Source organism: Phyllobates terribilis, unplaced genomic scaffold (genome assembly GCF_046119375.1).
Source record: "Phyllobates terribilis strain yellow unplaced genomic scaffold, ASM4611937v1 Scaffold_3__8_contigs__length_932513732, whole genome shotgun sequence".
Classification (NCBI taxonomy): Eukaryota; Metazoa; Chordata; class Amphibia; order Anura; family Dendrobatidae; genus Phyllobates; species Phyllobates terribilis.
Window position 1 is genome coordinate 118,619,143 of NW_027362763.1, and position 72,089 is coordinate 118,691,231.

Below are 72,089 nucleotides of genomic sequence, written 5' to 3' on the forward strand. Positions count from 1 at the left end.
AAAAAAAGTAAATTTCTCTGGATTAAGACATTCATCAAATAGTGGCTATCAAGGCATCACTCTATTCAACTTTCTCTGACCTGCATCTTTATGTAGACGGCTTATGAGGGTTGATCTTACTGACAGTTTCCCTTTAATAGTGTGGCTCGGACCTCCTTATAATAATAGTGCCCCTTATGGGCCTCCTTATAATAATGATAATAATGGTGACTACCTGTTCTTTTTTATTAAATTAAAAATAATAATGCTCCGTCAGGCCTCTTTATAATAGTAATATTAATGATAAAAATATTAGATGACCCCACACGGTTTAGGGAAAGTGTCACTGAATGCAGAAGCCGGGTCTAAGCTCCTAATAAACACTACCCACCTCCTGCCCTGCTGTGTTATTACAGGCTTTATTCCCCTTCAAGCCTAAGCAGCAGAATGCCGGTATCTCCTCTTACTGCTCCATTTCACCTGCTGTCAGTAATGCAAAGTGCCTGGGCCCTGTTTTAAAGCCTCTTGCTAACCCCCTCCCACCATGTATCTAGTGGTAGACCCCATATTAATATAAGCCCCCTACATACCTTGAGCTGCCCCTCTCCAGCTGTCTTTTCTGGAGCTGATCCCAGCAGGTATGGCTGACAAGAGGCTTCAGCTGGAGGCCTTGTGCTTCAAGCAGCATTGTGGGGAGGAAGGATAGCTGTCCTGACTTCTGGCAAGGCTTGCAAGTCTCCTTCACGGCTGGACTGGGCATCTGGCAATTCTGTCAAATTCTGGCTTGGCCGGTCTGGCAGTGGGCTGCATCGATCCGCAACACTATTAACTGTTAACAATTATAGTGAAGCAGAGAGCCATCAGCTCCCTGCTCTGCCACTTAACTAAGGCAAGCCACAGATTGCTTCCGGCCACAGGCAGGGACTGCAAGGGATCGGTACCACGTAATGGACGTCAGGCAATGAGATGACATCAGAGACTGTAGTGAGGAGGAGCACATCACCACTCGGCATGGGAGTGTCGTGAGGAAAATATGAGTTTATTTCTATTTTTTTGCAGTCACTGCAGGGTACTAATATTATTACAAGATAAGATACCTAGGGGGGCACTAATGTCTCATAAAGAGGCCAAGGAGGGTGACATTGTTATTACAGGTTGTCCCATGGGGCTCTTTTATTATCACTATGGAGGAGGCCTAGACGGGCTCTGTTATTATTATAAGGAAGCCCGGGGATATTAATATTATTGTAAGAAATCCCGGGGCGCTATAAATATTATAAGGAAGCCCAGGGTCCATTATTATTATTATTATTATTATTATTTTAAGCAGGCCCAGGGGGTCTCTATTATTATTGGGGCAATATTATTGTAAGAAGCCCTGAGTGCACCATTATTATTAGGTACAGATGGGGGCATTATTACTCTGTAGTGGCACAGAGGGGACACTGTTACTGTGTGGGATACAAAAGCAGGAAGCTCTTTCTATGCAGGGTACAGAGGGGGCATTATTACTACGACAGGGGTGGGCAATTAATTTTCCAGAGAGGAAACAAGAGAGACTGTGACTGTTGTGGAGGGTCAAACCAATAGGCTGAATTTAATTCTGCTCATCATTAATATTACCAAAAATAATTACAATTATTATTTTATAATAATAGTATCACTTAATATTAAGTAGAATTGAGTATGCTGACATCCCCCTATATACCGTACGAGCCCGCAAACAGCCTCCAATATACAGTATGAGCCCCTACACAGCCCCTTACATACAGTATGAGCCCCCAAATAGCCCCTCTATATACAGTGAGCCCCCACATAGCCTCTCTGTATATAATATGAGCCCTCACATAGCCTCCTATATATAGTATGAGCCTTCACATATTTCCTATATACAGTATTTGCCCCATAAACAGTATTAGCCCCCCATAGCCCCTCTATATGCAGTGTGAACCTCACATGGCCTCCTGTATACAGTATATATACTCCTATGTGAGCCCTCACAAAGTTTCATAGTTTTAAAGTTGAAGATAGACTTAAGACCATCAAGTTCAACCTATAGTCTAAAATGTTGATCCAGAGGAAGGCAAAAAACCCATGGGGCAGAGATTAATAGCTCCATATTAGGGGAAAAATTCCTTTCCGATTCCATAAGACAATCAGACTAGCTCCCTGGATCAACGCCCCATCACAGAATCTAGTGCCCATATCATGTAATGTTATATTTCTGGAAATTGCAGTTGGAACCAGCTCAACACACCGGAGTAATTAAAAATTTGCAAACTCTTTATTGGAAATCCTTTAAAAATGAAATTGATAAAAAATTGGGCATCTTAGACAACAAAGAGGGGTGTAACAGGAATCAATCCATACGCGTTTCTAGCTACATGGCTCTTAAACACAGTGTTCAAGAGCCATGTAGCTCGAAATGTGTATGGATTGATTCCTGTTACACACACCACCCCTCTTTATTGCTTTGTTGTCTGAGATGCCCAATTTATTATCAATTTCATTTTTAAAGGATTTCCAATAAAGATTTTGTGAATTTTTAATTACTCCGGTGTGTTGATCTGGTTCCAACTCCAATTTCCTCAACTACCTCCAGCGCTGTGCAGCAGCGGGGACGCCGTGCTCCTCCCGGACTGGAACAGCATCTCAGGGGTGAGCTGAATTTTTTCTTATTTAATGTTATATTTCTCAAGAAAAGCATCCAGACTCTTCTTCAATTTTTGTAGTGAATCACTCATTACAAACATCATCTGGCAGAGAGTTCCACAGTCTCACTGCTCTTACAGTAAAGAATCCGCGTCTGTGGTAATGATTAAACCTTCTTTCCTCTAGACGTAGAGGATCCCCTTTTGTCCCCATCGCAGGCCTAAGTAAAAAAAGCTCATTATACACATCTCTGTATTGTCCCCTCATATATTTGTACATTGCAGCAGGATCGCCCCTAAGCCTTCGTTTTTCCAAACCGAAAAACCCCAAGTTTGATAATCTGTCTTGGTATTGCAGTCCACCCATTCCCTTAATAACCTTGGTTGTTCTTCTCTGTACTCACTCTAGTTCAGTTATGTCCTTCTTATACACTGGAGACCAAAATTGTACAGAGTATTCTAAGTGGGGTAGCAATGGTGACTTGTATGGTGGCAAAACCAATGTTCTTGCCATGAGTGTCTATGCCTCTTTTAATGCATCCCATCATTTTCTTTGCCTTGACAGCAGCTGCCTGACACTGGTCACTAAAGTGAAGTTTGCCGTCCACCCATACACCCAAGTCTTACTCAGTGACTGTTTTACCCAGTGTTTTACGATTTAGTTCATAATTATTTATTTTATTTCCTCTGCTCAAGTGGAAAGTGGTGACTACCTGTTCTTTTTTATTAAATTAAAAATAATAATGCTCCCTCAGGCCTCTTTATAATAGTAATATTAATGATAAAAATATTAGATGACCCCACACGGTTTAGGGAAAGTGTCACTGAATGCAGAAGCCGGGTCTAAGCTCCTAATAAACACTACCCACCTCCTGCCCTGCTGTGTTATTACAGGCTTTATTCCCCTTCAAGCAGGGCCGGCTCCAGGTTTTTCTGGGCCCCGGGCGAAAGAGTCTCATTGGGCCCTTTTAACACATACACGATTCATGATGCACAGATACGGCGGAGAAATATATATATATTTATTACACATGGCCCAGCCTGCCCCCTCATCCTTCACATACGCAGACATACGCGCACGCACACACGGTACGCAGACATATGCGTGCGCACACAGGGTACGCAGACATACGCGCACGCACACACGGTACGCAGACATATGCGTGCGCACACACGGTACGCAGACACGCGCACGCACACACGGTACGCAGACATATGCGTGCGCACACACGGTACGCAGACACGCGCACGCACACACGGTACGCAGACATATGCGCGCGCACACACGGTACGCAGACATATGTACACATACAGACATACACTTGGATAAAACAGACAAATATATATACAGTTATACACACTGACATTCACATACATGCACTCACACAGACCCATTACTAATATTTTTAATATGGGGATTGGGGAAGCCTCACTCACCTGTCCCCGGTCCAGTGTCCTGTCCAGCAGCTCCTCAGGTATGGGGCAGTGCAGGGCCCCCGGCGTGTCACAGACTTCATGGTCCTAGAACATCAGAGGGGCCCACTTGCGGTCGGGTCCGGGCCCCTCCCGCCCATCTGTGCAGGACCTCCGCTCCGACGGTGTTTGATTGCCGGCACTCCCCCAGACATGGCCGCGCGCTGTGCGGTTGTGTCTCCTAGTAATGACGCGGCAGTGGCGACACACAAGCACAATTAAAGGTGCAGTGCCGTCGACCCTGCCGTGTCATTACTAGCAGACACAGCCGGACAGCGCGCGGCCATGTCTGGGGGAGTGCCGGCAATCAAGCAGCGCCTGCGTCCCTGAACAGGTGCCGAGGAAGCGGCCAGGGCCCCGACAGTGAGTGAGTGGGTGTGTGGGCCCGGCCCCGACAGTGAGTGGGCGGGTGGGTGTGTGGGCCCGGCCCCGACAGTGAGTGGGCGGGTGTGTGGGCTGGGCCCCTCTGATTTTCCAGGGCCCCGGCACTTGCCCGGGTACGCCGGGTGCTGACGCCGGCCCTGCCTTCAAGCCTAAGCAGCAGAATGCCGGTATCTCCTCTTCCTGCTCCATTTCACCTGCTGTCAGTAATGCAAAGTACCTGGGCCCTGTTTTAAAGCCTCTTGTTAACCCCCTCCCACCATGTATCTATAGCATCGGCGTCTCTGCCCCCTGCTGGCGTAGCGTACATGTACATACCGTATCATACGTGTACGTTACGGTAAGCTCGGACCAATGAGAGGAAGTATCCGGCGCTCATCAGAGGAAGTATCCGGCACCCAATCAGAGGGACAGCTGTAACATCACGTGCCAACGTTAGCTGCTGGTCTGAGATTGGCTGGCGGCTGCTTCCTGTGATTGGGCGGAGCTTACAGTAATGTACGGGACGCTACATGTAGGGTACAGCAGCGGAGAGAGACCGGCGGTCGGGCGGAATCCAGCGTGGAGCCACAGAGCACCGATGAGTGTGTGTGTTCTGGCGGGTCTGGCAGTGGCATGGGGTTATTTGGTGGTGGCAGCGTGTTTGGTGGATCCAGCGGCGACCCCAGGAGCGGCTCTGACAACGGCGGCGTCTCTAGCGGTGTGTCCGGCTGTGCTTGGAGCAGCGTTTGCAGTGGCGGGTGCAGCCAGGGTGTCCTGTGCCATCTTGGGACACTCATGTGCTTCCTGCCGGGCACGGCCGCGGTGCCTTATGGGATTCGTTCACTTCGCAAACTGCCAATTATGTAAGTACATAGCCTCCCATTGCTTAGTGTTCTTGATTGTCTTTGTGGGCACACTCTCCTCCGTAGTGTAAAAACAAGGCAGCAGCGCAAGTGCGAATGCTCGCTGGGTTATGTCATCATCTTTGCCAGTGATGGTGCATCGGAGACCAGAGCTGTGGAGTCAAAGTCGGAGTCGTGGAGCCTGAGTCGGTGCCAATTTTGGTGGAGTCGGTATAAAAAGGACCGACTCAGACTCCAAAAATATATAATAAATTGGGTACGGTAGTGCAATGCAATATTTGCAAATTATTATGTTCTACATATCTTGATTATTATAGCAATGATTAAAAGGCTTATGTTCACATGATGCTACAATAAATGTATCACCTAAACATCAGCAATGTACGAAGGAGTCAGAGTCATGGAGTCGGAGTCAGGGAAATTGAGGAGTCAGTGGTTTGGCTTACCGACTCCACAGCCCTGGAGACAGCCAGGCAAGTGTCGCTGCTGCAGTTGTGTGTGCCTTTCCCAGAATTTCGCGCAGTATCCTAGATGCCAAATTGCAGCATCTGTATCCAGGATCGTGCATCTACCTAATAATGCATGTTGCAGCAGCCTCCAAGATGCATTATCAGTAGGAATAGATATATTCAGATGCTGAATATGGACAAATATTTTCAATTAACACTACCCCACCACTATACTAGAGAAGCAAACAAAACCATCTCAAACTTTTATTTAAAACATTTTATTTACTGGAAAAAGTAATGAGGCAGAGGGCAAAAACATTTAATACAAAAAAAAATAAATTCATATATGTACTCTTTTAAAAACAAAGGAAAGAAATTCTGCATTAATGAGCCTTGTCATTTATTCATAACTCTGTCAATCTTGCACCAATGCCATCCAGACATGACATCCACATTTGGAAATCTCAATCCCCTTTTTTTGCCAAGAAACATCTAAAGGAGTTATTCAAGTCTCCAACGCTTGGTTACCTAAATAGAAAAAAATAAATAATATAATATATATATATATATATTAGATGGTGGCTCGCTTCTAACGCATTGGGTATTCTAGAATATATATGTAGGCTGCTGGGGTGTATATAGAGGCTGCTGGAGTATATATAGAGGCTGCTGCTGCTGGGCTGTATATAGAGGCTGCTGGGGTGTATATAGCGGCTGCTGCTGCTGGGGTGTACTGACCAGAAAATGTGACTGCCTCAGCCAATCACAGGCCATAGTTAACTGGATTTACCCAAAGTCCATTTTCCCTAATATGGGTAAATCCAGTTAATTTGTAGCATATAGCACAGTGGGTAACCGAAGTCCATTTTTCCCTAATCTGGTGAACAACTGCAGTATATGATACTACTTAACCGTTTTTACTCAAAATGAAGGGACTTTGTCGTTTTTTAGACCCTGGGTCACTGCCCCCCCGTGCTGGATCTGCCCCCGCAGTGTTCGCTTTCTACCCTCCATCCCACGTGCTGGCTCTTATGCAGCGGGTGAGAGCGGGCAGAGTAGGCGTGAGTGGGTAGAGCAGAGTGAGGGTAGTAGCAGAGAGCGGGACAGCGGGGGGACAGTGGGAGACAGGAGAACACAAAGGGAGACAGTAGAGCACAATGGGGTCAGTGGAACACAGCGGCGGAGAGCAGAGAAGGGGTCAGTGGAGCATAGCAAGCAAAGCAGGGTACAGCGGAGTACAGCAGGGGACATTAGAGCAGAGAAGGGGTCAGCGGAGCAGAGTGGGGGACAGCAAAACAGAGAAGGGTTCAGCAGAGCTCAGCGGGGTTAGCAGAGAAGGGTCAATGGAGCACAGCGGGGGACTGCAGAGCAGAGAAGGGGTAAGCAGAGCATAATGGGAGACAGCAGAGCACAGTGGGGGACAGCAGAGTAGAGAAGGGGTCAGTGGAGCACAGCGGGGAAAAAGCGGAGCAGAGAAGGGTCAGTGGAGCACAGCGGGGGACACCAGAGGAGGGGTTAGCAGACCACAGAGGGGGACAGCGGAGCAGAAAAGGGGTCAGCGGAGCATAGCTGGGGACAGCGCAGCACAGTGGGGGATAGCGAAGCAGAGAAGAGTCAGTGGAGCACAGTAGGAACAGAGAAGGTCAGTAGAGCAGAGAAGGGGTGTGTGTGTGTGTATATACACATGCGGTGTGTGTATATGTGTTCCCTCGCCCGACATCGCCGCAGCGCTGCCTGCACCCACCTCCGTGTAGCCACAGCCTCTAGGAAAGACCGCGGCTTGCGGCCTGTGCACGGAGGTGGCTGCAGGCAGCGTAGTGGCGATGTCGGGCGAAGGGGAATGGGGGAAGGGTCCCAGCGACGGCGGGTCCAGGCGGCGGGTGGGTTCCACTTCCGGTGAGCGTGGTTCAATTCTCGCGGCAACTCGCGGCTGGACTGCGCCTGTCCCTGATTGGTTCTGGCCGGCCGGGATTGGTTCAGCGACGCGGGATTTCGGTTACGGAAGTGGAACCACAAGGCAATTATATAGTGAACACACATTTCACATACAGTGACAGAACTACCCAACTCTGAGACCTTATTGTTCCCACACAGCCTGTCCTTGGGTGGCTCTGTCTGAGATAAGGTGTTATATTCAGCTAGGATGCATTTTAGGCTGCGTGCCCACGTAGCGTTTTTCAAGCGTATATGCTGCGGAATTTCCGCAGCGTAAACGCTTGAAAAACGCATGTATATCCGCACCCCATGGTCCCCAATGGCATTCCGCAATGTCAATGCCCATGCTGCGGATTTTTCCGCAGCGTATACGCTGCGGTCAAAAATCCGCAGCATGTTCATTAATTTTGCGGAAGCGCAGCGGAATCAATGTGCGGATGGTACCCAGGTCTGGAGGAGAGGAGACTCTCCTCCAGACCTGGGTACCAAAGAAAAAGGAAAAAAAAGAATAAAATAAAGTTTATACTTATCTTCTGATGTTTTCCCTCCGTCGCGCTGTTGTCTGAAGGACCTGCCACGTCATTGAGTCATGTGACCCACCACATGACTCAATGACGTCACCGCAGGTCCTGCACACAACAGCGTGAGCCGCTCAAGACTCCGGACGGGGCAGAGAATGCATCGGAAGGTGAGTATAAAGTTTATTTTTTTAATTTTTACCATTCTGAACAAGTTGTCAAGCACTTTTCCAAGTGATGCTTGGAGAAGTGCTTGATAACCCGCATGCGGAAATGCATGCAAAGACGCCTCACAAACGCTTCTACCTGGCGGGAAAACCGCATGTAATATCCGCATGCGATTTTCCCGCCAGGGAGAAGCGTAAAAAATATGCTTCAGGTCCGCAACGTGGGCACATAGCCTTAAAAAGATTTCTCTCTCCAGTCAGGGTGATGAAGGACTGTATCCCTTATCTGCATTATACACCACAGGGAACCCTGGTTTTACAGATTTCTGCTGCCTTCACCATAGCCCATAGGAGACATAATATATTACCTTATTGTATGATTAGACACTAACATGTCCCTGTGGACATTACAGCTGTGTTAAAAAAACAAACAAAAAAATGAGATAAGGTGACACTCTCACCCTTCCTGGGGATGGATGGCACAGTGAGCACCATTTATGGCCTCCCTCCAGGCAGGAGCAGAACCTGCAGGGGGGGCGAGTATAGGAGCAGTGAAAAGAGAAAAAAAACATCACATGGACTGTGAATGCCAGTTTGAAAAAAGAAATATGAAGCATTTCCCACCTTTGGTCCCTAGAGGGAGGGCTTACAATGTTTCTAGTTTGAAAGAAAAAAAAATGTGATGCTTCTCCCCTTTTGGTCTTTAGAGGGGGGCTTGCAATGTTAAAAATTTATAGCACACCCCCTGTAACTGATGAACTATAAATTCAGTGGCCTGAACACAGAGCATTGTCAGAAGGTTCCGGTAAATCCAGGTAACTGCTAGCATAGTGCACAGCAAGGCAATCTGATAAACCACTATCCACTAGAGAATGAAATCCACCCAATGTACAGAGTCACTGCTGCCCCAAGAAAGATTGAAGAAAACAACCAGCGTGTATTTGTTGTTTTAGAAAATAGGCTGTGAGACTTTTTTTTTTTTTTTTTTTTTTTTACAGGCTAGGTTTTATTTTTACATGGTGTTTTTTAATACAGATCCCATGGTGTTGTGGATCCGCCGGCTGCTGGGCGTAAGTATGTACCTTACCTACCAGTGTCTTACATCTGCCAATATGTATAACATTTTTTATTCACTTCTGGGTGTCTATGGGTAAATTACCTTACTTGATGCAATACGCAGTCACACTGTGACAGTGATACCACATGGAACGGTGTGAAGTCTACCATTTTGTCATGTCTGCAGCTTTTTGAGCGCTTTATGAATGTGTAAGGCCGTATTCCCTTTGACAGTAGTTGCACAGTGCATCACCAGTCTTATACTGCTTTTTTTAGAACATATACCACGAGGACATACCTGACCTGCCCAGTTTGCTCTAAAGTATCAGAGCGACTGGACAAACATCTACACGGAGTGTGCATGACCCAGAATTCTGCCGAGGAGAGGAAAGCCGCTACTGCTGATGCAAGGGCCAGAGTTAGAAAATCACATCCAAAGGGACAAGCATAGACGAGGAGGACATTATGTCTCTTCAAACATTGGCCAACGTAATCCCTTTCCTTGAGGATAGAGGGTTCCTCATAGTCCGGAAGCCAACTGCGGCCAGGTAGGCTCCACTTTTTCCTATCAATATTTTGGCTATATCACATGACTTTGTATGTTTAATATATTAGTGTTGAATGATCTGATCGGCCCAACTTCAGGATGGATCAGGCGCTTTTTTGGCTGACTGGGTTTAAGGTTAGGGCCGATCACCGATTGTCGGTCAGATTGGGTCGATGCTTTTGACCCCATCTAACCCAGGATGGCTCATCACCATTTGATATGCATGTCCGTTAATCAGGTGGCTTTTTATAAATTTACAGTACTGTCCAATGTGAGGAGCAGACTGCAGGTGCCAGCAGCACTGCCCCTGCGCTGGAATATGAAGTGGTCCAGGAGAGCGAGATGTCCGAGAGTGTGTAAGTGTCTGCCAGTCAGCCAGTCTGTGTCAGTCAGTCTGCGTCAGTCAGTCTGTCTGTATAACTCACACATAATGCTTTCTTTCCTCGCAGTGCCAGTGCCGTGCATCCCTCTGCTCAGTCAACTCAAGAATCTCCTTCAAGAGAAGAAGACTACCAGAGATCACCTGTACAGTGAGTTTATTGCTTAGTCTTTTCATTAGGATACACCCAGCATTCAGTTATCCGGTGAACCACTGCACCATATGCTACTACTTAACCGGAATTACTCAAAATGAAGGGACTTTGTCGTTTTTTAGACCCAGGGTCACTCCCACTGTCAGAGGTGCGGGCATTCAGGTGTCTGATGCCCGTCCCAGCTGGCCAGGGGAGATACCACCACCAGCAGCCGCGTCCCAGCTGGCCAGGGGGGGGACACCACCACCAGCAGCCGCGTCCCAGCTGGCCAGGGGAGATACCACCACCAGCAGCCGCGTCCCAACTGGCCAGGGGAGATACCACCACCAGCAGCCGCGTCCCAACTGGCCAGGGGGGACACCACCACCAGCAGCCGCGTCCCAGCTGGCCTGGGGGGAAACCACCACCAGCAGCCGCGTCCCAGCTGGCCATGGGGGGACACCACCACCAGCAGCCGCGTCCCAGCTGGCCAAGGGGGGGGGACACCACCACCAGCAGCCGAGTCCCAGCTGGCCAGTGGGGGACACCACCACCAGCAGCCACGTCCCAGCTGGCCAGGGGGGGGAAACCACCACCAGCAGCCGCATCCCAGCTGGCCAGGGGGGGAAACCACCACCAGCAGCCGCGTCCCAGCTGGCCAGGGGGGGAAACCACCACCAGCAGCCGCATCCCAGCTGGCCAGGGGGGGACACCACCACCAGCAGCCGCGTCCCAGCTGGCCAGGGGGGGACACCACCACCAGCAGCCGCGTCCCAGCTGGCAAGGGAGGGACACCACCACCAGCAGCTGCGTCCCAGCTGGCCAGGGGGGAGACGACTTTTGCTGGCTCACGCCATACACACATATACATATATACTCAAACCAAGGAAGAAGAGGATAGCCGGGTTGCGTTATCATGGAGGCTGGAGAGCCGCGTCTCCACAATGCTTCATTATCTAACTGAAGAAAAAAAAAAAAGGGAAATTAATTTGCAATAATATAAATAAATATATAATATATTATGATACAATATATAATATATATATATAAGACCACCAGCAGCCGCGTCCCAGCTGGCCAGGGGGGACACCACCACCAGCAGCCGCGTCCCAGCTGGCCAGGGGGGGGGGGGGGGGACACCGCCACCAGCAGCCGCGTCCCAGCTGCCCAGTTGGGACATACACATAAAGAAACACACATACACAGGGAGTAAGGCACACAGGAGGAAGACAGCACACAAGGGGGAAGAGCTCCTATCGGAACGTCACCCCCCTCCCGATGCGATAGCATCGGGCTTCCAACTAGTATAATATATATATATAAATATATACACACACACTAGATGGTTGACCGATTCTAACGCATCGGGTATTCTAGAATATGTATGCGGTACACCGGGCGCAATCAGCACAGCAGTTTTTACATTTGGCGCCAATATCGCTGATTGGTCGCTGCCGACGGCAGCGGCGCTGCTTGTGCGGGTACTTCCGCTGCGAGCAGCTGGGAGATGACCGGCTGCTCGCAGCAGAACCATCCCGAATGGTGGCGCCGCTGCCCGGTCCTCCCTTCACTCTTACAGTCGGGAGATCAGCGGTCCTAGCCGCTGATCTCCCAACGGTAGCCGCATGGAGGTCAGCGGCGCCGCCGGTCGGGGTAGTTCTGCTGCGATCAGCCGGTCATCTCCCGGCTGCATAGCCGCTGACCTCCGTGCGGCAGATGAGCCGCTAACGGCCGCCATCTTTTTTCTGAAATCCCGCGTCGCTTATTGGCTGCGGCCGGACCAATCAGCGACGCGGGATTTCCTGGACAGACAATTATATATATTAGATTTTATTCATGAAGATTTAGGAATAATGCAATACATGCGGACGGGCGGCCGGCGGTGTAGGTGTGCAGTGGTGTGTATGAGCGGCGGCTGTGTGCCCCGATGGCTGTGTCACCCTGTGGCTGTGTCACCTTGTGGCTTTGTACTCCTGTAGCTATGTCCGCCTGTCTCTGGCTGTCCCCCTGTCTCTGGCTGTCCCCCATGTCCCCCTGTCTCTGGCTGTCCCCCATGTCCCCCTGTCTCTGGCTGTCTCCCATGTCCCCCTGTGTCTCTGGCTGTCCCCCATGTCCCCCTGTGTCTCTGGCTGTCCCCCATGTCCCCCTGTGTCTCTGGCTGTCCCCCATGTCCCCCTGTCTCTGGCTGTCCCCCTGTGGCTCTGGCTGTCCCCCATGTCCCCCTGTGTGTCCCCCTGTGGCTCTGCTGCAGGCATCACCCCCTGTCCTCTGCTCCTGTCCTGTGTGGCCCTGTGTCCCCCTGTTCTGGTCCTTTGCCCCAGTCCTGTTGGGACATAGGATCGTTGAGTGTACCTCAGTTAAGGATGACAGCAGCCAGCGGGCATCCTCTGCTCTTTGAAGAAAATGGCAGACACGGCACTAGAGACAGCCTCCGCCTCTCCGGGAAGGGAGAGTTCTGTTCTCCCGCGGAGGCTCTTGGGAGTTGTAGTTCTCCAGGCGCTGTCACTGCCTCTTCTGGCCTGGGCGTGGACTACATCTCCCAGCATGCTGTGCGGCTTCGGCCTCAGACAGACAGCTGGCTTCCCAGTAGCGTCACGTCCCCCCGCCCCCCAGCCATTCACACAGGGACGGGGAAAGGAGGAAACAGAGCAGGCTGGAACATTGAGCCCGCGCCTCCCTCTCCCCCTCCCCCCACGGCCATTCTACATTGTGCTCCGGACGGGGCCACAAGCAGATCACCCTGTCCCTGCCTCTGATGCCACACTGTACACTGCCCCCCACATTGAGCCCGCAGCCCGTGCGCGTCCCCTACCGGCCGTTAACATTGTACATTGCACAATGAGTGACAAGCCAGCCGGCTCCGAGTCAAACACCCTGACTCCGCCCCCGCCGTGCAACATCCCCGTTTTACGCGATTTGAGGGTCTTTTGAAGTATTTTTTTTGCGGCGGCCATCATCCGGGGGAGGGGCTGATGATACCACACGCACTTAAAATTCAATCTGCAGCAAAAAAGTCACTGACCCCGTTTTTCACATGAAATTGGCAAAATAAAAATAAGCGTACGTGCGGAGGCGCCTCCGTTCAGCGCAGCGTACGTTATCACGCTCATCGCATGAATTACGGAAAAAAAACGTAAACTTTCTCTTTTTTTGGGCGCACTTTTTTTTCCACCCTATTGGGCTAGCTAAAGGCGAAACTGTCCATGGACAGCCCGCCACCTGCTGCTCGTTCACCGCATTGCATCTCCTAACCCAGATAATGGTGTTTGAGGGTTCCGTGGTCTGCTGCACCACCTGCCTGGGGTCGGCAGATCGCATGGCCCTAATCCGGTTAATTTGTGCACTTTGTGATTTTGGGGTGATCTTTTTCGTGCAAATAGGGCGTAGTCGCAGAGGCGCGGGAGAGGCGGCATATCGTTCGGCCGGTCTCGGCGGTGGGGCACGCACCGGTCTCGCGACCGACGGGGCGACGGAACGGCCGCAGCGGCCCAAGAAGCGCCACGGCGAGGGGAAAAAAAAATCCGCAAAAGCGGAGATGCTGCCCTCCCGGGCGTCGCCCCAGGGCCCGGCGTACCGATTTTCGAGGCGATCCGCCAAAATTTCCGTTTTTCCTGAGTCAGGCTGTTACCCTTCAGGTGGGAATGCTGCACTCGGAGAGGATCTCCTTTCATGTGCTATCCGGACTCTCTCACTCCCTTTTGCTAGGTCTAGCCTGGCTACAGAGACATGAACCCATCCTGAATTGGGGATCTGGTGACGTGCTCCGTTGGGGACAGGATTGTCATGAGACTTGCCTGGTTCCGGTTCGTCTGGCTCGACCTCCGTCTACTCCGGCTAATCTACCTGGTCTGCTGGCACACTACTGGTCCTATGCGGACGTCTTCAACAAGAAGGAAGCTGAGACACTACCACCTCATAGGCTGTATGATTGCCCTATCGACCTGGTACCCGTTGCTTCTCCTCCCCGCGGGCGTATCTACCCCTTGTCGCTGGCTGAGACCCGGGCCATGACTGAGTACATCGAGGAGAATCTTACTAGGGGATTCATCCAGAAATCTACTTCCCCGGCTGGAGCAGGATTCTTCTTCATTAAAAAGAAAGACGGCTCGCTTCGGCCGTGTATTGAATACAGGGGTCTTAACCAGATTAACATCAAGAATATGTACCCCCTGCCTCTAATCTCGGAGCTGTTCGAGTGCCTTAAAGGCGCAAGGGTCATCACCAGGCTCGATCTTCGTGGGGCATACAATTTGGTCCGGATCCGCCAGGAAGACGAGTGGAAGACGGCATTCAACACCCGGGACGGTCACTATGAATACCGCGTGATGCCCTTTGGTCTCTGTAATGCCCCAGCCGTCTTCCAGGAGCTGGTTAACGACATCTTCCGTGATCTCTTGTATTCTTGCGTAGTGGTGTACCTGGATGATATCTTGGTCTTCTCTCCGGATCTGCCCACACACCGGAGGAATGTTCGTCAGCTTCTGCTAAGGCTCCGGCAGAATCGTCTCTACGCAAGACTTGAGAAATGTCTCTTCGAACAGACTTCCCTTCCGTTCCTGGGATATATTATCTCCGAGACTGGTCTTCGGATGGACCCCGAGAAGTTTTCTGCCGTCTTAAAATGGCCCCGACCGGAGGCGTTGAAGGCGATTCAGCGATTCCTGGGCTTCGCAAATTATTACCGCCTCTTCATCCCTCATTTCTCCTTTCGGACTGCTCCCATCTCCACGCTCACCCGTAAGGGAGCAAATCCCAAGGAATGGACTTCCGAAGCGGAGGAGGCCTTCGTCTCCCTAAAACAAGCTTTCTCCTCCGCCCCTGTGCTGCACCGTCCGGATTGCAACAAGCAGTTCTTCCTGGAGGTTGATGGTTCCTCCTCCGGAGCCGGAGCGGTGCTCACCCAGAAATCCCCATCCGGGAGAATGGTAACCTGTGGCTTCTTCTCCAAGCTCTTCTCCTCATCGAGCGCAACTACTCCATAGGAGATCGTGAGCTGCTTGCCATCAAATTGGCGCTGGAGGAGTGGCGCTACCTGCTGGAAGGGGCTCTGCACCCGGTGATCATCTACACAGATCACAAAAACCTGGCCTCTTTACAAAACGCCCAGAGACTCAATCCGCGTCAGGCCCGGTGGTCTCTGTTCTTTGCCAGTAAGTGTAGGGATAGTCCAGGCGGAAAGGAAAATAAAGTGGCAAATCTACTGTATTACTGAAGCTAGAAACGGAGGGTGCTGTGCCTGATACTGCGTGTGCCAATCGGATGTCCTTGAACTGTCCAGTAAACTTTTGTTGGTTAAAATGAATTGGATGTGCACTGAGTTGTGTACGGCTGTTCCTAAATATGTATTTAGTGCCCCAAAGTCGTAGTCTATATGCCTTTAAGATGTAGCAGAGCCAGCAGCTGCCTGATTATGTTTGCACAATGTTAATATTTTAGTTTGCAGATAATGTACACGAGAATTCAGTACATACACACGTGGTCAAAATTGTTGATACTCCTCATTTAATGAAAGAAAAACCCACAATGGTCACAGAAATAACTTGAATCTGACAAAAATAATAATAAATTAAAAATCTATGAAAATGAACAAAATGAAAGTCAGTCATTGCTTTTTAACCCTGCTTCCACAGAATTTTAAAAAAAATGAAACTCATGAAATAGACCTGGACAGAAATGATGGTACCCCTGAAAATAATGTGACAAAAGGGACATGATAAATCAAGTTGTGTCCACTAATTAGCATCACATGTGTCTACAATCTTGTAATCAGTTAGTGGGCCTGTATATAGGGCTACAGATACTCACTGTGCTGTTTGGTGACATGGTGTGTACCACACTCAACATGGACCAGAGGAAGCAAAGGAAAGAGTTGTCTCAGGAGATTAGAAACAAAATTAGAGACAAGCATGTTAAGGGTAAAGGTTATAAGACCATCTCCAAGCAGCTTGATGTTCCTGTGACTACAGTTGCACATATTATTCAGAAATGTAAGATCCATGGGAGTGTAGCCAACCTCCCTGGACATAGCCGCAGGAGGAAAATTGATGACAAATCAAAGAGACGGATAATACGAATGGTAACAAAAGAGCCCAGGATAACTTCTAAAGAGATTAAAGGTGAACTTCAAGCTCAAGGAACATCAGTGTCAGATGGCACCATCCGTCGTTGTTTGATCCAAAGTGGACTTCATGGGAGACGACCAAGGAGAACACCATTGTTGAAAAAAAGTCATAAAAAAGCCAGACTGGAATTTCCCAAACTACATGTTGTCAAGCCACAAAGCCTCTGGGAGAATGTCCTATGGAATGATGAGACAAAAATGGAAGTTTTTGGCAAGGCACATCAGCCATGTTCACAGACGGAAAAATGAAGCATATCAAGAAAAGAACACTGTCCCTACTGTGAAACATGGAGGAGGCTCTGTTATGTTCTGGGGATGGTTTGCTGCATTTGGCACAGGGTGTCTTGAATCTGTGCAGGGTACAACGAAATCTCAAGACTATCAAGGGATTCTAGAGAGAAATTTGCTGCTCAGTGTCAGAAAGCTTGGTCTCAGTCGCAGGTCATGGGTCTTACAACAGGATAATGACCCAAAACACACAGCTAAAAACACCCAAGAATGGCTAAGAGGAAAACATTGGACTATTCTGAAGTGGCCTTCTATGAGCCCTGACCTAAATCCTATTGAGCATCTTTGGAAAGAGCTGAAACACGCCGTCTGGAAAAGGCAACCTTCAAACACGAGACAACTGGAGCAGTTTGCTCATGAGGAGTGGGCCAAAATACCTGTCGAGAGGTACAGAAGTCTCATTGACAGTTACAGGAATCGATTGATTGCAGTGATTGCCTCAAAAGGTTGTTCAACAAAATATTAAGTTAAGAAGAACCATCATTTCTGTCCAGGCCGATTTCATGAGTTTATTTTTTTTTAAATTCTGTTGAAGCAGAGTTGGAAAGCAATGTCTGACTTTCATTTGTTCATTTCAAAGATTTTAGTTTATTATTACTAATAACTGACTAATTTCAATCTGTCTTGGAGTTTCCTATAGCTTGTAACATGTCATAGATATAATTATGTAGCACCCTGAGGATTCGGCTGCTACAGGGGTATTGCACCTCAACCCAGAGGTGTGATATTCCACTCCCGGGTAAGGAAGGAGTGTGGAACTGAGCTCAGATAGACTGCATGCACTACATACATCCCATTCCAGAGGAGCAGGCCGACGGTACTCCCACTTAGAAATGTGCAGGTACAACCGAGCCTGTTCCTGGCTGGAGTGGGAGGGGGGTGGTACATCCCATGTAGTGTAGGGGCAGATAGGGGGAGCAGTCTGGGTAGTGATAGGAGCTCATTGGGTGCTGGTCACCTGAGCTCACACATAGAGGGTGTATATAAGGAGGGCACCAACTTAGATCAGGGTCAGACGCTGAGAACAAGTCAGTTGGAGAGGAGAGAGAAGGAAACAGCAGCCCTGGAGAGAGAGTGGAGCAGAGAAAGACCCAGAGGGGGAAGACTGAAGGGACCCAAGAACCCAAATTAGAGCACCGGGTGAGGAGTCAGCAAGAGGGTACCGGAACCCAAGCTGGTGGGGGCAAAGACATTCCCCAGCCAGAGACCGGAGACCGTGGGCAGTGTCTGTCACGGTCACCCACCACATTCACCCTGAAGGCACACCACATGAAGGGTCAGGGAACCCAGGGCCAAGGGTGTCCCAAAAGAAGGCCCGAGGGAGCTGGACCTAGGTGAATCACTGGTGGGGACGGCTGAAGAAAGGACAGAGGGAGAGCTCAGGGCCACGCTCCGGACTTGTTTGGGGGTTGGCCGGATCCAGGACCTGGTGGACGCAGCACGGCTCGGGTGGTCACTAGCAGCTGGAGTGACCGAAACATCAGCAGTAAGTAAACTCCCTTAACTGCACAACCCGAGTCTGTCTTCATTGCCGGCTGCACCGCACCACCACAACCCCCATCCTCTGCGCCTGTCCCCTCTGAGGCTATACCCCTCCCGTTGGGGGTTATCCCACCAAGCTGCACATCCACCATCAGCCTCAGCGGACCCTGCTGCAGCGGCGGCCACAGTGACCGCATCACAACGGGTGGCGTAGTCGACACAAAAGAACTCTTATAACATCAGTAAGGACTGCCACATAACACATAGCTTGACGCCCTGGGCACGGGACCGGGTCTCAGCCGCTCGGAGACTACAACCCCCCCATCTGATCCGGTGCCGGGTATTCCCCTCAAAAAGGAATATGTCCCAGGGGGCGCGTCAACTTTGGCGTAGTCGGCAGGATTACGTGCCCGCAACACCCGGGTACTGCGTGCCTGAAGAAAAGTGCAAGTTTACCTCAGAAAGAAGTCTCCCGCCGGTTCCGGAGGGTCCACGCCATCGGACTCCATCACCAGTCGTTTCCCGCCGATTGTCCGCCATTTCCAGCTTGTTCCCGCCATCTGCCGAGTTTCCCGCCACTGGGAAGCGATTCCCGCCAAAACCGCAGATTTCCCGCCTTGGAAGAGCAGCGGACGCCATTATGGGCGTGCCAAAGGAGGGCAAGAGGCCACATCCCATCGTGGGCCGGGACAGAAAATGGCGCCAAAAGTGGAAACCGCCCCCACCAACGGAGACTGTGATGCTGGAGGTGTCTGTCAGCGTGAAAGAACTCCCCCTGGAGCTGACAGTCACCGAGTTGCCCCGGGACCGCCCTCGAAGTGGGAGGAGACGAAAGAAAAGAGAAAAGATGGGTGTCGCTTGGAGGAGTCTGGAACGAGCGCACCCGGAGGCAAGAGGTCTAACAAGGAGTAGCGGAGAAGCTCACCCGGAGATGGAAAGAAAGCAGAACAGCACCGGCCCGCTGGCCAGGAGTCTGCTAGAGACCGAGGAAGGAGAGCAGAGCAGCACCGGCCCGCTGGCCAGGAGCCTGCTGGAAGAAGAGCAGAGCAGCACCGACCCGTTGGTCAGGAGCCTGCTAGACACCACGACCCCACTAGGCCTAGTGGAGGTCCTTGCACAGCTCCCCCGAGACCGGGAGTGTGCACAAACTGCCCTGGAGGGCCTCGGACGGAGGATGGCCCGGGTACAGCGCGAGATACTGGCGGAGTGGAGCCGGGAGATGACCCAGCAAGCTGAGACCAGTCAGCGGAGCACGCTACCCTGGAAGAGGAAGCAGACCGCCTCTGAGGATGGCGCAGGAGGACCCAAGGCCGGAGACGGCGCCGAGGAGGGAGCCGAACGCATGGAGGCAGGTAAAGGGGACGCCTATACCCCAAGCCGTGACACCGCTTACCTGCCCCAGCTCCCCGTCGCAGAGCCCGAAAGTCCCCCTGCTGTGCCCGTAGCCGCCAGGTCACCGCCATGGACTAGGCCCCGACCGGAAGCCGCCGCAGCGACCCCTGTGACGTCACGCGCCCCGACCCGGAGCGTGACAAAGCAGGAAGTACCACCAGCCTGGTCGCAAGGCCTAGTACCCCCGGGCGCCGCATCGCCAACAGCGCCCCCTACCTCCGCGGAGCCTCCGGCCTGGCCGCAAGGCCAGGTAGCCCAGGGCGCCGCCGTCCTAACGGTGCCCTTCACCTTCCAGGTGCCCCAGGCCTGGCCGCAAGGCCTGGGCAACCCGGGCGCCACCACCACCGCGCCCGCACCCGTAAAACCAAGGGTGCCACGTCTGGGAGGAGGAGCAAGAGGACCCGGACGGGTCTGAAGCAACACCGTATCATATCAAGAAAGAGCAGGAGGAAGACGCCGTTGAGTGCGGCAGAGCAGGAGCTGTAAATAGTTACCCAATCGGGGTATATAGAAACTGAAACTGTTGCTGCTAAAATAGTCCCCGTTGGGACCAGTGAACTGTTTACCCGTTAACCCCTTCATCCCACAGGCTGAGGACTGTGAGCAGCCATTCCCTTCCCTCTACCTGGCCGAGGACTGAGAGCGGCCAACTTCCCTGTATATAGTTGCGCTTTCTAAGGCGCCCCCTACTGGTTTTATGAGAAACTGCTTTTCTGTCGCACTTTTCCCGGACACACGTTGCCCAGTGTCCGGAGGAGGAACCAGAGACAAGAGAAGTCTACGAGAATGTTTTATATAAAAAAGTTTTATATATATAATGTTTATATGTTTTATATGTTCATATGAAAATTTTGTATGTTTTGGTGTTTTATGTCTTTACAGCCCGAGGACGTGCTGTGATTTACCAGGGGGGAATGTAGCACCCTGAGGATTCGGCTGCTACAGGGGTATTGCACCTCAACCCAGAGGTGTGATATTCCACTCCCGGGTAAGGAAGGAGTGTGGAACTGAGCTCAGATAGACTGCATGCACTACATACATCCCATTCCAGAGGAGCAGGCCGACGGTACTCCCACTTAGAAATGTGCAGGTACAACCGAGCCTGTTCCTGGCTGGAGTGGGAGGGGGGTGGTACATCCCATGTAGTGTAGGGGCAGATAGGGGGAGCAGTCTGGGTAGTGATAGGAGCTCATTGGGTGCTGGTCACCTGAGCTCACACATAGAGGGTGTATATAAGGAGGGCACCAACTTAGATCAGGGTCAGACGCTGAGAACAAGTCAGTTGGAGAGGAGAGAGAAGGAAACAGCAGCCCTGGAGAGAGAGTGGAGCAGAGAAAGACCCAGAGGGGGAAGACTGAAGGGACCCAAGAACCCAAATTAGAGCACCGGGTGAGGAGTCAGCAAGAGGGTACCGGAACCCAAGCTGGTGGGGGCAAAGACATTCCCCAGCCAGAGACCGGAGACCGTGGGCAGTGTCTGTCACGGTCACCCACCACATTCACCCTGAAGGCACACCACATGAAGGGTCAGGGAACCCAGGGCCAAGGGTGTCCCAAAAGAAGGCCCGAGGGAGCTGGACCTAGGTGAATCACTGGTGGGGACGGCTGAAGAAAGGACAGAGGGAGAGCTCAGGGCCACGCTCCGGACTTGTTTGGGGGTTGGCCGGATCCAGGACCTGGTGGACGCAGCACGGCTCGGGTGGTCACTAGCAGCTGGAGTGACCGAAACATCAGCAGTAAGTAAACTCCCTTAACTGCACAACCCGAGTCTGTCTTCATTGCCGGCTGCACCGCACCACCACAACCCCCATCCTCTGCGCCTGTCCCCTCTGAGGCTATACCCCTCCCGTTGGGGGTTATCCCACCAAGCTGCACATCCACCATCAGCCTCAGCGGACCCTGCTGCAGCGGCGGCCACAGTGACCGCATCACAACGGGTGGCGTAGTCGACACAAAAGAACTCTTATAACATCAGTAAGGACTGCCACATAACACATAGCTTGACGCCCTGGGCACGGGACCGGGTCTCAGCCGCTCGGAGACTACAACCCCCCCATCTGATCCGGTGCCGGGTATTCCCCTCAAAAAGGAATATGTCCCAGGGGGCGCGTCAATTACATATATCTTTTCCCCCATGCACTTGCACTTTAGTCTATTTACATGTACGCACGTTCCATATACTTGTTGTGTATTACAGTATTTGGCATTATATGGATATACTATGTATACTGTATATCCATTTGATGTATCGTCACTCATTTTATTATTCCTGCACTTTCTTTACTTTTCTATCATTAATAAATAGGTTTTCCTATAATTCAGTCTCACTCCTGTGCACTTATTTTTTATTATACTTTATTTTTTATTAATTATTTTTTCACTTTCAATATGGGACTTCTAGCACTTATATATCAATATGGTGATCTAATATTTTTATTTGTGTATTCTTCTGAGTGTACATCCTCCTTTTTCCCCTCATTAATAGTATAATTGCCAGACCTGAAATACCAAGCACTTTCCACCTATTGTGTCCCCCATTTCCTTGTAGATTGTAAGCTTGCGAGCAGGGACCTCACTCCTGATGTAACTGTTTAAACTGTCTTACCTTGTATTGAATTTATTGTTTGTATATGTCCCCGCTTAATTGTAAAGTGCTGCGGAATATGTTGGCGCTATATAAATAAAAATTATTATTATTATTATTATTATTATGTCCACTTTATCACTGGGGTTCTGTTTATATAATATAACTTCTATTTTTTTATCCCCAGTTGGTTATTAATTATCTAATGATTTGCACTGTTTTCATTCTCATACACCTTTCTATGATTATATCAAGGGACGACCATCATGACACTTCCTTGCTTCCTTTATGACTGAAGTATTGATTAATGGCTCTATGCTGGGGAGATCTTATGATGTGCTTATCCTTACTTGGATTTGGTGCATCTCTTTCCATACTGCGATAAGCTTTCCCGTGGTGTGCGCTTTCGGTTGCAGGCCGAATTAAGTTGCCGTGATGACGTGTCCTCCAACGTCACTTCTCCCCTCCTCCCGGGCTGACGCGTCGGCCGGTGGGCGGGGCCTGGTGACATGGTACGCTGCTGCTGCGGCTTCTGGAAGCGCCGATGCAGCCACACGTGAGTACACTGAGCACGGCCCAATATAAGGGAGCTTCCCTGCCCCCTATGTATCCTTCCCCCCGAAGAAGCGGCACGTAAAACGCGCGTTGGGGTTGTCCTTTTTCTCACAGTCACCAGGTTGTATTGCTTCTTCCCTCCACTCCCTATATACCTGCCGTGTTATGATGTCTTATGTTTGCTTTATGCTGAATGGATCTCTCTTGACACTACAGTCTATATTGCATTTTAATCAGAACTCAGCTATATGTCTTCTCGTCATAACTCCTGGTCTTCCTAGGGTTTTTGTAGAAGTGTTACCATATTGAGTTTTCATTTTTTTTGCTTCAAGGTTATATACAGCACTATCTGTGGACTCTGTTTCCTCATATATATTGCATGCAACACTTTATAGCCTCTACTGATAGTTTATTCTCTTGACAGGTTTTCATACCGTTGAGTTTATTTGTGTGACTCTATACCTTGGGTCCTCACTATCACTAATTGCTATATTATTATTATTTTTTCTATTTCATGTGACACTTTACAGATTTTTTCTGATTGATTGGATAGGCCTTCTATGCCTTTATATTATCCTTGTATGTGCTGATACCTATTACCTCGCTCATACTCTCGGTCATACTCCCAACCTACAGACTGTGGGATCCTTCTATTTACTTCTCCTTTTTTAGTACTGTGTTTTTTACTGACTGTTTTAATGAATTGAAATAAATATTGATTTTATTGGCATCTATTCTTCATTTATTTTGATTGGATTGCTTTAAGACTGAAGTATTGCATTTAATAGGCCCCTTTACGCCTTTGGATTAAAATGTGATATGTTGCAGTTGTGCAAAGTACTTATGCAAAAGACATGTAAATTATACTTGTGACGAATGCAAACAGTAAATTTAGCACCGTGAACCTTATTTACCATTTTATATAGAAAAACTGAACTTTTTATTTATTTATTTATTTATTTTTTTAAATATATTTACATACAGTTTGATGTGACTAGTAATAGTTTACAGTTATATAAAGATTATTTTTTATGTGCAAAGGTGCAATATGCATGAATATTGCAATAAGGTCATGTAACATTTTTTGATACAATAAAAATTAAGTTTTGATTTCATTTTTCATTTGTTTATGAACAACCATGTTCACATACAGTATAATAATGCAACAGGTATTCAAATAAAACACTTAAATTAGCTAAAAATCAAGACTTTAATATGTCCGGTCAAAAATGACCGGAACATTATAAGTGTATAGTAGACCCGAACAGAACAGCAGGGTTAAGTCAAAACAATTTGAGCAACTCGGAATTTGTTTTACATTTTTTAGACTTTTTAAGTTTGTGGAAGCAGTGGCACAGAGAACGCGGACTCAGTGGTACAATAAAACAAGTGGTTTATTAACTATTTACAAAATTATTAAATTATATATCAATGACAATACAGACAGTGTAGAGCGATCTCTGCGCTCTCTCTCTGTCTCTTGCTTGTGGTCACCGTCTGGCCCTGTTTCTGGGCCTGTTTATCTGAACGATGCCCTATAAAATATCAAACGTAGCGCTACAGCACTAACAAGTATGACACCAATAGCTTAGCTGTCGACTAGATATCCTTGATTTTCCCTGACACAGGTAACCACTGTCTGTTACGCTCACTAAACCTTGCGTGGCTCAGTTATACTCCTACTGAGCTTCACACCAAGAACATGTGCTGAGTACAATTACCACTGTAACATCAATATTCACATAAAGTATATGCAACATACATCGTTGTACAGGGTCGGACTGGGGTGTCTGGGGCCCACAGGGAGAACTGACTCTAGGGGCCCACCTACAGCCATATGCAAATATCTGTTATCCGCTATCCCTGTTATAGTGGAGCATTGACTGGCGGCTCCTGCACATCTACTGTGCGACACTAACTGGGATGTAGAATTACGGTAGTTTGCATTGAAGGGGTTCTTTGGTTAAAACAAGTTATCACCGATCCATGGGATCCACAGGATCGGTGATCACTTATTGATCGTTTGGGTCCGAACATTGGAAAACGCGCCTATCAGAAGAATGGGAAAGTTTCATCCCTGACAGGACACTTATCCCCATTTTAAAATGCAGCTTCCAAAAAAGAGCAGCGCTCACAGTCACTGAGGGAATGAATGGATCAGTGGTCACATCTCACCAGTGACATTATACACAGGAGCTCTGTATATAGTGTACAGATAATACAGTGGTCACCAGTGACATTATACACAGGAGCTCTGTATATAGTGTACAGGTAATACAGTGGTCACCAGTGACATTATACACAGGAGCTCTGTATATAGTGTATAGTGTACAGGTAATACAGGGATCACCAGTGACATTATACACAGGAGCTCTGTATATAGTGTACAGTGTACAGGTAATACAGTGACCACCAGTGACATTATACACTGGAGCTCAGTATATAGTGTCAGTGTACAGGTAATACAGGGTTCACCAGTGACATTATACACAGGAGTTCCGTATATAGTGTCAGTGTACAGGTAATACAGTGATCACCAGTGACATTATACACTGGAGCTCTGTATTTAGTGTACAGGTATTACAGTGGTCACCAGTGACATTATACACAGGAGCTCTGTATATAGTGTACAAGTAATACAGTGGTCACCGGTGACATTATACACAGGAGCTCTGTATATAGTGTACAGGTAATACAGTGATCACCAGTGATATTATACACAGGAGCTCAGTATATAGTGTACAAGTAATACAGTGGTCACCAGTGACATTATACACAGGAGCTCTGTATATAGTGTACAGGTAATACAGTGGTCACCAGTGACATTATACACAGGAGCTCTGTATATAGTGTACAGATAATACAGTGGTCACCAGTGACATTATACACAGGAGCTCTGTATATAGTGTACAGGTAATACAGTGGTCACCAGTGACATTATGCACAGGAGCTCTGTACATAGTGTATAGTGTACAGGTAATACAGTTGTCACCAGTGACATTATACACAGGAGCTCTGTATATAGTGTACAGGTAATACAGTGGTCACCAGTGACATTATACACAGGAACTCTGTACATAGTGTATAGTGTAAGGTAATACAGTGATCACCAGTGACATTATACACAGGAGCTCTGTATATAGTGCACAGGTAATACAGTGGTCACCAGTGACATTATACACAGGAGCTCTGTATATAGTGTACAGATAATACAGTGGTCACCAGTGACATTATACACAGGAGCTCTGTATATAGTGTACAGGTAATACAGTGGTCACCAGTGACATTATACACAGGAGCTCTGTATATAGTGTATAGTGTACAGGTAATACAGGGATCACCAGTGACATTATACACAGGAGCTCTGTATATAGTGTCAGTGTACAGGTAATACAGTGGTCACCAGTGACATACACAGAAGCTCTGTATATTGTGTATACATAATACAGTGATCACCAGTGACATACACAGGAGTTCTGTATATACTATACACACACGTGGTCAGAATTGTTGGTACCCCTCATTTAATGAAAGAAAAACCCACAATGGTCACAGAAATAACTTGAATCTGACAAAAGTAATAATAAATTAAAAATCTATGAAAATGAACAAATGAAAGTCAGACATTGCTTTTCTGCTTCCACTGAATTTAAAAAAAAATTAAACTCATGAAATAGGCCTGGACAGAAATGATGGTACCCCTGAAAATAATGTGACAAAAGGGACATGTTAAATCAAGTTGTGTCCACTAATTAGCATCACAGGTGTCTACAATCTTGTAATCAGTCAGTGGGCTTGTATATAGGGCTACATATACTCACTGTGTTGTTTGGTGACATGGTGTGTACCACACTCAACATGGACCAGAGGAAGCAAAGGAAAGAGTTGTTTCAGGAGATTAGAAAGAAAATTATAGAAAAGCATGTTAAAAGGTAAAGGTTATAAGACCATCTCCAAGCAGCTTGATGTTCCTGTGACTACAGGTGCACATATTATTCAGAAATTTAAGATCCATGGGACTGTAGCCAACCTCCCTGGACGTGGCCGCAGGAGGAAAATTGATGACAAATCAAAGAGACGGATAATATGAATGGTAACAAAAGAGTCCAGGAAAACTTCTAAAGAGATTAAAGGTGAACTTCAAGCTCAAGGAACATCAGTGTCAGATCGTACTATCCACCGTTGTTTGATCCAAAGTGAACTTCATGTAAGACGACCAAGGAGAACACCATTGTTGAAAAAAAAAATAATAAAAAAGCCAGACTGGAATTTGCCAAACTACATGTTGACAAGCCACAAAGCTTCTGGGAGAATGTACTATGGACAGATGAGACAAAAATGGAAGTTTTTGGCAAGGCACATCAGCTCTATGTTCACAGATGGAAAAATGAAGCATATCAAGAAAAGAACACTGTCCCTACTGTGAAACATGGGGGAGGCTGTTATGTTCTGGGGCTGCTTTGCTGCATCTGGCACTACCAAAGGGATTCTATAGAGAAATGTGCTGCCCAGTGTCAGAAAGCTTGGTCTCAGTCGCAGGTCATGGGTCTTGCAACAGGATAATGACCCAAAACACACAGCTAAAAACACCCAAGAATGGCTAAGAGGAAAACATTGGACTATTCTGAAGTGGCAACCTTCACACACAAGACAACTGGAGCAGTTTGCTCATGAGGAGTGGGCCAAAATAGCTGTCGAGAGGTACAGAAGTCTCATTGACAGTTACAGGAATGGTTTGATTGCAGTGATTGCCTCAAAAGGTTGTTCAACAAAATATTAAGTTAAGAAGAACCATCATTTCTGTCCAGGCCTATTTCATGAGGTTAATTTTTTTTTAAATTCTGTGGAAGCAGAAAAGCAATGTCTGACTTTGATTTGTTCATTTTCAAAAATTAGTAATTTATCAGATTCAAGTTATTTCTGTGACCATTGTGGGTTTTTCTTTCATTAAACGAGGGGTACCAACAATTTTGACCACGTGTGTAGTGTAAGTGTACATGTAATACACTGACTCACCAGTGATGTCTCTAGGTGAAGTCCTTCATCTTCGCTTTTCTTCTTCATCTGGCACAGACAGCCATCACTTCTTCCAGCCAGGAATCATCTCTGCAGAAAATAACACACAGTTATCAATAACTGATCTCTTCTAGAGAATATTCCCACTTTTCCCCCCGACTTCTACACTACACCAGTTGAAGAAAAAAAGCAACATAGTGCCGTCCTGCACAGTAACAGGACCCCTCTTTTGTCCCATCCCATGGAAAACAATTTCCTAAAAAGTAAATTATATTACAGAAGTAATAATGTAATAATAATAATTGGAATCTAAAGTAATAATGTTCCCCACTGGTCACCATAAACTAATAAAGTATGTTCCTCAATCTGGCTCCCAAACAGTAATTAAGTCCCTTGTCTAGCCAGGCACCCCCATATGTCCCTTCTGGCCACCATTTGTCTAGTGTGACCCCTCCATATATTTATCCTAGCACACGTGTATCGAGCCTGCCCCCTCCTATATACCCATCCTAGCCCCCCCATGTGGCCAGTCTGCCCTCCCCACATATCCATCCTTGCCTCCATGTTTCCAGCCTGCGCCCCCATATATCCCACCCATATATCCTCCATGTGTCCAGCCTGCCCTCTACATACACATCCTGGCCTCCATGTGTCCAGCCTCCCCCCCTCATAAATCCATACTGCCCTTACCCCCTGCATATATCGATCCTGACACCCCCCATATATCCAGCGTGCCCCTCCATATATTTATGCTAGCCCATGTGTATCGAGCCCGCCCCCCCCCACGTATTCATCCTAGCCCCCCATGTGTCCAGTCCATCCCCCCCCCATATATCCATCCTGGCCTCCATGTTTTCAGCCTGCCCCCCCATATATCCATCCTGGCCTCCATGAGTCCAGCCTGCCCCCCCATATATCCTTCCTGGCCTCCATGAGTCCAGCCTGCCCCCCCATATATCCATCCTGCCCCCCATATATCCATCCTGGCCTCCATGTGTCCAGCCTGCCCACCCCCCTTTGCCTGGGTCCAGCCAGGGTTCCCCCTTGTGTGTCCAGCCAGGGCCCCCCCTTGTGTGTCCAGCCAGGGCTCCCCCTTGTGTGTCCAGCCAGGGCTCCCCCTTGTGTGTCCAGCCAGGGCTCCCCCCCTTGTGAGTCCAGCCAGGGCTCCCCCCTTGTGTGTCCAGCCGGGCCCCCCCTTGCATGTCCAGCCAGGGTTCCCCCTTGTGTGTCCAGCCAGGGACCCCGTTGCGTATCCAGCCGGGCCCCCCCTTGCGTGTCCAGCCAGGGTTCCCCCTTGTGTGTCCAGCCAGGGACCCCGTTGCGTATCCAGCCAGGGCTCCCCCCTCCTGTGTCCAGCTTGGCCCCCCCCTCATGTGTCCAGCTTGGCCCCCCTCGTGTGTCCAGCCAGGGTTCCCCCTTGTGTGTCCAGCCAAGGCCCCCCCTCGTGTGTCCAGCCAGGGTTCCCCCCTCTTGTGTCCCGCCAGGTTTCCCCCCTTGTGTGTCCCGCCATTGTTCCCCCTTGTGTGTCCAGCCAGGGTTCCCCCCTTGTGTGTCCAGTCAGCTACCCCCTTGTGTGTCCAGCCAGGCTACCCCCTTGTGTGTCCAGCCAGGGTTCCCCCCTTGTGTGTCCATCCTGGACCACCGCTTTTGTGTCCAGTTGGCTCCCCCCTTGTGTGTCCAGCCAGCCTACCCCCTTGTATGTCCAGCTGGGCTCGCCTTGTGTGTCCAGCCAGGGTTGCCCCTTGTGTGTCCAGGGAGGGTTCCCCCCCTGTGTGTCCAGCCAGGCTACCCCCTTGTGTGTCTGTCCAGCTGGGCCCCCCCTTGTGTGTCTGTCCAGCTGGGCCCCCCCTTGTGTGTCTGTCCAGCTGGGCCCCCCCTTGTGTGTCCAGCTGGGCCCCCCCTTGTGTGTCCAGCTGGCCCCCCGCCTTGTGTGTCCAGCCAGTGGGTCCAGACCATTACACACACACACACACACACACACACACACCTCTTACCTTCCTGAGCTCCCGTGCGGTGTCCTCCTTCTCCTGAGTTGCGCGCCTCCTTCACAGCAGGCGCATGACGATGACGTCATACACCTACCGGCGAAGGGAGACACGCAGCTTCAGCTGCTTCACTGTGGTTCAGGTAATGAACGCTGCGTGCGCGCGTCCCTGCATACACTGTGCCTGCGCTTTTAAAGGGCCCGTGCCCCTTAAAACCGCAGGATTTTTTTTTGTTCTCTTCTCCCCCCTCTACTCTGCAGCAGGGGGCGGGGCCCACCGGGAAATTTCCCGGTATCCCGCCAGCCCAGACCGACCCTGTCGTTGTATGAATATTGGTATAAATGCACACTAATCTATAATAGTTAAAGATAGACTGGACTGTCAGCCAATGGTGTCTGGGTCGAATCAGTATGGGCCTCCGTCAACCTGCTCTATTTTCCCATGGCAGTCGCCGCCCCAGACCCTAACAGGAGCCCACACTACACTTTCCTGCAAGGATGAAAGTCTCACACTGTGGGCCATAGTCAATTTCTTCTACCACAGACCTTCTGTCCTTGCCTCCAATTTCCAGAGAGAGACAACTCATGCTCCCTTCTGCTCACATAACCGAATTTCTGTCCTTCCAATTGGGTCTACGCTCACACGACCGAATTTCCATTTCTGCAATCGGGTCTGTGCTATCTGCTATCTTTAGCCTCGACAATCAGGATCTCCTAGCCTCTGTAAGTGACTCGCCCAGGGTGATGGGGATGACTCGGTACCCGGGCCTTTCGCCTGACCTTCGGGATGTCACGGTGGTCGGCTCCCGGGCCCGTACTCTGGGGTCAGCTTTTAAAAAGGGATTGGTTTGTTTATTAGTTTTATTAAAGTTCGTGACGCCACCTGTGGTTTCTGGTGAGATTCACCAGCGCTGCGGCAGTCCACTGAGGCCGGTGATAAGGCAGCTTAGATGGTATCGCTTCCCACAGGTGGAGCAGGGCCTCAGGGCAGCGTAGGAGGGGGGATGCAGGGCAGGCGAGACAAATCCAGGTCAGAGCAAGAACAGGGACGGACACGATAGTCACTTCAGTACCTTTTACTGGTGGAAATTCAGACACATCCCAGAGCACTGTAGGGTGAAGGGTGCATATCAGAATCCTCCCCAATGAGCGGGTGTAGGGCCTCCTGTTTCTTGCCTCTGCGTAGTAAGTTTCTGACCTGCCTGGAGCTAGGCCTAACTTTGTCTCTGTCCTGCGCTGGCTGACCTTGTGGTAGGGCCTTTTCTTGGAATACACGCTCCCAGCTTACGGGGCCTATGTGTCTCCTGGCTCTGTTACGTATCAGCACTTTAGCGATCCTGGGACCTGTAGTTCTCCAGGGATTCCGGTTATACCTTACTGGGTCATAGAGATCCCGGTAAGCTCGGATCCGGTGTCCGGTAATGCTTCGGGGTGAGCTAGTTAAGCTCCTTTGCCCCCTATGTACTAACTTCTCCACTCGCCTTCGGCCTTCTCGGGCCCTCACTAGGCTATACACACTAACGGCAGCTTGCCACGCTTCACCGATCTTATGGCGCCGGCACACCTAAGCTCCCTATTCAGAGCTACAACTGAGTCTGGACTGTGCTCCACTGCAGGAACTCTCTCAACAGACTTGACTAGGCTGAGCTCAACTCTGTATTCAGGTCTGTGCTTGCTGAACTCTCCAGAGGAACTGAACTGCCTGGCTCCACCTTCCCTTTTTATATCCGTAACGGGCTCCCTCTGCTGGTCTGAGGTGGAAGGTGGAGATGTGTGAATGTTTATGGGGGCCTCTTGTGGAGGATTCCATCAATGCACTCTTCCAGGATCTGTGATACCAAGCGCAGCTGGGCGTCACATTCCCCCCTAGCAAAGCTTAGCACTCCAGGTACATTTTATAACAATAAGAAACATTAACAATCTTCCCTTTATGGGAGGCACCAAGCTTAAACGTTGCATAATAATATCAACAAATACAAAGTGTCCTCAGAATTCAAGTCTCTTGTGGTGAGGTTCCCAAACAGGATGTCCATCTCACAGAGTAGAGTACTTGGTGGTTTGAGGGACCTGTCCCAAACCCTCAACGTAGGCCCTGGGGTGGCTGCAGGGCATGGAGATCCCGAGTTGGACCTCCAATAGAGCCACTCCAGACAGGTTTTCCTTCGGTGGTCACCTAAAGGGGCACTCCTGGGAGCGCAATTATATACAATAAATAGTGTTTGGGCTGCACACAGTCCTCAGCCACGAAGTTCTTTATGCAAACAATAAAGGAATTAATCAGGTAAAGTGTCCATGTCACTTGAACTGTTCAATAATAAAGCAAAGCACAAAATAATATACATTAGTACAGTACATTACAATTTAATACCCCAGGGGTAACTATCTACATTTGTCAGAGGTTAGCTATCTTACTGCTTGTACCTGAGAGGGGGTTTACCTCGCGTGCTACGTGTTGATCTGCGTAGTGCGGTGGTCTGTGAGGTATCAATGTCTGTACTATCAATTACCCTACCAGTTCTACGTGTGACTATGTTGTAAAACTGCCTTAACCTCTCTCTGGAACTGGTAAGTCTACCATTGGCTGGGCCTTCTTGCTCTACTCCTGCCGGGGATCCTTCGTCCGGGGATTCTTCTTGAGCTGGCTCTTCTGCGGCACTAGGCTCTTCTGCAGCACTTACAGGTTCAACTTGCTGTGGAGGGTCTTCTGGTTGTTGAAAGAATTGGAGTATTGGAAAGATTACTGCTCCTCCTAGTTGGGGCCAATCTGCTGGGAAGTCTCCTAAGTCAGTATGGATTACTGCTTCTTTAGGCTCCTCCTGGATAATGAAAGGCACTTCTTCTTGGGGTTTCAGTAGATTTGGACATAACTTTAGATGGTCCCTGGATACTGTGGCAGTTGTCCTTCCTCCATCTCGACTAATTATGCAGGTCTTCTTATTATCAAATCTTGACTTCAGCACAGTGTAGGGTTCTTTCTCTCACTGGTCATCAAGTTTGTGGTTCCTTCTTTTCCTTTTCAATACTATTTCACCAGGTGTGAAAGGCTCTGCGGGTGCACGTTTATTGTAGTGGGCCTCTTGCTTATCCCTCACCCAGGTGAGACTGTCCTCGACACAGGCTTGTACCCTTCTGTACTGCTCTTGTCTGGTCATGTCCCAGTCCTCAGTGGTCACATCCGCTTCTGGTTCTACTACACCAAGCTCCAGATCCATAGGCAACTTCCCAGGTCTTGCACGCATAAGATATGCCGGAGTACAATTGGTGGAACTCACGGGTATGTGGTTGTACAGATCCACTAGGTCAGGTAGTAGGTCTGGCCACTGATTTCTCTCCTCAAGTGGTATGATCTTCAGCAGGTCGATGATGATGTTGTTCATCTTTTCACAGAAACCGTTGGTTTGTGGGTGGTACGGTGTAGTTCTTATCTTTTTACACCCGTACAGATGGCACAACTCCTTAAACAATTCAGCCTCAAAGGCCGGGCCTTGGTCCATCAGCACCTGCTCAGGGTATCCATGGAGTCCGCAGAAACACGCCTGGAAGGTCTTTGCTGCTGTCTCCGCCGTCAGGTCCTTGACGGGGGCGACCACCAGGAACCTAGAGTAGTGATCCACCATGGTCGGGGCGTAGGAGTACCCTGACCTGCTGGGTGACAACTTGACATGGTCCAGGGCCACGATCTCCAGGGGTCGAATCGTCTTGATGGGTTGCAGGGGTGCCTTCTGGCTGCTGTAGTCTTTTCTTCTGAGGCCACAGGGTCCACAGTCTTGGCACCACCGCTCAATGGAGCTGCGCATTACTACCCAGTAGAATCGACACTTCAGCAGGGTCTCTAGCTTTTTCCAGCCAAAGTGTCCCGCCTAATCGTGGTAGGCCTCCAACACCATTTCTTGCGGCCAGCCCGGTATTTAATTGTAAATTGGTAATTTGGCAGCTGAGCCATCCATCGTTGTTCCAGTGCTCCTAGCTTGGCTGTTTCAAGATGGGTCAAAGGGTTGTTATCAGTGAAGGCAGTGAACTTGCTGGAGGCCAGGTAGTGCTTAAATCTTTCAGTGATGGCCCAGACCAAGGCCAGGAACTCCAAATTGAAGCTGCTATAGTTCTCTGGGTTCCTCTCGGTCGGGCGGAGCTTCCTGCTTGCGTATGCGATTAACTTCTCCTGGCCATTCTGCTTCTGACTTAAGACAGCTCCCAGCCCTTCGTTGCTGGCATCTGTATACAGCAGGAACGGTTGGCTGTAGTCAGGGTAGGCTAGGATCTCATCGCCTGTCAGGATCTCCTTCATCTCCTGAAATGACTCGACTTGCTCCTTACCCCAGTGGAATGGGGGATTTCTGCCTTTGGGGGACTGCCCTACCAGGAGGTCTTGCAGAGGGGCTGCTTTCTTAGTATAGTCTTTTACAAACCTCTGGTAGTATCCTACTAGTCCCAGGAACTGATGCACCTCCTTGAGGTTCTTCGGCTCCGGCCACTTCTGGATGGCAGCGATCTTCTCCGGGTCTGGTGCTACCCCTTCCGGACTGACAATGTGCCCCAGGTACTGTACCTTTCTCTTGAGCAGGTGGTACTTTGAGGGCTTCAGCTTCATCCCATACCGGGACAGTGAATCAAATACCTCTGCCAGGTGTTTCAAGTGGTCCTCGTACGTTCTGGAGTACACTATCACGTCATCCAGGTATAGTAACACAGTCTCGAAGTTGCGGTGTCCCAGGCAGCACTCCATCAATCTCTGGAACGTTCCAGGGGCATTGCAGAATCCAAACGGCATACTGTTGAACTCGCAGAGTCCCATCGGGGTTGTAAAGGCCGTCTTCTCCCGATCCTCCTCAGCCACAGCTACTTGCCAGTACCCACTAGTGAGGTCAAGGGTGGAAAAGTAATTTGCAGACTTTAAGGCAGCTAGGGACTCCTCTATGTGTGGTAAAGGGTATGCATCTTTATGTGTAATGCGATTTACTTGTCGGTAATCTACACACATTCTCATGCTCCCATCCTTTTTCCTAACTAGCACTAGGGGAGCTGCCCAGGGACTACAACTATCCCTTATTACCCCCGCCTTTCTCATGTCGTGCCACATTTCCTTAGCCTTCTGGTAGTGAGCTGGTGGTATAGGCCTGTAACGTTCATTGATTGGGGCATGGTCGCCTGTGGGGATATGATGTTGAACCCCCTTAATCCTCCCGAAGTCAAGTGGATGTTTACTGAACACCTGCGAGTATTCTTGAACCACCCGGTGTACACCCTGTTTTTGATGGGCAGAAGTGGTGTCTGTCCCAACATGGAGCTGTTGACACCAATCCTCCACCTGGGTTGCAGGGTCATTATCCTCCACTTCATCTGGTGAGGCTAAGGACTCCGCCTTGTGAATACAATTGTTATTTACAGCATGTAATTTGGCAACAGTGGCATAACGTGGCAATCTGACCTCATCTTCCCCACAGTTGAGAAGACGGACGGGCACCCTCCCATTGCGTACATCTACCACTCCTCTGGTGGTTAAGAGCGTGGGTCTGTGCTCGGAGCAAAGGGGTTCTACTACCGCCTGGTAGCTCTGTCCTCTAAGACCTATAGCAGCTCTACACCAGATGAGCATTTCACTCATTGGGGGGACGACAATGGGTGTGGGGTCCGTTACACGCACATTACCAATTTCACCTTCCGCTAACCTTACTTGCTGTTGGTACATCAGGACTCGGATCTCCTTCTGCAGCGCCCTCCTCTGTCCTGGTCTGGCAGTGTCAGCTATCTGTTGGAGCAAGAACACAACCTCTCCCAAACAGTTACCAACAATGTTTGCTTCGGGGTGAGCTAGTTAAGCTCCTCTGCCCCCTATGTACTAACTTCTCCACTCGCCTTCTGCCTTCTCGGGCCCTCACTAGGCTATACACACTAACGGCAGCTTGCCGCACTTCACCGATCTTATGGCGCCGGCACACCTAAGCTCACTATTCAGAGCTACAACTGAGTCTGGACTGTGCTCCACTGCAGGAACTCTCTCAACAGACTTGACTAGGCTGAGCTCAACTCTGCATTCAGGTCTGTACTTGCTGAACTCTCCAGAGGAACTGAACTGCCTGGCTCCACCTTCCCTTTTTATATCCCTAACGGGCTCCCTCTGCTGGTCTGAGGTGGAAGGTGGAGATGTGTGAATGTTTATGGGGGCCTCTTGTGGAGGATTCCATCAATGCACTCTTCCAGGATCTGTGATACCAAGCGCAGCTGGGCGTCACATAAGAACTCTGCACCCCTTGCTTAATCCACATCCAATATTGATCTTGTGTTTCTGGACACACTCATCACCTACGTCAGGCCTAGCTACCACAGGTGACTTGTTACAAGTCGGGGCGACGACTGACTTCCTGGCCTGACCCCTGTGGCTTTTGTATTTTTCTGCTGCAGATCACATGTCCCCTGTGTACCTACCTCTGCTTTCCTCTCATTCAGCCTGCCTTCTGTCCTTTGGTTCCAATACCCTTTCAGGGTCCTACACCTATATTCCTGATCACTACATGGCAGCATCTGCCCACAAATACCTTACAGCTCATTTCTATTATATGAATCACTCACTCTCCTTACATTCCTCCTCTCTTTAAGCTCATCAGTACTTGGATGAGAAAGGTTACTTATGCTCTAGATGCTCCTTGGCGGTGGTCTCAGAGTCACCAATATCCAAACACACTCCTGTGTCTGCTGTATTACATACTGCCATATGAAATCATCTTCCGCATACCTCCTGGGTGAAACACCAGTGTTGGTACATTCAGATCTGTGAGGTCCCTCCTGACCTGTCTCTTCTGGGACACTGAGGCCCTGAAACACTCTTCCTGTGATTTTGACCTCTACCCTACCCTCTAAGCTAGCCCCGGTCATTCTCTCTTCATCAGACACACATATCGGTAGCATGTAAGGGTGCCGCACTCTCTCTGGTGCGACGTCTTCTCCTTTCGGGGTGTACTCTCCTTGTCACTCGATGAGGAACAGCCTCCGATGCGTAGTCCAATTTTCCCCAAGGGTGCTTCACTTGAACCAAAACTCGATTCCCCAGCTGTAATGGTGCCTCCTGCACAGGAGTTACTACAGGATGCCTTTTCCCCTGGGGCTTCTGTACAATCTTAAGTCTCAGTGTTTCTAACCGATGTTGGTGTTCCCACACCAAAGTTGTGGTGTTTATCTACGTACTATCTTCCTCTGGATCAAGCTCTAGCTCAGTAACCTTACGGCTGTTACGTCCAAACAGCAACGTGTAAGGCGTGTACCCTGTCGTAGCATGAACCCGGTTACTGTACACCCAGACCAGTTCTGGTACAAATTCAGGCCATTTCATTTTCCTGTGTCACGGTGTAGGGGAATGCTGGTGAGGAAATAGCAGATACGGGCTGGGTGAGCAGGGAAAACTAATCTGTCCCTAGACTGGGAACCCTGAATAGCCCTGACCCCAAAAGTATCTCTGATGGTGAGAAGGTTCGGGTCTCCACCCTAAGCCCTAACTCCTCCACAAGCCCTGCGCTAATTCCCCAAACCTCCCTCCGCAGAACAAAGGTACAGCAATCTCAAAGGAAAGGACTTCAGCAGCACAAACGAACAGCACTGCACAGCACGGCTTCCAGGTATAGAGTGAAACTCTATCAGCTGCACCACCTGGTGGAAGGCGAGGCTACTTAAAGGCTAAGGGGAGGAGACACACAGAAACTCACATCCACCAGGACATGGCAATAGAATTGGCATGAACCCATGCAGTACAAGAGGGAATTTCACAGTTTAAGTTACAGCGGCATCTAGAATAGACCGCAGACACACAGCGCTAGACAGCGTGTGACATCCTGTCATCTTCCTGTTGTCCTCCACAATTCTCAGAATGTAGATAAAGTTCTGTTGAAACGTTTACAGTCCCCATTTCTCTATGGGTGGTAGGGTGTAGTTCTGGAATTCTCAATGTTGTACAGTTGGTGCAATTCATCCATGACTTTTCCATGAAAACAGGCTCCCATCTCAGAGTGAATTCTTTTTGGACACCCGTATACGCAGATGAAGTCATGACAGATGGCACAGGCTGCTGACTCCGCTTTTTGATTCCCGGTGGGAGTCATGACTGCTAACTTATTAAAATGATCCATCATCACCAGACAGTACAGACAACCATTATCGGAGTGGCTGATCTTGAGATAGTCCACCATCAGCACTTCCAAAGGGAAAGAAAACCTCTTCACCTATATAGATGCTCTGTGTTTAGGGGGTTTAGTCATCTCACCCTGATGGGATTTCCGGTAATCTTCTTTCACCACTCGATTTACTTGTAGCCAATACAGAAGCCGTTGTAGCCAGTGGAAAGTTCTCTCTGTTCTGAAATGGGTATCACTCTCATGGACTTCCTTCTTCACTATGGGCTTCATTTCTTGTGAAATCATTAGCAGATTACAATGAGGCAATCTGGGCTACCGCCTAGGGCCAAAGGCACCGGGGGTCCTTTGGCCATATTGTTCTCATTATAATGTTTTTTTTCACCACTGTCGGCAGTGGACATCTCCGGAGAGGGAGCTTTCCTAAAGCTCAGCTGCCAGCAACTCACAATGGTTTGCTGGCATCTACAAGGCTATGTGTGTATGTGCTCTTAGGAATAACAGAAGCTTTGGTCCTCTCCTCCACTTTTGGCTGAGATTTAGAGGATTAATCGGAGACATAGAACCGCTGTTCTCCACTTTGGAATCCAACCCTTCAGATATATGGTATATGATGTATAGTATTGATATACCAAAAATATCAGTAATAATCAATTAAATTCTAAAAGACATTAATCAATTTAAAATTTGTATTTATTTAGTTTAATTAAATCTGGCATGGAAGGATGAAGACGTGTTCTTGGAGAAGCCTTCAACTTTAGCAGGTGTTTCTTGCTGGTCAGGAGGCCACGAGTAGATGGTTCAAATCCTTCCATACAGGTACAGCATTGATGGTGGACATGCTGTAGTTTCTTCAGGGCGCTAGATGTGGGGGTTTTCTGTCCTCGAGATGTCTAAGGTGCCCTGGTGACAGCAGGCAAAAATGCAGCTTCCTCTGACAGTGCGAGCAGCCCTGGATAATCCACGCCGGCAGAATGATATCATCCGGCGGAAGATGGAACCTATGAGAAAAGATGTAAAACTAATGTAAGTAATGGGACTCCATATTAGAGGGTACTACTGTGGTGTCACTGTGGGAGAACATTAGAGGAATCTCATCACACAGAGGGCAGGGATCATTGTCAGTCATCATACATGTGACAATCCCACCACTGACAGATAACATCTGCTCCACATGACTTCTTCTCACTGACATCATACAACAGGGAGATTATTGTCACACTTACCTCGCCTACTTTCCCCCTCTTCTACTTTCTCTGTTTTTTCTTGTCTTCTCAGTTTTAGAAAATATTTTCTTTTCTTCTGAACTGGAGATTCTAATCAAAAAGTCAGAAAAAAATATTAATTATAAACTTCTAAAATATTTTCTTTGTATCTATATAGAGTTATGCAATTGATTAATATGCACCTGTAGCATTTCTGTGTGCCGCCATGTGGTGACTCCCCAAGGAAATATGTCCCCTTATTATCATGACATACTTGCAGCAAGCCACTGTGTTATCATATAATCAGTTAGATTAAACTTCAGTGTAACTTTCAAGAGCACCCATCACCAGATCAAAAGTTTCTGAGATTCACTCTTATCTTATGTCTGCTGCTCCCCTGAGTATTCTGATATTTGTTTTGCTAAAATCCACCCTATGGTTTTTTCCATGAGGGTGTGGCTCACAATTTTATATTGCAGAGCAACCTAAAGACACGCCCCAGAGGATCCTGTGAGCACCGCCCTCTTGGAAAAGACCATAAACATTAGCACTAAATAAGACCCATAACTCAAAAAACTGAATACTCAGGGGAGCAACGGGAATAAAGTAAGTAATTTTTGAAGCCTTCATGTGCTGATTCACATTATAATTTTGGATTATAGGCTATAATTGGATGGCCTATAAACCTGTACATACCTGACAATGAGGACGAGGATGACTCGTTGTTTTTAGCAGTGAAACACTGATTGTCTCCATTAGTTTTGGAAGAGGAAGACTCTTTCTGCCTGTTTGGTAGAAGAAAGACCAGTAAATTAAAAGTAAAAACAATAGAAAAAATGAAGAACACCTGTTTATGAGGCCAATTAGGACAACATAGAGGGGATACCCTGCCCACGGCCTCAACTAGTAATATTGGCCTGTCATGAGCTGGAAATGAATGGCTGGTCACAATGATCAGCTGTTATTGCAGTGTTATCACAAGCCAGACGCACAGAGATCAGCAATCATGGGGTGGTGGATGCTGGATTTAGATTTGTGTTACTCGTGTCTTGTATTTGGTTCTGAACATACATCAAAACTAAATCTCATAATAATAATAATCTACTCACATGTCTGAGTGTTTTTCACTGTTCTCTTGGGAACACTGTGGAGGTGACATAGGCTCTACATTGGTCATCATCCCGGTATTGGTGATATTTAGCTAAAACACACAGAGAAAAATAAATTGATTTATTTTTAAGCATTTTTGTAATTATAGGTTTTAGACATACTATTAGCCACATACTTACTTTAGAAAACCTTTGATAAGATGATACAAAGTTTTTTATTTCTGGCCAGTCATTGTCCTCTCTTGTGTCCGCCTCATCTGAATTCATGTGTCTGCTACAACGAGCTACAAAGTACAAGTGTTATCAGAGATAATTAGTATAAGACCCGGTCAGACATTCACCCTGTTATCACTAATAATGATGAGAACTTATCTTCACATAAAATGAAAGACAAGACACACAGCAGTTTTCTGCAGATGACGTCTCATTTTACTTACTGATAAAGTAGCGGGTGTCCTCATCTGACTTTAGCTCAGGAACGAACAGGGGCTTCTGACTTAGAAGGTTGTCAAAGTCTAAGTGATGCAGAAATGGATGCATTTTGATCTCATTTGCTCCTCCTGGAAAAGGAAGACAAGAAAGAATGTGATAGAGTCATTTTTAGAGAAACTGCTCCATATCGGTACAGTTTATGTTAACCTGAACTGAAGATGTAACAGCAGACATGAAGGAAATGTACTGAAAGTCACAGCATGAAAAATGGGGAATGGATAAGTAGGTAGATTACTGAACCTCATGGACACAACCATTTGTCTGGTCACAGACGTGTAATAAGTCATAATACTATTATAATATTACCTGTCCCAAGTCTATCTGCTGGATCTTTTCTGAGCAGCTGAGTGATGATGTCCCGAGCATCAGGTGGAGTAGAGTATTTATGATATGTCAAAATTAATTTATCTGTTATATAGAAACAAATATTACAGGAAATGAAACGTTTTCATTTATTTTTATAAAAAATGTCCTTAATAAGGCTAGAAATTAAACCAGAAAACCAATGAAACCAAATAACAGTGACATCACAAGCATTCAGATTATTTTACTTACCCTCAAGGACACTGCGTAAAATATCTCTTTTTAAAGCCCCTTTAAATGGTGTACATCCATAAAGAAATTTATGTAGAGTGATCCCTACTGACCACCAATCAACGGGCCTTCCATAGCCTTTCCTTTGGATAATTTCTGGGGCCATGTAACTAGGGGTGCCAAAAGTCTGGAAACCAACAGAAGAATGAGATGATAATCAATAAATATAATTGCGTCAAATAACATCAGTGCAAACGTTTTATAGAGAAATTGTCAGAGAAAGAGAAAGAGATGAAATCTGTAAAGTACAAGACCTTGTAAGTAAAGCCTACCTCTTCATCAAGGAACTCGCTGGTGATGTCCTCAGTTGAAGCCTTGTAGATATCTGAGCTTGGTCTCATGAGGCCGAGTTTTGAAACCCCAAAATCGGTGACCTTAATATGTCCTGTTGATGATATCAGGAGGCTGTGAAAGAAAGAAATGGTGTCAGACCCAAGTAATTACCCATAGACTGTATAAAAACTATAATTTTTTTTCCCCTTTATTATACTACTGGGGTCACTTACTTGCCAGGCTTCAGGTCTCTGTGCACCACACCATAACTGTGCAGGTATTCCACAGCAAGTACCGTTTCCGCAATGTACATACGGGCCAGGGGGACTGGTAAAGGACCCCTGCGCTTTATAAGACTGGCACAGTCTCCTCCTATCGGAGAAAGCAAATATGAGAGGTGAGGGTTTGTTTCAATGTAAATTACACATGATGAGGGTGAATATGAAATAAGTGGAAATATTGGGACAAGATGGCCTATATAGAGATATACTGTGTAATGTAGAGCGTATACTGTATACTATATGTTGCCATCCATGTGGGCACATTATGGTCATATATAGGTGCTAGGACTAAACAGACGTGGGCTGGATATAGATACAATGGATGTGTCCTACCTGGTACATACTCCATGACCATACACAGATGAAGTTTAGTAGGGAAAGAGCAGAACATGGAGGCCACAAAGGGACAATCAGCGAATGCTGAGATGTCCCTCTCCAGAAAGGCCAGTTCAAGTCTCTTTGGCTTTTTCAGGTTCTCCTTGTCCATTGTCTTCATAGCACAAATCTGGTTTGTGTCTTTATGGCGCACTAAGTGGACGGCCCTGGAGAGGAAGAAAATCCATGATTTATTACAAATTCTTATTAACAGTCCATCTATAGACCTCATCAAATGATCTCCTGTACTAATGGTTAATACTAGATGTGAGGCCATCACTATAAATCCATGTCTAGAAATGCATAAAATAATACTCCATAAATGATTATCAATGGAGGGTCCACATCCACGTCACATCCTAACTGACCTGACAGATAGATGTGGACAGTGATGTGGTCTCCTAATTTCTCTATGGGAATATTACATGGGCAGGACACCGAGGCATCATCATAAGGAGCCCTGGGAAATAAATATTATACCAAAGTAAAGCTCACCCAAAGGCTCCACTGCTGATCAGTTTGATCTGTTTATAGTCGCTCTTACAAGGATTTCTCTCTGGGTTCAATGATCCGATCAAGGCCTAAAAAGGAATAAGAAATGACATTAAGACAGAAAATGCAGGAGAATAAAAGCTCAAGATGCAGGAACGTCTCCCTTCTATATTATGTCCCCACTGATTACACTGTAGAGAACGTAATACAAGCCGGACCCACCACAGACCCCATTATATTATAAAGGGAAATCCCCCATACACATAAATCAATACTGCAGGGAAGGATAAGGGACATCACACAGAGGGGGCAGGAAGAATAACGCCATTATCACACATAATATGTCTGATCTACATGACGAACAGTGATATCCCATTGTCATATGGGATATAATATGGGATGTATAATTCACACCCGTCATCTAATGATATACAGACGTCCCTCTGATACTTACACTGGCAGATTCCTGGATGATTTCTGGTGTCTCACATATTCCACCATCAGTATTTGCCGGCACAGTTATTCCTAAAATAATGAAGAAACGTTATTTATTAAATGTCTATATCAGCACTTAATAACCAAAAGAAAAGGAAGTAAAAAAGTCAAATATCAAAAAACATAACAAATTTTATTGATTAATCAGAACAATTCATGATAAAAAAAATAATAAGAGAATGTCAGACACAGAGAGCGCTCTCTCTTTGAAACCAAGAACAAATGATCAAAATCACTTCAAAACCTATTCATAATGGTATTCATACAAGTTTGTGTCTGTTTAGAATGTAGAAGATATAGGAACAATCTGTAGTCCTCAAAATTAATAAGACAAATAAAAAAGAGAAACCTGCACAGTCTGGGAGGGTGGGAAGCAAGACCCCGACATGTGTTTCGCATAGGCTTCTTCCAAGGGGTATTGAAGAAGTTTTGCGTAGGCTTCTTCCAGCGGGTGTGTAAGAAGCCTACATGAAACGCGCATCAGGGGCTCACTCCCCACCCTCCCAGACCATGCAGGTTTCTCCTATTTATTTGTTTATTTATTTATACAGAGGATGAAGAATAAATCAACATATTCTTTGCCGTTCTAAATAACGAAATATTTGAATGTAAAATATTAGATGATCGTTTTACCTTCTATCAGATCGGAGTTTGGCCCTGGCTGACTATTATCAGGGTCAGCAACATTTAGGTTTTGCCCCTCTGTGGAGTCGCCTTTTGATGTTTCCTGATGGATATAAGATATACAATTAATATAACATTTCTCAAACACTAGATTACCATATATATAAAGCAGGAAGGATTAAACCTGGATTTACTTGACAAGTTCAGTATTGGACGGACAATTCACGGCCGCTCTATCAAGTAAATTTACATTAATATTTAAGCGACTTGTATCTACAACTGTTCTCTAATAACTTCTATCAGAACTGCAGCATTTACAAGGAGGAAGATTGTGATGATCGAGTGAGACAGAGGTAGAAATACAAGCTCCGCACCGCTGAGTACAGACTGTCACCACAGAGGATGGAGCCGCAGAGACAGGCTGCCATAAAATATCCTGTGTCTGCCTGGAGCGGAGAGAGGAAGGCCTCTACCATCATAAATCTGACCTTCTGCTATATGACTGGTAATCTGGAGAAGATCAGACAACAAGGACATGAGATGTAGAAGATGATGGATCCTTACCAGACGCTCCAGTGAGTAGGCCGGATACTCCAGTACAAGCAGGACATTTTGGGCCAGCTGTTTGAAAAAGGCCAATTCTCCACTTTGGGATTTTTCTTCAGCCTATAAAGATGAAAATAAACAAGAAATGAAAATAATCAATAAAATTCATGAACATATATGGTATTGCCACGTTTGTTAAAGTCTGATCTGTTAAGATAGGTGTTTATTAATTGTGTTAATTAATTCCCTAACACCGAGAAAAAAAATCAAAACGCTAGATTTACAGGTTTTTTTGCTCACCTCACTTCACTAAAAAAATGTAATAATAAGTAATTAAAGCACCGTATGTACACAAAAATGATATCAATAAAAACCTGAGTTCACTGCGCAAAAAAAGGCTTTACTTAGTTATATCAACAGAAAAATTACAATGTTATGGGTCTCTGAATATAGTGACACAAAGAACCATTTCATCTCAATTGGAATTTTTTTCACCTTGTTTCAATACAATGTATGGTAAATAGGATGGAGCCATTGAAAGCTGCAATTCATCCCAAAAAAACAAGCCCTCACATGTCTATGCCAATGGAGAAATAACAAAGTTATGGCTCTTGAAAGAAAGTGAGGAAAAAATGAGAGCAGAAAAATGAAAAATTCTGTGGTCCATAAAGGGTTAACCAATCCTATTCCCTCCTCCCCCCGCATCCAGGACCTTCCCACCCCTAATTCAACTAACCCTTTAGATCCCACCCTCTCCTTTGTCATGTAGCCTGATTGCCCTGTTTTGACTCCAGGCTATTCTTATCTGGGTATTTGGCACAGGTTAAACTTAAACTTGTATTCCATTATTATTTTCCATTATTATTATATATAATTTGTGCAGATTGTCTGCTACTTACCTGGTGTACTAATGTCCAGATGTTCTGCTGTAAATGCTCAAGATATTCTGAGCTTATACAACCTTGGTGGTATTTGGTCAGGCAATCTCTCACAAGCTCCATAACCAGCCGGTAAGTGAAGCTGAGGACGCCATCGGGTAGTGGTAGCACAAAGTCAGGGTCATAGGTGGTAAGAATCCCCTGGAGTAGTGCTAACACCTGAAGTCTGTCTGGAGGAATTCCAGACATTTCAAGTAATCCAAGCGCGGTTAGTATATGACTAGCTATATGGCTTATCACACCAACAGCAATGACACCGGAATGTCAAAGTGACAACAGGAGTGTAAACACTTGTAGAAGTAGTGATGGTTAATTGTGATGTCATAATGGAATCTTGTGTTCTAATCTTAAAGGGGCATCTTACCTTATAAGGAAGTTGCCTTGCAACCCTTAAGTAGGGAAAAATATAGGCTCAGCATCAGTATCTGTTATACACAATAAAAATTATAGCGTTTTGTATCAATAAGAAATTCCGATTCCAGCGCTAACAGAAATATCTTTCTGTGGGAACAGGGCATGTGGGGCTGGGGCTGCATCCAACCCTGGCATATGAAGCACGCTGGCCCATGTTGCTCTGCCACAACCACTTCCAAAGATGGGGGTCTTTATTACAAATATGACCCTGCCTACCAATGGAGAAAATCAAAATTTACTACTCCCAATAATTCCAGTTTTTAAAGTTGGCAAAATAGGTCTCTTTATAATATTAATAGTAACCTCTTGACCCTCCTTATAATAATAATAGCGCCCATCTGGTTCTCCTGATAATATTAAAGGGAATCTGACAGTGGCATCAACCCTCATAAGCCATCTATATGGGCATTTAGGTCATAGAACGTTGAAGAAACCGATACCTTGATATCTGCCATCTGATGTCTTATTCCACAGAAATCCACATTTTCTTTTATATGTAAATGAGCTGTTAAGATCTATGGGCCGGACATAGATCTCCCTGAGAATCTGCATCCAGAGATTATTTTCAATGGAACAGGTAGTTATCAGTGGGAGACATGTACATCAGGAGAGTAGACGGTCAGTCATTACATGTGTCACACTGGAAATGACTCTTTTCATTTATAATAAGCCCTGGATGCAGATTCTCAGGGAGATCTATGTCCGGCCCATAGATCTTAACAGCTCATTTACATATTAAGAAAAAAAGTAAATTTCTCTGGATTAAGACATTCATCAAATAGTGGCTATCAAGGCATCACTCTATTCAACTTTCTCTGACCTGCATCTTTATGTAGACGGCTTATGAGGGTTGATCTTACTGACAGTTTCCCTTTAATAGTGTGGCTCGGACCTCCTTATAATAATAGTGCCCCTTATGGGCCTCCTTATAATAATGATAATAATGGTGACTACCTGTTCTTTTTTATTAAATTAAAAATAATAATGCTCCGTCAGGCCTCTTTATAATAGTAATATTAATGATAAAAATATTAGATGACCCCACACGGTTTAGGGAAAGTGTCACTGAATGCAGAAGCCGGGTCTAAGCTCCTAATAAACACTACCCACCTCCTGCCCTGCTGTGTTATTACAGGCTTTATTCCCCTTCAAGCCTAAGCAGCAGAATGCCGGTATCTCCTCTTCCTGCTCCATTTCACCTGCTGTCAGTAATGCAAAGTACCTGGGCCCTGTTTTAAAGCCTCTTGTTAACCCCCTCCCACCATGTATCTATAGCATCGGCGTCTCTGCCCCCTGCTGGCGTAGCGTACATGTACATACCGTATCATACGTGTACGTTACGGTAAGCTCGGACCAATGAGAGGAAGCATCCGGCGCTCAATCAGAGGAAGTATCCGGCACCCAATCAGAGGGACAGCTGTAACATCACGTGCCGTTAGCTGCTGGTCTGAGATTGGCTGGCGGCTGCTTCCTGTGATTGGGCGGAGCTTACAGTAATGTACGGGACGCTACATGTAGGGTACAGCAGCGGAGAGAGACCGGCGGTCGGGCGGAATCCAGCGTGGAGCCACAGAGCACCGATGAGTGTGTGTGTTCTGGCGGGTCTGGCAGTGGCATGGGGTTATTTGGTGGTGGCAGCGTGTTTGGTGGATCCAGCGGCGACCCCAGGAGCGGCTCTGACAACGGCGGCGTCTCTGGCGGTGTGTCCAGCTGTGCTTGGAGCGTTTGCAGTGGCGGGTGCAGCCAGGGTGTCCTGTGCCATCTTGTGACACTCATGTGCTTCCTGCCGGGCACGGCCGCGGTGCCTTATGGGATTCGTTCACTTCGCAAACTGCCAATTATGTAAGTACATAGCCTCCCATTGCTTAGTGTTCTTGATTGTCTTTGTGGGCACACTCTCCTCCGTAGTGTAAAAACAAGGCAGCAGCGCAAGTGCAAATGCTCGCTGGGTTATGTCATCATCTTTGCCAGTGATGGTGCATCGGAGACCAGAGCTGTGGAGTCAAAGTCGGAGTCGTGGAGCCTGAGTCGGTGCCAATTTTGGTGGAGTCGGTATAAAAAGGACTGACTCAGACTCCAAAAATATATAATAAATTGGGTACGGTAGTGCAATGCAATATTTGCAAATTATTATGTTCTACATAACTTGATTATTATAGCAATGATTAAAAGGCTTATGTTCACATGATGCTACAATAAATGTATCACCTAAACATCAGCAATGTACGAAGGAGTCAGAGTCATGGAGTCGGAGTCAGGGAAATTGAGGAGTCAGTGGTTTGGCTTACCGACTCCACAGCCCTGGAGACAGCCAGGCAAGTGTCGCTGCTGCAGTTGTGTGTGCCTTTCCCAGAATTTCGCGCAGTATCCTAGATGCCAAATTGCAGCATCTGTATCCAGGATCGTGCATCTACCTAATAATGCATGTTGCAGCAGCCTCCAAGATGCATTATCAGTAGGAATAGATATATTCAGATGCTGAATATGGACAAATATTTTCAATTAACACTACCCCACCACTATACTAGAGAAGCAAACAAAACCATCTCAAACTTTTATTTAAAACATTTTATTTACTGGAAAAAGTAATGAGGCAGAGGGCAAAAACATTTAATACAAAAAAAAATAAATTCATATATGTACTCTTTTAAAAACAAAGGAAAGAAATTCTGCATTAATGAGCCTTGTCATTTATTCATAACTCTGTCAATCTTGCACCAATGCCATCCAGACATGACATCCACATTTGGAAATCTCAATCCCCTTTTTTTGCCAAGAAACATCTAAAGGAGTTATTCAAGTCTCCAACGCTTGGTTACCTAAATAGAAAAAAATAAATAATATAATATATATATATATATTAGATGGTGGCCCGCTTCTAACGCATCGGGTATTCTAGAATATATATGTAGGCTGCTGGGGTGTATATAGAGGCTGCTGGAGTATATATAGAGGCTGCTGCTGCTGGGCTGTATATAGAGGCTGCTGGGGTGTATATAGCGGCTGCTGGGCTGTATATAGAAGTTGCTGCTGCTGCTGGGGTGTACTGACCAGAAAATGTGACTGCCTCAGCCAATCACAGGCCATAGTTAACCGGATTTACCCAAAGTCCATTTTCCCTAATATGGGTAAATCCAGTTAATTTGTAGCATATAGCACAGTGGGTAACCGAAGTCCATTTTTCCCTAATCTGGTGAACAACTGCAGTATATGATACTACTTAACCGTTTTTACTCAAAATGAAGGGACTTTGTCGTTTTTTAGACCCTGGGTCACTGCCCCCCCGTGCTGGATCTGCCCCCGCAGTGTTCGCTTTCTACCCTCCATCCCACGTGCTGGCTCTTATGCAGCGGGTGAGAGCGGGCAGAGTAGGCGTGAGTGAGTAGAGCAGAGTGAGGGTAGTAGCAGAGAGCGGGACAGCGGGGGGACAGTGGGAGACAGGAGAACACAAAGGGAGACAGTAGAGCACAATGGGGTCAGTGGAACACAGCGGCGGAGAGCAGAGAAGGGGTCAGTGGAGCATAGCAAGCAAAGCAGGGTACAGCGGAGTACAGCAGGGGACATTAGAGCAGAGAAGGGGTCAGCGGAGCAGAGTGGGGGACAGCAAAACAGAGAAGGGTTCAGCAGAGCTCAGCGGGGGTTAGCAGAGAAGGGTCAGTGGAGCACAGCGGGGGACTGCAGAGCAGAGAAGGGGTAAGCAGAGCATAATGGGAGACAGCAGAGCGCAGTGGGGGACAGCAGAGTAGAGAAGGGGTCAGTGGAGCACAGCGGGGAAAAAGCGGAGCAGAGAAGGGTCAGTGGAGCACAGCGGGGGACACCAGAGGAGGGGTTAGCAGACCACAGAGGGGGACAGCGGAGCAGAAAAGGGGTCAGCGGAGCATAGCTGGGGACAGCGCAGCACAGTGGGGGATAGCGAAGCAGAGAAGGGTCAGTGGAGCACAGTAGGAACAGAGAAGGTCAGTAGAGCAGAGAAGGGGTGTGTGTGTGTGTATATACACATGCGGTGTGTGTATATGTGTTCCCTCGCCCGACATCGCCGCAGCGCTGCCTGCACCCACCTCCGTGTAGCCACAGCCTCTAGGAAAGACCGCGGCTTGCGGCCTGTGCACGGAGGTGGCTGCAGGCAGCGCAGTGGCGATGTCGGGCGAAGGGGAATGGGGGAAGGGTCCCAGCGACGGCGGGTCCAGGCGGCGGGTGGGTTCCACTTCCGGTGAGCGTGGTTCAATTCTCGCGGCAACTCGCGGCTGGACTGCGCCTGTCCCTGATTGGTTCTGGCCGGCCGGGATTGGTTCAGCGACGCGGGATTTCGGTTACGGAAGTGGAACCACAAGGCAATTATATAGTGAACACACATTTCACATACAGTGACAGAACTACCCAACTCTGAGACCTTATTGTTCCCACACAGCCTGTCCTTGGGTGGCTCCGTCTGAGATAAGGTGTTATATTCAGCTAGGATGCATTTTAAAAAGATTTCTCTCTCCAGTCAGGGTGATGAAGGACTGTATCCCTTATCTGCATTATACACCACAGGGAACCCTGGTTTTACAGATTTCTGCTGCCTTCACCATAGCCCATAGGAGACATATTATATTACCTTATTGTATGATTAGACACTAACATGTCCCTGTGGACATTACAGCTGTGTTAAAAAAACAAACAAAAAAATGAGATAAGGCGACACTCTCACCCTTCCTGGGGATGGATGGCACAGTGAGCACCATTTATGGCCTCCCTCCAGGCAGGAGCAGAACCTGCAGGGGGGGCGAGTATAGGAGCAGTGAAAAAAGAAAAAAAACATCACATGGACTGTGAATGCCAGTTTGAAAAAAGAAATATGAAGCATTTCCCACCTTTGGTCCCTAGAGGGAGGGCTTACAATGTTTCTAGTTTGAAAGAAAAAAAAAATGTGATGCTTCTCCCCTTTTGGTCTTTAGAGGGGGGCTTGCAATGTTAAAAATTTATAGCACACCCCCTGTAACTGATGAACTATAAATTCAGTGGCCTGAACACAGAGCATTGTCAGAAGGTTCCGGTAAATCCAGGTAACTGCTAGCATAGTGCACAGCAAGGCAATCTGATAAACCACTATCCACTAGAGAATGAAATCCACCCAATGTACAGAGTCACTGCTGCCCCAAGAAAGATTGAAGAAAACAACCAGCGTGTATTTGTTGTTTTAGGAAATAGGCTGTGAGACTTTTTTTTTTTTTTTACAGGCTAGGTTTTATTTTTACATGGTGTTTTTTAATACAGATCCCATGGTGTTGTGGATCCGCCGGCTGCTGGGCGTAAGTATGTACCTTACCTACCAGTGTCTTACATCTGCCAATATGTATAACATTTTTTATTCACTTCTGGGTGTCTATGGGTAGATTACCTTACTTGATGCAATACGCAGTCACACTGTGACAGTGATACCACATGGAACGGTGTGAAGTCTACCATTTTGTCATGTCTGCAGCTTTTTGAGCGCTTTATGAATGTGTAAGGCCGTATTCCCTTTGACAGTAGTTGCACGGTGCATCACCAGTCTTATACTGCTTTTTTTAGAACATATACCACGAGGACATACCTGACCTGCCCAGTTTGCTCTAAAGTATCAGAGCGACTGGACAAACATCTACACGGAGTGTGCATGACCCAGAATTCTGCCGAGGAGAGGAAAGCCGCTACTGCTGATGCAAGGGCCAGAGTTAGAAAAATCACATCCAAAGGGACAAGCATAGACGAGGAGGACATTATGTCTCTTCAAACATTGGCCAACGTAATCCCTTTCCTTGAGGATAGAGGGTTCCTCATAGTCCGGAAGCCAACTGCGGCCAGGTAGGCTCCACTTTTTCCTATCAATATTTTGGCTATATCACATGACTTTGTATGTTTAATATATTAGTGTTGAATGATCTGATCGGCCCAACTTCAGGATGGATCAGGTGCTTCTTTGGCTGACTGGGTTTAAGGTTAGGGCCGATCACCGATTGTCGGTCAGATTGGGTCGATGCTTTTGACCCCATCTAACCCAGGATGGCTCATCACCATTTGATATGCATGTCCGTTAATCAGGTGGCTTTTTATAAATTTACAGTACTGTCCAATGTGAGGAGCAGACTGCAGGTGCCAGCAGCACTGCCCCTGCGGTGGAATATGAAGTGGTCCAGGAGAGCGAGATGTCCGAGAGTGTGTAAGTGTCTGCCAGTCAGCCAGTCTGTGTCAGTCAGTCTGCGTCAGACAGTCTGTCTGTCTGTCTAACTCACACATAATGCTTTCTTTCCTCGCAGTGCCAGTGCCGTGCATCCCTCTGCTCAGTCAACTCAAGAATCTCCTTCAAGAGAAGAAGACTACCAGAGATCGCCTGTACAGTGAGTTTATTGCTTAGTCTTTTCATTAGGATACACCCAGCATTCAGTTATCCAGTGAAGCACTGCACCATATGCTACTACTTAACCGGAATTACTCAAAATGAAGGGACTTTGTCGTTTTTTAGACCCAGGGTCACTCCCACTGTCAGAGGTGCGGGCATTCAGGTGTCTGATGCCCGTCCCAGCTGGCCAGGGGAGATACCACCACCAGCAGCCGCATCCCAGCTGGCCAGGGGGGGGACACCACCACCAGCAGCCGCGTCCCAGCTGGCCAGGGGATATACCACCACCAGCAGCCGCGTCCCAGCTGGCCAGGGGGGGGAAACCACCACCAGCAGCCGCATCCCAGCTGGCCAGGGGGGGAAACCACCACCAGCAGCCGCGTCCCAGCTGGCCAGGGGGGGACACCACCACCAGCAGCCGCGTCCCAGCTGGCAAGGGAGGGACACCACCACCAGCAGCCGCGTCCCAGCTGGCCAGGGGGGAGACGGCCTTTGCTGGCTCACGCCATACACACATATACATATATACATATATACTCAAACCAAGGAAGAAGAGGATAGCCGGGTTGCGTTATCATGGAGGCTGGAGAGCCGCGTCTCCACAATGCTTCATTATCTAACTGAAGAAAAAAAAAAAGGGAAATTAATTTGCAATAATATAAATAAATATATAATATATTATGATACAATATATAATATATATATAAGACCACCAGCAGCCGCGTCCCAGCTGGCCAGGGGGGACACCACCACCAGCAGCCGCGTCCCAGCTGGCCAGTTGGGACATACACATAAAGAAACACACATACACAGGGAGTAAGGCACACAGGAGGAAGACAGCACACAAGGGGGAAGAGCTCCTATCGGAACGTCACCCCCCTCCCGATGCGATAGTATCGGGCTTCCAACTAGTATAATATATATATATACAGTGCCTACAAGTAGTATTCAACCCCCTGCAGATTTAGCTGGTTGACACATGCAGAATTAACTTGGCATTGTGACATTTGTACTGTAGATCAGCCTGGAAGTGGGAAATGCACTGCAGCAAATTTTGTTTTTGTTTTTTTTTTTATTTTTTTTTTAAAAACGTTAAAAGTTAATTCAGAGTGTCATTTATTATTCAACCCCTCAAACCACAAGAATTCTGTTTGGTCCCCCTAAAGTATTAAGAAGTAGTTCAGGCACCAAGAATAATGAGCTTCACATGTGTGGATTAAAGATCTCTTTTGCCAGCCTTTTCTGACTATTTAAGACCCTCCCCAAACTTGTGAACAGCACTCAGACATGGTCAACATGGGAAAGACAAAGGAGCATTCCAAGGCCATCAGAGACAAGATCGTGGAGGGTCACAAGGCTGGCAAGGGGTACAAAACCCTTTCCAAGGAGTTGGGCCTACCTGTCTCCACTGTTGGGAGCATCATCCGTAAGTGGAAGGCTTATGGAACTACTGTTAGCCTTCCAAGGCCTGGACAGCCTTTGAAAGTGTCCTCCCGTGCCGAGGCCAGGCTTGTCCGAAGACTCAAGGCTAACCCAAGGACAACAAGGAAGGAGATCCGGGAAGATCTCATGGCAGTGGGGACATTGGTTTCAGTCAATACCATAAGTAACGTACTCCACCGGAAAGGTCTCCGTTCCAGACGAGCCTGTATGGTACCTTTACTTTCAAAGCGTCATGTCAAGGCTCGTCTACAGTTTGCTCATGATCACTTGGAGGACTCTGAGACAGACTGGTTCAAGGTTCTATGGTCTGATGAGCCCAAGATCGAGATCTTTGGTGCCAACCACACACGTGACGTTTGGAGACTGGATGGCACTGCATACGACCCCAAGAATACCATCCCTACAGTCAAGCATGGTGGTGGCAGCATCATGCTGTGGGGCTGTTTCTCAGCCAAGGGGCCTGGCCATCTGGTCCGCATCCATAGGAAGATGGATAGCACGGCCTACCTGGAGATTTTGGCCAAGAACCTCCGCTCCTCCATCAAGGATCTTAAGATGGGTCATAATTTCATCATCCAACAAGACAACGACCCAAAGCACACAGCCAAGAAAACCAAGGCCTGGTTCAAGAGGGAAAAAGTCAAGGTGTTGGCGTGGCCTAGTCAGTCTCCTGACCTTAACCCAATTGAAAACTTGTGGAAGGAGCTCAAGAATAAAGTCCACATGAGACACCCAAAGAACCTAGATAACTTGGAGAAGATCTGCATGGCGGAGTGGGCCAAGATAACTCCACAGACCTGTGCCGGCCTGATCAGGTCTTATAAAAGACGATTATTAGCTGTAATTGCAAACAAGGGTTATTCCACAGAATATTAAACATAGGGGTTGTATAATAATTGACCCACACTTTTATGTTTAAAGTTTAATAAAATTCAACTGAGCAACATAACTTTTTGGTTTGTAAGATTTATGCTTCTGTTCATAAAACCTACTCTCGTTTGCAGTTTGAAGGCTCTAACTTATTTGCATCTTATCAAACCAGCTAAATCTGCAGGGGGTTGAATACTACTTGTAGGCACTGTATATATATATATATATAAATATATATATATACACACTAGATGGTTGACCGATTCTAACGCATCGGGTATTCTAGAATATGTATGCGGTACACCGGGCGCAATCAGCACAGCAGTTTTTACATTTGGCGCCAATATCGCTGATTGGTCGCTGCCGACGGCCACGGCGCTGCTTGTGCGGGTACTTCCGCTGCGAGCAGCTGGGAGATGACCGGCTGCTCGCAGCAGAAGCATCCCGAATGGTTGCGCCGCTGCCCGGTCCTCCCTTCACTCTTACAGTCGGGAGATCAGCGGTCCTAGCCGCTGATCTCCCAACGGTAGCCGCATGGAGGTCAGCGGCGCCGCCGGTCGGGGTAGTTCTGCTGCGATCAGCCGGTCATCTCCCGGCTGCATAGCCGCTGACCTCCGTGCGGCAGATGAGCCGCTAACGGCCGCCATCTTTTTTCTGAAATCCCACGTCGCTTATTGGCTGCGGCCGGACCAATCAGCAACGCGGGATTTCCTGGACAGACAATTATATATATTAAATTTTATTTATGAAGATTTAGGAATAATGCAATACATGCGGGCGGGCGTGCGGCGGTGTAGGTGTGCAGTGGTGTGTATGAGCGGCGGCTGTGTGCCCCGATGGCTGTGTCACCCTGTGGCTGTGTCACCTTGTGGCTTTGTACTCCTGTTGCTATGTCCTTCTGTCTCTGGCTGTCTCCCCCGTGTGCGCTCTCGGTCTGTGCCTGTCCCCCTGTCTCTGGCTGTCCCCCATGTCCCCCTGTCTCTGGCTGTCCCCCATGTCCCCATGTCCCCTTGTCACCTTGTCTCTGGCTGTCCCCCATGTCCCCCTGTGTATCTGGCTGTCCCCCTGTCTCTGGCTGTCCCCCATGTCCCCCAGTGTCTGGCTGTCCCCCATGTCCCCCAGTGTCTGGCTGTCCCCCATGTCCCCCAGTGTCTGGCTGTCCCTCTGTCTCTGGCTGTCCCCCATGTCCCCCTGTGTCTCTGGCTGTCTCCCATGTCCCCCTGTGTCTCTGGCTGTCTCCCATGTCCCCCTGTGTCTCTGGCTGTCCCCCATGTCCCCCTGTGTCTCTGGCTGTCCCCCATGTCCCCCTGTGTCTCTGGCTGTTCCCCATGTCCCCCTGTGTCTCTGGCTGTTCCCCATGTCCCCCTGTGTCTCTGGCTGTCCCCCATGTCCCCCTGTGTCTCTGGCTGTCCCCCATGTCCCCCTGTGTCTCTGGCTGTCCCCCATGTCCCCCTGTCTCTGGCTGTCCCCCATGTCCCCCTGTGTCTCTGGCTGTCCCCCATGTCCCCCTGTGTCTCTGGCTGTCCCCCATGTCCCCCTGTGTCTCTGGCTGTCCCCCATGTCCCCCTGTGTCTCTGGCTGTCCCCCATGTCCCCCTTTGTCTGGCTGTCCTCCATGTCCCCCTGTGTCTGGCTGTCCCCCATGTCCCCCTGTGTCTGGCTGTCCCCCATGTCCCTCTGTCTCTGGCTGTCCCCCTGTCTCTGGCTGTCCCCCATGTCCCCCTGTGTCTGGCTGTCCCCCATGCCCCCCTGTGTCTGGCTGTCCCCCATGTCCCACTGTGTCTCTGGCTGTCCCCCATGTCCCCCTGTGTCTGGCTGTCCTCCATGTCCCTCTGTCTCTGGCTGTACCCCATGTCCCCCTGTCTCTGGCTGTACCCCATGTCCCCCTGTCTCTGGCTGTCCCCCATATCCCCCTATATCTGGCTGTCTCCCATGTCCCCCTGTCTCTGGCTGTCCCCCATGTCCCCCTGTGTCTCTGGCTGTCTCCCATGTCCCCCTGTGTCTCTGGCTGTCTCCCATGTCCCCCTGTGTCTCTGGCTGTCTCCCATGTCCCCCTGTGTCTCTGGCTGTCTCCCATGTCCCCCTGTGTCTCTGGCTGTCCCCCATGTCCCCCTGTGTCTCTGGCTGTCCCCCATGTCCCCCTGTCTCTGGTTGTCCCCCATGTCCCCCTGTCTCTGGCTGTCCCCCATGTCCCCCTGTCTCTGGCTGTCCCCCATGTCCCCCTGTGTCTCTGGCTGTCCCCCATGTCCCCCTGTGTCTGGCTGTCCCCCATGTCCCCCTGTCTCTGGCTGTCCCCCATGTCCCCCTGTCTCTGGCTGTCCCCCATGTCCCCCTGTCTCTGGCTGTCCCCCATGTCCCCCTGTGTCTCTGGCTGTCTCCCATGTCCCCCTGTGTCTCTGGCTGTCCCCCATGTCCCCCTGTCTCTGGCTGTCCCCCATGTCCCCCTGTCTCTGGCTGTCCCCCATGTCCCCCTGTCTCTGGCTGTCCCCCATGTCCCCCTGTGTCTCTGGCTGTCTCCCATGTCCCCCTGTGTCTCTGGCTGTCTCCCATGTCCCCCTGTGTCTCTGGCTGTCCCCCTGTGTCTCTGGCTGTCCCCCATGTCCCTCTGTCTCTGGCTGTCCTCCATGTCCCCCTGTGTCTCTGGCTGTCCCCCTGTCTCTGGCTGTCCCCCATGTCCCCCTGTGTCTCTGGCTGTCCTCCATGTCCCCCTGTGTCTCTGGCTGTCCCCCTGTGGCTCTGCTGCAGGCACCACCCCCTGTCCTCTGCTCCTGTCCTGTGTGGCCCTGTGTCCCCCTGTTCTGGTCCTTTGCCCCAGTCCTGTTGGGACATAGGATCGTTGAGTGTACCTCAGTTAAGGATGACAGCAGCCGGCGGGCATCCTCTGCTCTTTGAAGAAAATGGCAGACACGGCACTAGAGACAGCCTCCGCCTCTCCGGGAAGGGAGAGTTCTGTTCTCCCGCGGAGGCTCTTGGGAGTTGTAGTTCTCCAGGCGCTGTCACTGCCTCTTCTGGCCTGGGCGTGGACTACATCTCCCAGCATGCTGTGCGGCTTCGGCCTCAGACAGACAGCTGGCTTCCCAGCAGCGTCACGTCCCCCCGCCCCCCAGCCATTCACACAGGGACGGGGAAAGGAGGAAACAGAGCAGGCTGGAACATTGAGCCCGCGCCTCCCTCTCCCCCTCCCCCCACGGCCATTCTACATTGTGCTCCGGACGGGGCCACAAGCAGATCACCCTGTCCCTGCCTCTGATGCCACACTGTACACTGCCCCCCACATTGAGCCCGCAGCCCGTGCGCGTCCCCTACCGGCCGTTAACATTGTACATTGCACAATGAGTGACAAGCCAGCCGGCTCCGAGTCAAACACCCTGACTCCGCCCCCGCCGTGCAACATCCCCGTTTTACGCGATTTGAGGGTCTTTTGAAGTATTTTTTTTGCGGCGGCCATCATCCGGGGGAGGGGCTGATGATACCACACGCACTTAAAATTCAATCTGCAGCAAAAAACTCACTGACCCCGTTTTTCACATGAAATTTGCAAAATAAAAATCAGCGTACGTGCGGACGCGCCTCCGTTCAGCGCAGCGTCCGTTATCACGCTCATCGCATGAATTACGGAAAAAAAACGTAAACTTTCTCTTTTTTTGGGCGCACTTTTTTTTTGCACCCTATTGGGCTAGCTAAAGGCGAAACTGTCCATGGACAGCCCGCCACCTGCTGCTCGTTCACCGCATTGCATCTCCTAACCCAGATAATGGTGTTTGAGGGTTCCGTGGTCTGCTGCACCACCTGCCTGGGGTCGGCAGATCGCATGGCCCTAATCCGGTTAATTTGTGCACTTTGTGATTTTGGGGTGATCTTTTTCGTGCAAATAGGGCGTAGTCGCAGAGGCGCGGGAGAGGCGGCATATCGTTCGGCCGGTCTCGGCGGTGGGGCACGCACCGGTCTCGCGACCGCCGGGGCGACGGAACGGCCGCAGCGGCCCAAAGAAGCGCCACGGCGAGGGGGAAAAAAATTCCGCAAAAGCGGAGATGCTGCCCTCCGGGGCGTCGCCCCAGGGCCCGGCGTACCGATTTTCGAGGCAATCCGCCAAAATTTCTGTTTTTCCAGAGTCAGGCTGTAACCCTTCAGGTGGGAATGCTGCACTCGGAGAGGATCTCCTTTCATGTGCTATCCGGACTCTCTCACTCCCTTTTGCTAGGTCTTGCCTGGCTACAGAGACATGAACCCATCCTGAATTGGTGATCTGGTGAGGTGCTCCGTTGGGGGCAGGATTGTCATGAGACTTGCCTGGTTCCGGTTCGTCTGGCTCGACCTCCGTCTACTCCGGCTAATCTACTTGGTCTGCCGGCACACTACTGGTCCTATGCGGACGTCTTCGACAAGAAGGAAGCTGAGACACTACCACCTCATAGGCTGTATGATTGCCCTATCGACCTGGTACCCGTTGCTTCTCCTCCCCGCGGGCGTATCTACCCCTTGTCGCTGGCTGAGACCCGGGCCATGACTGAGTACATCGAGGAGAATCTTGCTAGGGGATTCATCCAGAAATCTACTTCCCCGGCTGGAGCAGGATTCTTCTTCATTAAAAAGAAAGACGGCTCGCTTCGGCGTGTATTGAATACAGGGGTCTTAACCAGATTAACATCAAGAATATGTACCCCCTGCCTCTAATCTCGGAGCTGTTCGAGTGCCTTAAAGGCGCAAGGGTCATCACCAGGTTCGATCTTCGTGGGGCATACAATTTGGTCCGGATCCGCCAGGAAGACGAGTGGAAGACAGCATTCAACACCCGGGACGGTCACTATGAATACCGCGTGATGCCCTTTGGTCTCTGTAATGCCCCAGCCGTCTTCCAGGAGCTGGTTAACGACATCTTCCGTGATCTCTTGTATTCTTGCGTAGTGGTGTACCTGGATGATATCTTGGTCTTCTCTCCGGATCTGCCCACACACCGGAGGAATGTTCGTCAGGTTCTGCTAAGGCTCCGGCAGAATCGTCTCTACGCAAGACTTGAGAAATGTCTCTTCGAACAGACTTCCCTTCCGTTCCTGGGATATATTATCTCCGAGACTGGTCTTCGGATGGACCCCGAGAAGTTTTCTGCCGTCTTAAAATGGCCCCGACCGGAGGCGTTGAAGGCGATTCAGCGATTCCTGGGCTTCGCAAATTATTACCGCCTCTTCATCCCTCATTTCTCCTTTCGGACTGCTCCCATCTCCACGCTCACCCGTAAGGGAGCAAATCCCAAGGAATGGACTTCCGAAGCGGAGGAGGCCTTCGTCTCCCTAAAACAAGCTTTCTCCTCCGCCCCTGTGCTGCACCGTCCGGATTGCAACAAGCAGTTCTTCCTGGAGGTTGATGGTTCCTCCTCCGGAGCCGGAGCGGTGCTCACCCAGAAATCCCCATCCGGGAGAATGGTAACCTGTGGCTTCTTCTCCAAGCTCTTCTCCTCATCGAGCGCAACTACTCCATAGGAGATCGTGAGCTGCTTGCCATCAAATTGGCGCTGGAGGAGTGGCGCTACCTGCTGGAAGGGGCTCTGCACCCGGTGATCATCTACACAGATCACAAAAACCTGGCCTCTTTACAAAACGCCCAGAGACTCAATCCGCGTCAGGCCCGGTGGTCTCTGTTCTTTGCCAGTAAGTGTAGGGATAGTCCAGGCGGAAAGGAAAATAAAGTGGCAAATCTACTGTATTACTGAAGCTAGAAACGGAGGGTGCTGTGCCTGATACTGCGTGTGCCAATCGGATGTCCTTGAACTGTCCAGTAAACTTTTGTTGGTTAAAATGAATTGGATGTGCACTGAGTTGTGTACGGCTGTTCCTAAATATGTATTTAGTGCCCCAAAGTCGTAGTCTATATGCCTTTAAGATGTAGCAGAGCCAGCAGCTGCCTGATTATGTTTGCACAATGTTAATATTTTAGTTTGCAGATAATGTACACGAGAATTCAGTACATACACACGTGGTCAAAATTGTTGATACTCCTCATTTAATGAAAGAAAAACCCACAATGGTCACAGAAATAACTTGAATCTGACAAAAATAATAATAAATTAAAAATCTATGAAAATGAACAAAATGAAAGTCAGTCATTGCTTTTTAACCCTGCTTCCACAGAATTTTAAAAAAAATGAAACTCATGAAATAGACCTGGACAGAAATGATGGTACCCCTGAAAATAATGTGACAAAAGGGACATGATAAATCAAGTTGTGTCCACTAATTAGCATCACATGTGTCTACAATCTTGTAATCAGTTAGTGGGCCTGTATATAGGGCTACAGATACTCACTGTGCTGTTTGGTGACATGGTGTGTACCACACTCAACATGGACCAGAGGAAGCAAAGGAAAGAGTTGTCTCAGGAGATTAGAAACAAAATTAGAGACAAGCATGTTAAGGGTAAAGGTTATAAGACCATCTCCAAGCAGCTTGATGTTCCTGTGACTACAGTTGCACATATTATTCACAAATGTAAGATCCATGGGAGTGTAGCCAACCTCCCTGGACATAGCCGCAGGAGGAAAATTGATGACAAATCAAAGAGACGGATAATACGAATGGTAACAAAAGAGCCCAGGATAACTTCTAAAGAGATTAAAGGTGAACTTCAAGCTCAAGGAACATCAGTGTCAGATCGCACCATCCGTCGTTGTTTGATCCAAAGTGGACTTCATGGGAGACGACCAAGGAGAACACCATTGTTGAAAAAAAGTCATAAAAAAGCCAGACTGGAATTTCCCAAACTACATGTTGTCAAGCCACAAAGCCTCTGGGAGAATGTCCTATGGAATGATGAGACAAAAATGGAAGTTTTTGGCAAGGCACATCAGCCATGTTCACAGACGGAAAAATGAAGCATATCAAGAAAAGAACACTGTCCCTACTGTGAAACATGGAGGAGGCTCTGTTATGTTCTGGGGATGGTTTGCTGCATTTGGCACAGGGTGTCTTGAATCTGTGCAGGGTACAATGAAATCTCAAGACTATCAAGGGATTCTAGAGAGAAATTTGCTGCTCAGTGTCAGAAAGCTTGGTCTCAGTCGCAGGTCATGGGTCTTACAACAGGATAATGACCCAAAACACACAGCTAAAAACACCCAAGAATGGCTAAGAGGAAAACATTGGACTATTCTGAAGTGGCCTTCTATGAGCCCTGACCTAAATCCTATTGAGCATCTTTGGAAAGAGCTGAAACACGCCGTCTGGAAAAGGCAACCTTCAAACACGAGACAACTGGAGCAGTTTGCTCATGAGGAGTGGGCCAAAATACCTGTCGAGAGGTACAGAAGTCTCATTGACAGTTACAGGAATCGTTTGATTGCAGTGATTGCCTCAAAAGGTTGTTCAACAAAATATTAAGTTAAGAAGAACCATCATTTCTGTCCAGGCCGATTTCATGAGTTTATTTTTTTTTAAATTCTGTGGAAGCAGAGTTGGAAAGCAATGTCTGACTTTCATTTGTTCATTTCAAAGATTTTAGTTTATTATTACTAATAACTGACTAATTTCAATCTGTCTTGGAGTTTCCTATAGCTTGTAACATGTCATAGATATAATTACATATATCTTTTCCCCCATGCACTTGCACTTTAGTCTATTTACATGTACGCACGTTCCATATACTTGTTGTGTATTACAGTATTTGGCATTATATGGATATACTATGTATACTGTATATCCATTTGATGTATCGTCACTCATTTTATTATTCCTGCACTTTCTTTACTTTTCTATCATTAATAAATAGGTTTTCCTATAATTCAGTCTCACTCCTGTGCACTTATTTTTTATTATACTTTATTTTTTATTAATTATTTTTTCACTTTCAATATGGGACTTCTAGCACTTATATATCAATATGGTGATCTAATATTTTTATTTGTGTATTCTTCTGAGTGTACATCCTCCTTTTTCCCCTCATTAATAGTATAATTGCCAGACCTGAAATACCAAGCACTTTCCACCTATTGTGTCCCCCATTTCCTTGTAGATTGTAAGCTTGCGAGCAGGGACCTCACTCCTGATGTAACTGTTTAAACTGTCTTACCTTGTATTGAATTTATTGTTTGTATATGTCCCCGCTTAATTGTAAAGTGCTGCGGAATATGTTGGCGCTATATAAATAAAAATTATTATTATTATTATTATGTCCACTTTATCACTGGGGTTCTGTTTATATAATATAACTTCTATTTTTTTATCCCCAGTTGGTTATTAATTATCTAATGATTTGCACTGTTTTCATTCTCATACACCTTTCTATGATTATATCAAGGGACGACCATCATGACACTTCCTTGCTTCCTTTATGACTGAAGTATTGATTAATGGCTCTATGCTGGGGAGATCTTATGATGTGCTTATCCTTACTTGGATTTGGTGCATCTCTTTCCATACTGCGATAAGCTTTCCCGTGGTGTGCGCTTTCGGTTGCAGGCCGAATTAGGTTGCCGTGATGACGTGTCCTCCAACGTCACTTCTCCCCTCCTCCCGGGCTGACGCGTCGGCAAATTATTACCGCCTCTTCATCCCTCATTTCTCCTTTCGGACTGCTCCCATCTCCACGCTCACCCGTAAGGGAGCAAATCCCAAGGAATGGACTTCCGAAGCGGAGGAGGCCTTCGTCTCCCTAAAACAAGCTTTCTCCTCCGCCCCTGTGCTGCACCGTCCGGATTGCAACAAGCAGTTCTTCCTGGAGGTTGATGGTTCCTCCTCCGGAGCCGGAGCGGTGCTCACCCAGAAATCCCCATCCGGGAGAATGGTAACCTGTGGCTTCTTCTCCAAGCTCTTCTCCTCATCGAGCGCAACTACTCCATAGGAGATCGTGAGCTGCTTGCCATCAAATTGGCGCTGGAGGAGTGGCGCTACCTGCTGGAAGGGGCTCTGCACCCGGTGATCATCTACACAGATCACAAAAACCTGGCCTCTTTACAAAACGCCCAGAGACTCAATCCGCGTCAGGCCCGGTGGTCTCTGTTCTTTGCCAGTAAGTGTAGGGATAGTCCAGGCGGAAAGGAAAATAAAGTGGCAAATCTACTGTATTACTGAAGCTAGAAACGGAGGGTGCTGTGCCTGATACTGCGTGTGCCAATCGGATGTCCTTGAACTGTCCAGTAAACTTTTGTTGGTTAAAATGAATTGGATGTGCACTGAGTTGTGTACGGCTGTTCCTAAATATGTATTTAGTGCCCCAAAGTCGTAGTCTATATGCCTTTAAGATGTAGCAGAGCCAGCAGCTGCCTGATTATGTTTGCACAATGTTAATATTTTAGTTTGCAGATAATGTACACGAGAATTCAGTACATACACACGTGGTCAAAATTGTTGATACTCCTCATTTAATGAAAGAAAAACCCACAATGGTCACAGAAATAACTTGAATCTGACAAAAATAATAATAAATTAAAAATCTATGAAAATGAACAAAATGAAAGTCAGTCATTGCTTTTTAACCCTGCTTCCACAGAATTTTAAAAAAAATGAAACTCATGAAATAGACCTGGACAGAAATGATGGTACCCCTGAAAATAATGTGACAAAAGGGACATGATAAATCAAGTTGTGTCCACTAATTAGCATCACATGTGTCTACAATCTTGTAATCAGTTAGTGGGCCTGTATATAGGGCTACAGATACTCACTGTGCTGTTTGGTGACATGGTGTGTACCACACTCAACATGGACCAGAGGAAGCAAAGGAAAGAGTTGTCTCAGGAGATTAGAAACAAAATTAGAGACAAGCATGTTAAGGGTAAAGGTTATAAGACCATCTCCAAGCAGCTTGATGTTCCTGTGACTACAGTTGCACATATTATTCACAAATGTAAGATCCATGGGAGTGTAGCCAACCTCCCTGGACATAGCCGCAGGAGGAAAATTGATGACAAATCAAAGAGACGGATAATACGAATGGTAACAAAAGAGCCCAGGATAACTTCTAAAGAGATTAAAGGTGAACTTCAAGCTCAAGGAACATCAGTGTCAGATCGCACCATCCGTCGTTGTTTGATCCAAAGTGGACTTCATGGGAGACGACCAAGGAGAACACCATTGTTGAAAAAAAGTCATAAAAAAGCCAGACTGGAATTTCCCAAACTACATGTTGTCAAGCCACAAAGCCTCTGGGAGAATGTCCTATGGAATGATGAGACAAAAATGGAAGTTTTTGGCAAGGCACATCAGCCATGTTCACAGACGGAAAAATGAAGCATATCAAGAAAAGAACACTGTCCCTACTGTGAAACATGGAGGAGGCTCTGTTATGTTCTGGGGATGGTTTGCTGCATTTGGCACAGGGTGTCTTGAATCTGTGCAGGGTACAATGAAATCTCAAGACTATCAAGGGATTCTAGAGAGAAATTTGCTGCTCAGTGTCAGAAAGCTTGGTCTCAGTCGCAGGTCATGGGTCTTACAACAGGATAATGACCCAAAACACACAGCTAAAAACACCCAAGAATGGCTAAGAGGAAAACATTGGACTATTCTGAAGTGGCCTTCTATGAGCCCTGACCTAAATCCTATTGAGCATCTTTGGAAAGAGCTGAAACACGCCGTCTGGAAAAGGCAACCTTCAAACACGAGACAACTGGAGCAGTTTGCTCATGAGGAGTGGGCCAAAATACCTGTCGAGAGGTACAGAAGTCTCATTGACAGTTACAGGAATCGTTTGATTGCAGTGATTGCCTCAAAAGGTTGTTCAACAAAATATTAAGTTAAGAAGAACCATCATTTCTGTCCAGGCCGATTTCATGAGTTTATTTTTTTTTAAATTCTGTGGAAGCAGAGTTGGAAAGCAATGTCTGACTTTCATTTGTTCATTTCAAAGATTTTAGTTTATTATTACTAATAACTGACTAATTTCAATCTGTCTTGGAGTTTCCTATAGCTTGTAACATGTCATAGATATAATTACATATATCTTTTCCCCCATGCACTTGCACTTTAGTCTATTTACATGTACGCACGTTCCATATACTTGTTGTGTATTACAGTATTTGGCATTATATGGATATACTATGTATACTGTATATCCATTTGATGTATCGTCACTCATTTTATTATTCCTGCACTTTCTTTACTTTTCTATCATTAATAAATAGGTTTTCCTATAATTCAGTCTCACTCCTGTGCACTTATTTTTTATTATACTTTATTTTTTATTAATTATTTTTTCACTTTCAATATGGGACTTCTAGCACTTATATATCAATATGGTGATCTAATATTTTTATTTGTGTATTCTTCTGAGTGTACATCCTCCTTTTTCCCCTCATTAATAGTATAATTGCCAGACCTGAAATACCAAGCACTTTCCACCTATTGTGTCCCCCATTTCCTTGTAGATTGTAAGCTTGCGAGCAGGGACCTCACTCCTGATGTAACTGTTTAAACTGTCTTACCTTGTATTGAATTTATTGTTTGTATATGTCCCCGCTTAATTGTAAAGTGCTGCGGAATATGTTGGCGCTATATAAATAAAAATTATTATTATTATTATTATGTCCACTTTATCACTGGGGTTCTGTTTATATAATATAACTTCTATTTTTTTATCCCCAGTTGGTTATTAATTATCTAATGATTTGCACTGTTTTCATTCTCATACACCTTTCTATGATTATATCAAGGGACGACCATCATGACACTTCCTTGCTTCCTTTATGACTGAAGTATTGATTAATGGCTCTATGCTGGGGAGATCTTATGATGTGCTTATCCTTACTTGGATTTGGTGCGTCTCTTTCCATACTGCGATAAGCTTTCCCGTGGTGTGCGCTTTCGGTTGCAGGCCGAATTAGGTTGCCGTGATGACGTGTCCTCCAACGTCACTTCTCCCCTCCTCCCGGGCTGACGCGTCGGCCGGTGGGCGGGGCCTGGTGACATGGTACGCTGCTGCTGCGGCTTCTGGAAGCGCCGATGCAGCCACACGTGAGTACACTGAGCACGGCCCAATATAAGGGAGCTTCCCTGCCCCCTATGTATCCTTCCCCCCGAAGAAGCGGCACGTAAAACGCGCGTTGGGGTTGTCCTTTTTCTCACAGTCACCAGGTTGTATTGCTTCTTCCCTCCACTCCCTATATACCTGCCGTGTTATGATGTCTTATGTTTGCTTTATGCTGAATGGATCTCTCTTGACACTACAGTCTATATTGCATTTTAATCAGAACTCAGCTATATGTCTTCTCGTCATAACTCCTGGTCTTCCTAGGGTTTTTGTGGAAGTGTTACCATATTGAGTTTTAATTTTTTTTGCTTCAAGGTTATATACAGCACTATCTGTGGACTCTGTTTCCTCATATATATTGCATGCAACACTTTATAGCCTCTACTGATAGTTTATTCTCTTGACAGGTTTTCATACCGTTGAGTTTATTTGTGTGACTCTATACCTTGGGTCCTCACTATCACTAATTGCTATATTATTATTATTTTTTCTATTTCATGTGACACTTTACAGATTTTTTCTGATTGATTGGATAGGCCTTCTATGCCTTTATATTATCCTTGTATGTGCTGATACCTATTACCTCGCTCATACTCTCGGTCATACTCCCAACCTACAGACTGTGGGATCCTTCTATTTACTTCTCCTTTTTTAGTACTGTGTTTTTTACTGACTGTTTTAATGAATTGAAATAAATATTGATTTTATTGGCATCTATTCTTCATTTATTTTGATTGGATTGCTTTAAGACTGAAGTATTGCATTTAATAGGCCCCTTTACGCCTTTGGATTAAAATGTGATATGTTGCAGTTGTGCAAAGTACTTATGCAAAAGACATGTAAATTATACTTGTGACGAATGCAAACAGTAAATTTAGCACCGTGAACCTTATTTACCATTTTATATAGAAAAACTGAACTTTTTATTTATTTATTTTTTTAAATATATTTAGGCTGAGTTCACACGATGCGTATTTCATGCGTTTCCGCGGCGTTTTTGCAGTTGCGTAAACGCCGCGGAAACGCATGAAAAACGCATGGTAGAAGGGAAGCAATGTTCCCCAATTGAAATCCGCATGTGCTGTGTCCATGATGCGGATTTTTCCGCAGCGTTAACGCTGCGGTCAAAAATCCGCAGCATGTCAATTAATTTTGCGTAAACGCGGCGATTTCGCCGCCATTGACTTGCATTAGAACGCGCCAATTCCGCAAGACAGCATTTGTACTTGCGTAATTGGTGCGTTCTAATGTGCGGATGGTACCCGGGTGTGGAGGAGAGGAGAGTCTCATCCACACCCAGGTACCATTAAAAAAGCTGTAAAAGAAGAATAAAATAAAAAATAAATGTATTCTTACCTTCTGTCGGCCCGCGCAGCGCTCCCGCTTGGTTCCCGGCACTTGCAGTGAGTTGTAGGACCTGCGGTGACGTCAGAGTCATGTGACGGGTCACGTGACGCTGACGTCGGCAGGTCTTTCAATTCAAAGTTGCCGGCGAGGGAGAACAGATTGAGCAGGACAGCGCGGGCCATCGGAGGTAAGTATATACACTCTCTCGGTTCACACTGTATAAATCCATGCTGTTTGCATGGATTTATATAGTGTGACCTAGTTATCAAGCACTTTCCAGGTGATGCTAACATCGCCTGGAAAGCGCTTGTCAATCTGCATGCGGAAACGCATGTGAATCTGCATGTGGATCCGCATGTATTCTGCAGGAAAAACACATGCACAATCTGCATGCGTTTTTTCTGCCAGGGAGATGCAGAAATGATGCAGAAATTTTCTGCTTCATTTCTGCATCGTGTGCACATACCCTTACATACAGTTTGATGTGACTAGTAATAGTTTACAGTTATATAAAGATTATTTTTTATGTGCAAAGGTGCAATATGCATGAATATTGCAATAAGGTCATGTAACATTTTTTGATACAATAAAAATTAAGTTTTGATTTCATTTTTCATTTGTTTATGAACAACCATGTTCACATACAGTATAATAATGCAACAGGTATTCAAATAAAACACTTAAATTAGCTAAAAATCAAGACTTTAATATGTCCGGTCAAAAATGACCGGAACATTATAAGTGTATAGTAGACCCGAACAGAACAGCAGGGTTAAGTCAAAACAATTTGAGCAACTCGGAATTTGTTTTACATTTTTTAGACTTTTTAAGTTTGTGGAAGCAGTGGCACAGAGAACGCGGACTCAGTGGTACAATAAAACAAGTGGTTTATTAACTATTTACAAAATTATTAAATTATATATCAATGACAATACAGACAGTGTAGAGTGATCTCTGCGCTCTCTCTCTGTCTCTTGCTTGTGGTCACCGTCTGGCCCTGTTTCTGGGCCTGTTTATCTGAACGATGCCCTATAAAATATCAAACGTAGCGCTACAGCACTAACAAGTATGACACCAATAGCTTAGCTGTCGACTAGATATCCTTGATTTTCCCTGACACAGGTAACCACTGTCTGTTACGCTCACTAAACCTTGCGTGGCTCAGTTATACTCCTACTGAGCTTCACACCAAGAACATGTGCTGAGTACAATTACCACTGTAACATCAATATTCACATAAAGTATATGCAACATACATCGTTGTACAGGGTCGTACTGGGGTGTCTGGGGCCCACAGGGAGAACTGACTCTAGGGGCCCACCTACAGCCATATGCAAATATCTGTTATCCGCTATCCCTGTTATAGTGGAGCATTGACTGGCGGCTCCTGCACATCTACTGTGCGACACTAACTGGGATGTAGAATTACGGTAGTTTGCATTAAAGGGGTTCTTTGGTTAAAACAAGTTATCACCGATCCATGGGATCCACAGGATCGGTGATCACTTATTGATCGTTTGGGTCCGAACATTGGAAAACGCGCCTATCAGAAGAATGGGGAAGTTTCATCCCTGACAGGACACTTATCCCCATTTTAAAATGCAGCTTCCAAAAAAGAGCAGCGCTCACAGTCACTGAGGGAATGAATGGATCAGTGGTCACATCTCACCAGTGACATTATACACAGGAGCTCTGTATATAGTGCACAGGTAATACAGTGGTCACCAGTGACATTATACACAGGAGCTCTGTATATAGTGTACAGATAATACAGTGGTCACCAGTGACATTATACACAGGAGCTCTGTATATAGTGTACAGGTAATACAGTGGTCACCAGTGACATTATACACAGGAGCTCTGTATATAGTGTATAGTGTACAGGTAATACAGGGATCACCAGTGACATTATACACAGGAGCTCTGTATATAGTGTACAGTGTACAGGTAATACAGTGACCACCAGTGACATTATACACTGGAGCTCAGTATATAGTGTCAGTGTACAGGTAATACAGGGTTCACCAGTGACATTATACACAGGAGTTCCGTATATAGTGTCAGTGTACAGGTAATACAATGATCACCAGTGACATTATACACTGGAGCTCTGTATTTAGTGTACAGGTATTACAGTGGTCACCAGTGACATTATACACAGGAGCTCTGTATATAGTGTACAAGTAATACAGTGGTCACCGGTGACATTATACACAGGAGCTCTGTATATAGTGTACAGGTAATACAGTGATCACCAGTGATATTATACACAGGAGCTCAGTATATAGTGTACAAGTAATACAGTGGTCACCAGTGACATTATACACAGGAGCTCTGTATATAGTGTACAGGTAATACAGTGGTCACCAGTGACATTATACACAGGAGCTCTGTATATAGTGTACAGATAATACAGTGGTCACCAGTGACATTATACACAGGAGCTCTGTATATAGTGTACAGGTAATACAGTGGTCACCAGTGACATTATGCACAGGAGCTCTGTACATAGTGTATAGTGTACAGGTAATACAGTTGTCACCAGTGACATTATACACAGGAGCTCTGTATATAGTGTACAGGTAATACAGTGGTCACCAGTGACATTATACACAGGAGCTCTGTACATAGTGTATAGTGTAAGGTAATACAGTGATCACCAGTGACATTATACACAGGAGCTCTGTATATAGTGCACAGGTAATACAGTGGTCACCAGTGACATTATACACAGGAGCTCTGTATATAGTGTACAGATAATACAGTGGTCACCAGTGACATTATACACAGGAGCTCTGTATATAGTGTACAGGTAATACAGTGGTCACCAGTGACATTATACACAGGAGCTCTGTATATAGTGTATAGTGTACAGGTAATACAGGGATCACCAGTGACATTATACACAGGAGCTCTGTATATAGTGTCAGTGTACAGGTAATACAGTGGTCACCAGTGACATACACAGAAGCTCTGTATATTGTGTATACATAATACAGTGATCACCAGTGACATACACAGAAGTTCTGTATATACTATACACACACGTGGTCAGAATTGTTGGTACCCCTCATTTAATGAAAGAAAAACCCACAATGGTCACAGAAATAACTTGAATCTGACAAAAGTAATAATAAATTAAAAATCTATGAAAATGAACAAATGAAAGTCAGACATTGCTTTTCTGCTTCCACTGAATTTTAAAAAAAATTAAACTCATGAAATAGGCCTGGACAGAAATGATGGTACCCCTGAAAATAATGTGACAAAAGGGACATGTTAAATCAAGTTGTGTCCACTAATTAGCATCACAGGTGTCTACAATCTTGTAATCAGTCAGTGGGCTTGTATATAGGGCTACAGATACTCACTGTGTTGTTTGGTGACTTGGTGTGTACCACACTCAACATGGACCAGAGGAAGCAAAGGAAAGAGTTGTTTCAGGAGATTAGAAAGAAAATTATAGAAAAGCATGTTAAAAGGTAAAGGTTATAAGACCATCTCCAAGCAGCTTGATGTTCCTGTGACTACAGGTGCACATATTATTCAGAAATTTAAGATCCATGGGACTGTAGCCAACCTCCCTGGACGTGGCCGCAGGAGGAAAATTGATGACAAATCAAAGAGACGGATAATATGAATGGTAACAAAAGAGTCCAGGAAAACTTCTAAAGAGATTAAAGGTGAACTTCAAGCTCAAGGAACATCAGTGTCAGATCGTACTATCCACCGTTGTTTGATCCAAAGTGAACTTCATGTAAGACGACCAAGGAGAACACCATTGTTGAAAAAAATAATAATAAAAAAGCCAGACTGGAATTTGCCAAACTACATGTTGACAAGCCACAAAGCTTCTGGGAGAATGTACTATGGACAGATGAGACAAAAATGGAAGTTTTTGGCAAGGCACATCAGCTCTATGTTCACAGATGGAAAAATGAAGCATATCAAGAAAAGAACACTGTCCCTACTGTGAAACATGGGGGAGGCTGTTATGTTCTGGGGCTGCTTTGCTGCATCTGGCACTATCAAAGGGATTCTAGAGAGAAATGTGCTGCCCAGTGTCAGAAAGCTTGGTCTCAGTCGCAGGTCATGGGTCTTGCAACAGGATAATGACCCAAAACACACAGCTAAAAACACCCAAGAATGGCTAAGAGGAAAACATTGGACTATTCTGAAGTGGCCTTCTATGAGCCCTGACCTAAATCCTATGGAGCATCTTTGG